The 72,089-nt window shown below is 44.2% G+C and overlaps 2 protein-coding genes across 4 annotated transcripts in view; both read right to left on the bottom strand.

The window, feature by feature from the left end:
- Positions 1 to 9,004, bottom strand: part of SLC19A2 (solute carrier family 19 member 2) — a 20,724-nt gene extending 11,720 nt beyond the window's left edge. Inside the window, exons 1-2 of one of the 3 annotated variants that reach the window (XM_048495317.1) lie at positions 8,644 to 9,004; positions 3,455 to 4,063 (exon numbers count right to left, since the gene is read on the bottom strand). In XM_048495317.1, coding sequence (XP_048351274.1) covers positions 3,455 to 4,063; positions 8,644 to 8,844 — 810 coding nt within the window. In that variant the 5' untranslated portion in view covers positions 8,845 to 9,004. The remainder of the gene's footprint in view (positions 1 to 3,454; positions 4,064 to 8,643) is intronic. The other 2 variants (XM_048495319.1, XM_048495320.1) reach the window with 2 other exon arrangements.
- A 10,981-nt stretch (positions 9,005 to 19,985) lies between these two features.
- Positions 19,986 to 71,799, bottom strand: F5 (coagulation factor V). Its single transcript, XM_048495515.1, has 25 exons — positions 71,575 to 71,799; positions 69,475 to 69,566; positions 67,993 to 68,115; positions 64,422 to 64,634; positions 62,541 to 62,684; positions 60,460 to 60,681; positions 58,760 to 58,925; positions 53,461 to 53,638; positions 52,503 to 52,605; positions 50,920 to 51,131; positions 49,992 to 50,142; positions 49,325 to 49,537; positions 44,707 to 46,489; positions 42,475 to 42,634; positions 41,350 to 41,586; positions 40,552 to 40,759; positions 38,028 to 38,207; positions 36,654 to 36,770; positions 33,933 to 34,004; positions 33,221 to 33,312; positions 29,391 to 29,546; positions 28,790 to 28,934; positions 26,290 to 26,438; positions 25,168 to 25,350; positions 19,986 to 23,565 (listed from the first exon to the last, which is right to left on the bottom strand). The coding sequence occupies exons 1-25, from the start codon at positions 71,748 to 71,750 to the stop codon at positions 23,419 to 23,421; spliced, it is 5,622 nt and encodes a 1,873-aa protein (XP_048351472.1). The 5' UTR covers positions 71,751 to 71,799; the 3' UTR covers positions 19,986 to 23,418.
- Positions 71,800 to 72,089: the final 290 nt, after the last annotated feature.

Here is a 72,089-nt window from a genome sequence, read left to right as displayed (position 1 = left end):
TCATAATATTGAGTGTTTTCTTGGATTAAAAAGCAAGGGGAAAAACACCTCCCAGAATAATTGAACTCAGGATAGATAACCCATTTGGAAGACATCTTAGTTGAACAAATAGTCACTTCCTTACAAAAGTATCCGTTCCAAATAAAGTGGAACTTTTAAAACAGTCTTCTCATGGAGAAGATGCGACCACAACTTCCCTGACTGCAAAACATACTGGCAACTCTGAGGAAGTCTTTTCTATTAAGAGGAAGTTTAGTATCACCCCACTCCTAAAGCCATCTCCAGTACTTTGACTGAGGCCCTTTCCACACAGGCCTCCGGGCGCCCTCACACTGGCAAGAATTCTGCCGGCGTGGGGGTGGAGGCCGTTCGCACGCAAGCGTGCGAGCGGCCCCAGCAGAGGCTGGCGCAGGAGAGGCGGCTCCGCATGGAGCCGCCTCTTCCCTGTCCCTCTCTTACTTACCTTGTCGCCGTCGTCGCCCTGCTGTCCTCCTAAGCCCCGCCCGCAGCTGCCCTCCGACCTCCAGGGGTTGGGAGGACAGAAGGGCTTAGGAAGATGGCGGGGCGACGATGGCGACGAGGTAAGTAAGAGAGGGACTGGGGAAACAGCGTGTTCTAGGTGCCGTTGGGACTGCGCCGCAGAGAACACGCTGTTTTCTCAAAAACAACCCTTTAAACGGGTGTTTTTGAGGACGGCCTGACGCCGCCCTGAGGGAGGGGAAGGGGAGCCAGGTTGGCGATGCTGCGTTTCTGCAGCGCCGCCTGTGCGAACAGCGGCATGGGGGCGGCGTTTTTGCCGTCCCCAGGCCGCCGGGCCCACCTTGGCCCGTCGCGGAAAAGGGCCGCAGGTACCATTAAAATAAAACGCTGGCACAACCTTTGGAAAGTAAACTCAGATTGGAGACTCATTTTTTATTCTTTAGTCAAGAATCACATGAAAACAAGACAATTCTACATATCATGCAGACACCAGAATCAAAATGAGGAACAACTCCTATATGCTCCTGTGAAGGACCTAAGGAACAGGCAAAGCCAGAAAAGCCTGAATCTAAAGTCTGAATCCCTCACAGAGCCTGAACATATGAATGATGGAATGGGAGTGGCTGGAGTTTCAGAAAGAGTCAAAGTTTCAGTCAGCATCAGAAGAGGTTCAACTCTGAGATCCAGACAGAACAGATGTATTGAGTGTCTGTGGAATTGATGGGAAGATAGTACTGGGGAAAGAAGGGACTCTACTCTAGCCAAGAAGGGGAATTATCTTCTAGGGAGAGAAGAATTCCTAGCCCAGGGTCTAAGAGCAGGACTAGTTCATCATCTGGACATAGGGAGAAGAACTGAGGGAACTGACAGTGAAAGAGGAACCATTCACTAGTCAGAAGGGGAACTTACACTACATGTAGGAGAAGAATTCCCACCCTCGTTCTTTAAAGGGATCTTTACTTTTACTTCACTTTTAAAAATGATCTTTATCTTTACTCGTTCTTTACTTCAAATGCTTTGAAGTAATGCTGAGGTTTAGGAAGTATGAAGGGAAAGTGAGGGGGGAGAATACTCCTTTTGTATAATTTACAGGCACCAGAGTTAACACCTGAATCCCTGAGTGTTTGCTTGTATTAAATCTGTGAAACATCTTGAAAGTCTATCGCATATTAAAACATTAAGAACTCTGACCTACTAAAATGTTAACAATTAGCCAACCCCATTTATGCTGAGCTTTGAAATCAACTTCATACTTGTATAAAAATACTCCTTTCTTTATCATATTTTTCCTATCCTATTCCCCTGAAGTGTTTAATAAAATTCTACTATTTATTTGTTAAACTCTGAAAAAGCTTATTGTGTGATTGAGGTAAACCAGAAATAAAGGTGGGATCATCCCAGTTCCCTAAGCTGGTTCAGATATACATTTATTTTAAAGACATACAGTGTCGGACAATTGAAGAGTAGTCATACCTCCTCTGTCTCTCTCCAGTATCTCTACTTCCATTAGCTAACTAGACATAATCATACCCTCATCACTTACAGAAAATAAAAAGAACAGCAGAGCTCTCACAAGTGGGATAATTTCGAATACCACAACAAATTAGAAATCTATATGCACAATTCCTTCTTTGGCCCCAGACACCCCCATCTAGTAGTATCAACAGTGTGGATCCTTGGCAGATGCTTGGCTAAGCAGCATTTAGGGGATACACACTTGATGGCACAGTTGCACTTTCAGTGTAGTTGAATTCTGGAATACAGCCTGCAAAAAAGGGGATACTTTCCCCAGTAGGTACAGCAACCTTTTTTTTTTCCAGAAACAGAAATTAAATCCCTCAGTCCCGTCAGCAACTGAGTAAACTGACACATGCAGCATTGACAGAACAGCCAACGTGGAAGAACCTACTCCCACAGATCGGGTGTTGCAAATTTCAGTAAAAGCACTAGGGGGCAAATGGAGAAACAAGATGAAATTAAAAAGCAGACAGACAAGTAGAAGAAGAAAAGCAACATTTGCTAACGAAAGACAAGCTTAAGCAGCTGTAATGCAATTCAGATTCCCACTGAAGGTCTGAAGAACAAGATCCTACACTCAATGGCTCACTAGAAAAGGACTCTTGTGCAATGGTGTTTGATGCAGAAACATTAATTCTTTGGAATGTTAAACAGCTTTCAGCTGCAGCCCAGCCAAAAAAAACCCCCTTAAAACAAAAGAGAACCTTTTTAGTCAAAGAGCAGACTTCCAAGTAATTGTTGGTTCTGCTTACCCCAAAAAGTTCCCTCTGTGCTGACATATTTGTTGCAGGGTTCTCTACATCTTGCAAACTCCTCCTGCAATATCCACAAGCAACAGGATCTGCCTTTGGGGGAGAGGGTGACCCACTCTCTCTCTGCTTAGAAGTACATCATTTCTAGCCCCATCATCAACTGCAGAGGATGCCCATCATTTTCCATTCTAGGATGACTAATGTTGTCAAGAAAGCAACCTGCGGCTCTCCAGATGTCCATGGACTACAATTCCCAACAGCCCGTGCCAGCAGGGGCTGATGGGATTTGTAGTCCATGAACATCTGGAGAGCCACAGGTTGCAGACCCCTGCACTATATTGTAAAGTTCCTTGTTCTTTCAAGATGCCCTTGGATTAGGATGTCGTTACAAGTATTATTTACAACAGCCCTCATATTCCCGATAACAATTACTTTTCTTAATGAGTTAGAGGCTTGTAATGATAATCATTATAATTCGTTTGCTTGTTTCTTAAAAGGTCCTTGCTCCAGCTGGCAACAGGGTCACCAACACAAGGATACCACTGAAGCAATCAGATACCCAAGAAGTTAAAAATCAACCACCTGCCATGGGGCATAAGCAGAAAACACAACAACCTGCTAATAACAATTAAGAAGACTGAAAATTCTCTGTAGATGACAAGAGTTGTAACTCCCATTTCCCCCAAAACAGCAGCGCACCTTACCTGCTGTTCTGGAGGATGCTCTTCTCCATTTAGGGGAACCTTCGATTCAAGTTCTTCCCACCCAGAAACCCTCTTTAAGGCAGGATCATCCTGGACAACTGCTCCATTTTTACAATCTACAGTCTTTGTTTCCTTACTGACCTGGGGGCTTGAGCGATGGTGAAAAAAGAGACTTTTCTGCGGCATGGGCAAAAACCAAGCCATGGCAAAGGCAACAGAAACAGAGGTGAGAGAGACCACATTCAAACTGAACAGAGACCAGCCAGCGACAGACACTAAGACTTGTCCCGAGACTGAGCCCACTGTATAACCTACAAGGGCAGCGCTTCGACAGTAGCTGGTGACCTTCTGGTACAAGGCTATGTCTACAATGCTATAGATGTAGGAATAATAGGCAATCTCTGTTGCAGTCACCACTCCATAGAAGAATTCCAAGAATTGAATAGCCAGCAGTCCTTTGGCATAGAGCAGCATAAACCATGTCACTATGAGGCTGAGTCCTTGCAGGAGGATTATAGGCTTGTATCTGAGATAGTCGGTTGCCAGGAAGACAGGGAATAGCAGCACCAGATAAGAGTAGGTCCATACTGGATAAATCTCATTGAAGACCTGAAAGAGAAAAAGAAATCATGATTGCTCTCCATCCAAAAATAATCTTTTAAAATTGAAAATTCGATCTCGCGCACATACAAACACACATCCTTTGTTTTAAACAAATATTTGGCTAACACCATTTGTATAGGTTGCACTGTCAGAATTAAGGAAGGTCCTTTATAAAGGCCAAACTAGCAGCCACGGGGCCAACTTTTGACCTCCAGCACCAGTTTAGAGGAGAACTTGCTCATTTAAAAAATGCCACAAGGGCTCAATCCTGATCATATTCATAGCACAGGGACAATAGGTTCCCCCACACTCACCTTTTAAAGTGCTCAAACAGCTGTTGTGGCTATTTCAGCAATTTAAAATGAGTAGAGAGGAAAACTAAGATTGCCTCACTGCAGTTCCTAAATGGCTAAATTATCCTCTAAAAAGGTTGCCAGGTTGACCCTGTCTATCTTGGCCCAAAGAATCATTTCATGTACAAGGAGAGATTTCAGCTATCGCCTCTAGTTTTCATGGTACAAGACATCAGGATAGAGTGGATGAAAAGGGTGGTAAAGTTCGGGTGTGGGGCAAGTATCATTCACTTTACATTGGGATGCTTTTTTAAAATTGAGACTAGAAAACAAGCTCACAGGTCTCAAAACAGTAAGATTTAAAACTACGGAATCACTCACAGGTGATCAGAACAAAGCATTCACTACAGAAGAGTGTTTTAATTTTTATTTTAACCAGACCTTGGTATAACTGGATGATCAAGAAAGAATGCAAAGAGAAGCAATTAACAACAGGGAGAATAACTGGTAGAACTGGATTGTCAAAGCCTGATCACATAATCTTGCTGCTATCTGTAGTAGCCAATGCAGCGAACTATTTAATATTAGAACAGAATGTCTATTTCATTATCAATATCTATAAATAGCAATAACTATCCATTTTAAAAATTTCCAGAGCCAGGATTAACATGATAATTATTTTCAACTTCTACTTTATAATCTCTAGGTAAGTTTCTCTGAGATACATCTATTTCACCATGCGTATTTCTCCCCATATTATTCTTTGATTCTTGCCAGTACCACACAGAACTTCTTCAATCCAGCTAAAAATATTTGGAATAAAAAACATGCAGAATGTTGTACCAGAATTACCCTGAAAGTTTCCTGAACAGACTCCCAAACCAATCTCCAAATTTTCTAAAAATATTTAAAGCAACCACGAACGTTTTCAGCCAGTGACTTAGTTTTCTCACTAACCCCAACCCCTCATGTACAAAAAAACCCCGCTCATTTACCTACATTATGCGAACTCAAACATAAAAATATGTGGCAACCATGTAAATTGTCCAGTTTCATAATCTGATATATTTATTCACACAGCAGTCAGATCTGATCCTAAAGTATTGGGTCTTTAGAAGATCTGAAAGGTACATGATGGCTGTTTCAAACCTTATGTCATTGGGTTATATTGCAGAAGGGAGGAACATATTGTCCAGGACCGTTAAACACAACTATACCCTTTCCCACCAAAAGATCTAAGTGGAATTGTGAATTCATCCACCACCACTTCCTCCATTCCTCCCCTCCACCCCAAACCAGACTCAGCACCAGACCTCCCAATCCCCCTCCAACCCTCCCCACACCCAAAACACCAAGGGACTATTTTTAACAGCAGAAGCACACTACCCTCTCTCTTCCGCAAAAGCACTACTGACCACACTTAGATCTTTTGGTAGGAAAGAGTATAGCAGGAAGGCCCAACTTCCCAGTCAACAGATAAGAAGGGACAACCCCCTTTTCTCACTCCCCAAAAGATCAGTTACATTTGAATTCACCACCATAACTACTTCAACATAGTGTGCAGCACCCCCCATACTTGTACACACGCCTTCAAATGTGTAGCCTGATCTTATTTTTGTTTACATGGAAGAAAATCCCATGTATTTCAGTGCAACTTACTCTAAAGCAACTTTCCCAATGTGAATACCATGGTGCCCATGAACTGCTTTTAAATGGGTTGGGCCAAATGAGGCTCCTGCCCCTTAGCCACTGGAGATCTGATTGGCTGGACAAAATGAAGTAACCACAATGTTGCCGTTATTCTCTCATTCTTTCCCAGGTATAGTATTTATTTCTAAATTAGTCCTCTTATTGCCTACATTTGAGCTTTCTGTGTGTGTGGCTGGTTTCACCTTCCATTGCAGTCATTTAGTGGCTGTACCAACCACCCTGCATCAGAATTTCAAAGGCACCTACAGGCAGAAAAATATTGGGGACCCTTGCTCTAAAGTACGTATACACTGGTCAACAAACATACTAGTAATGAAAGGAAGGGGAACAGATAACCTGGTACAAAAATCATGTGTTTCCTTACTCTCAAAATGGTTATCAATTAGTGTCCTAAGATTCCACAGGGTACATACAAGAAAGGGCCTAATAATGCCCCAGAGCCTTATTCTGACACCACAGATTACTTTAAACTACCCACAAAGGCCCTCACCACTGACCCCCAAACTTTCCCATGATACACATACATGCCCCAGAAAATGTAGTTCCTTAAATCAGTAGTACCTATTGCAAAATGCTGACATTTATACTGAGAATTTTTTTAAAAACCTCTGGAACAGAGAAACTAAATAAATGTTTCCAAGCTATTTTGAAACATCATTGAACTGCTGTAGTGTGTTTGAACTATTAACAGTCCCAGGCTCAAATCCCTACATGTCACTGCCTCACAAAGAGATAAATTAGACTGGCCAATGCTGTTGTAAAGAAAGTTAATAACCGTCACTATAAAGTATATCATGTTTATGAAAATAAGATTAATTTATTCCATAAATTAAAAATCACCTCACTTTTCTTGCAAGGAAATAAATACACAGGTCCTCTCTCTCTTATAGGGACCCAAAGTTACTTAGAACATTGTTTTTCCCTCCTCCATTTTACCCTCACAACAATCCTATGAGATAGGTTAGGCCAAGGGAGAGGTGGACTGGCCTAAGGTCACTCCGAAGGCTATTTGGGTATTTGAATAACTAATTCCCAGATCGTAGCCCAACAGTCTGAGTAGTACTCCACGCTGGAGCCCAGAGCAACATACCTGCCTTTGTATTGTCACAGGCTTTTACGGTCGGACTCAACTGGTTGTTTTGGGCTTTTCGGGATCTACCAGACTACCAGTGTGTACTTCTTTCTGTGCTGCACCTCTGAAGATGCCAGCCACAGATGTAGGCGAAATTAGGAATGAGACCACGGCCAAACAGCCCGGAAAGCCCACAACAACCATACCTGCCTTTGTTTCTCCAAACCAGATAGCTTAGCTCAACAGTTCACAGCCATGAAGGAGTTTGCATCCAGATTTCTCTATCTAAGAGTCTATTGTTTAACACTATATTCACTATAATTACAATCACAGTAATACTCTGATTCTCTAACAGTGATTCTCTAAAAGGATAAAATAGAATTTTTTACAAATTCCAATTCAGGGAACTTTATCAATCAAAATGTCTCCTCAATGGATGTCTGCCAATTTTCTTCTGGAAGCCTCCTAAGCAACAGATATTTCCAAGGCAGCTCAAATCCTCACTCTATCACTAACACAGAAATAACTTGCTAATATTTAGATCAGACTGTACCTATCCCAAAGTACAAAACAACAGCACCCTTCTGATCAAGCCGTCAACTTAAAAAAAGAGGGCTCATGTGCCTTTCAGTAGTTTTTTTGTGGCAATTCACAGAGCCATGATAAAGCTAAAACAAGATTGGTTGGGACTCAAGCCTTCTCTGAAGCTATTCCCTTAAATCTGGATGACTGCATTCTCTCAATGTACAAGTACAGTTCACAAAGTAGCCATGTGGGAAAGGCACAGAAACCAATCTCAATCTAAGTCAAAGGGCTTACCGACAACAATTTATCCCCATACACTATTGAAAATGACTTCTCCCAAGCTACCATTAGAGCCGTGCAGTAAAGAAACACAAGCACTCATAACCTACCCATTTTTTCTCCAGCCTGGTTTAACCAGCAGTAGGAAGGTGGGACAGCAAAAAGAAAAAAAAGCATGGTTTCTCTCTGAAAAATGGTAGGGATGGCGGGAAACTACCACTGCTCCGGCACGGAAGCCCATCCATAGGTGCTTACTGACATTACATGTTGCTCGGCCCTTCAAGGACATCTGTTATGCTACATTCTACGAGAGGTGTAAACTGCAGGCTCAGGATTGAAACATCTTTTGCTCATTCCCCGACCCTTAATCAAACAACCCGATGACGTTTTCCCGGGAATTCCCGAGTTTGGTGATACTTTCGTGGGTGATACTTTCGTGGATCCTACAAGGATGACTCTTCCATCCCCTCCTCCCCCAGTAGTAAAGTAGCTTTCTCTACCCTACTTGACAAGCTTTTGTCAAAAGCTTGACAAAAGGCGAGGTCCTTTCAAATGATTTAGGGGGAAACACTTAACAGACGCTCGAAGTTATTGCTGCTTCCCACATTCAAGACGGGAGTTCTTCCACTGAGCACCTGAGCCAGGCGTTTCAAGGCAAGCCTAACGAAGCGAGGTCAGAAAGCGGGGGGCGGGGAAGCCAGCCCTACCTGAGTCTCAGTGAGGTTCTTGTCCGGGCCCAACAGGTAAGGGGTCAGAAAGGGCTCCGAAGGACGCAAGTTGGCGAAGAAGCCGTAGGCGCAAAGCACAACCGTCGGCAGCACCCAGCAGCGCCCGCGGGGTGTCAGCTTTAGGCAACGAGGCAGCAACGCCCGGGACCGGAGCCCGCCCGAACCGTCCTGCACTTCCATCCGACAAGCCCCGCGCTGGGGCGTCCCTCCGCCTCGGCTGCTCTCCGCGGAGCTCACCCCCGGGACGCTCCTCGGGACTGCAGAAGCCACCCCACGCGGCTGCCCACGCGCCCAAGGGCACCTCCGTGCTCCTCTATTCCGTAGCGCGAGCCAGCCTGAATCCTCGCCTCCCATTGGCTGGCCGAAGGGCACACCCACACCAACCAGCGTCGCTCCTTTCCGGTCTGTGGAGTGAGAGAGTCCAAACGCTTTCGGGCGCCCCCTGGCGGACGGGACGGTTTGTCAAATAGGTGACGCCAGAAGGAGAATAGCTCAGTTTGCTTGGACTCCCCTCTCATGCTCCCATTGGGGGGCAGACCGTCTCGAAAGAGGAGTTGTCCCAACTTGTCCCTCTTGCTTTTTGCAGTGCTTTTTGGGTCCCGTATTTATTATTTCAGATATAGATGTGAGAGGATTTCAAATGTAGATGTGAGAGGATTCGTGTAGCTGAGTGAGTGCCAGAGCATCTGCTTCTGGTAAAAGGTCTGAAATCCATGCCCTGGCCTACGAGGAGAGGGAGCTGCGTACAGAGGCATATCTAGGAAAAATGGAATCCGGGGCAAAACCTGAGTTTCCCCCCACCACCCACCCAGGGCCAGCGGCGGCTCTGGAGCTGCCCTCTTGGCTTCCTCGGGCAGGGGTGGGGGCTCAGGAGGGCTGCTCCCCCCCTTGCATGCACCCCCCTTCCCCAGGCCTGCTTGCTTGGCTGCCTCCCTCCCCCCCCACACACACACACCATTTGCCTCTCCTCTTTCCTCCCCTTGGACCTTCCTCCACACTTCTCTGTTTATTGGATGTCCCATCCAATTGAGTGTGTTGACTTATGCAGTGTAATCTACTCTGAGACTCTATGAAAAAAGTGGACTATAAATTATGTATATTAATAAATACATACATTCTGTTCAAACAGGAACAAACATGACAAATTGGCTAGTGGAAAACATCAGGCGTATAACAGAGAAAAAAGAGGAAAATATCAGATCGTTATTGACAGAGGTTGCTTCCACATGGGGGTGATTCTTGGTTTTGCTTTTATTACCACTGAATGCAAAAGCATTTGCAGCAGCAATGGAATAAGCTACTGATTTTTTTAACTGGCAGAAAGCCAGAAACAGGTATGTCCATGTCTGTGTGTCCGTGTGGGTCTGTGTGTGGCAGGCACAAAGGCAAATGGGGAGGAACTGGCACTGGATGTGGGTTTGGAAATACAAGAATCTGCACCTTCTTGTCTCCACTTTTGAGTATGACCTTTTAGGACAAAAAAGATTTACGGAAATCTGCAGCACAAGCAGGGAAAACCCAAAAGGTTGCAGGATGACATTCTGCAGAAGCTGAAATAAACCACTGCGGGTTTGTGAGCCAGGTGTATATGATGTAAAACCAGAGCTCCAAGTGGAAGTAATTATTGTCTGAACCTCCCCCTCCCCTTATCTGTATGACTGATGCCAATGGCTGATTTGTGTGAGACATCTCCTTTTTTTCGTTTAACTGTACAAATGAACTGTAAACAATTATTTATTTATTTATTTATTTATTTATTTATTTATTTATTTATTTATTTATTTATTTATTTATTTATTCTTTCGTTTATATACCGCCCTATCCCCAGGGGGCTCTGGTGACTTTTAAGTTGCCACATCTGGTGACTTTTAAGTTGCCACAAGATGTTTTTTGTCTCATCCGAAGTAGTGGTTGTAAACCAGAATTAAAGCTGGCAGGAATCTCACCCTGCAGCCATTGATATATTTCCTGTACCTGTTGTAAAATGAGACTGTTATCATTCCTATCAGATAACGTACATTTAACCCCAGTTTGTGGAGAAATATTCTAGGTTGCCGAGGCCTCTGTGGCAGACCTTCCTTCCTTCCTTGATTGATTCAATATGCTTGTTTTTCACTAGGATGTTTTCAACATCTCAAGTTTCCTCACTATGCAAAATTCGAAACTCCTCTCTCACTCCCTCCTCTGACTGTAGCCAGCTGCACTAGATGCAGAGTGTTTTTTTCCTTTGTGTCACAATTAGGTAATACCAAGGGAGTATACAGGGGTTTACATTCTCAACTCAAATCTCTTAGGGGTTCTACCTTCAAGGAAACAGGTATAGCTAAGGCAGGAAAGCAAAGGTCAACATAGGTGCATATTTTAGAAGTGCCAGAGAGGTTATGAGCAAGAACATAAGAAGAGCCTTGCTGGATTGACCAGTGGTCCATCTAGTCCAGCATCCTGTCCAACACATTGGCCAACCAGTCTCTTAGGAGGGCTTATGCCTTTTGGAACTGCTGTTCACCTATTGCCTCAAAATGTAGATGTTCCCTTCAGTCACTATGGCTAGTAGCCTGTGATAGATCAGTCCTCCAAGCTGAGACCCTCAGGGGAAAGTGCTGAGGGTCATAGAGCATAATGGCATGCATGCCTTCCCCCACCTGTCTTCCTGGGCCTCTTATCCACCTTGTTGTTGTACATGAGGGCAACCACTCAGCCCTGCTGCTACATCTCTGTCCTTGCGGCAAAGTACCAAGCAGCCCTGGGTTGCACCAGACAAGAGTTGGAAAGGAGCTTGCCTGGAGGGGAGGTATCTCACCTCCCTGCTAGCTTTCTGGCCACTGTTTCCTGGCTTAGCCATACAGTCTACAAATTAAATTCAGAGGGAGGGCTCAGCAACACAGATGGTATGGACTTTACTCTCCCAGGAGAGTTGTGCGCTTGGTCAGCCTCACAGTGCAAAATACCAGCGCATTGCGCTAGAAGCAAGCCCAATATGCAAGGACTGTCAGACTGACAGAGCAAAGAGCTGGCTTCAAATGCTTTTGCTTCCACCAAAGGCCCTGTGTTCATGCTAAATCCACATGGCTGGTAGCTATCGGACATTATCTAGCCCATGAGCCTTATCTGCAGGGAAGCACGTATGCCCAGAAAACATTTATGAAGGGGGAGGGCTCAGGGAGCCAACCATTCTAAGCCCCTCCCCTAGGAACATCCCCTTCAGTACCGGCACAAAATCCTTCACCACAACAGTTGCGACTGCACCGTTGTGTCACACTCCCATGCTGCTCCCCAGCACTAGCGTATGTGCCCAGTGGTGGGATTCAATTAATTTAACAACCGGTTCTGGTGGTGGGATTCCAATAATTTACTGGTTGTTTACAAGCACCATTTTATCAACTGGTTCTGCCGAAGTGGTTCGAACCTGCTGAATCCCACCACTGTATGTGCTCCTGTGGCATCATAAATGCCCCTTATGCCAGGACAAGGGGCAATTTTGCCAGCAACTGGCATCATGCCACCTTCACGTCATCCCCCCCCCCCCCCGCTTGGGTTGCGCTCCAAGTTTGGAAATCAGTTAAGTCCATGAGTTCTGCACTTTGTCTAAAAAGATTCTATGAAAGTAGAATATTTGCTATATGGGGACCGGCTTATGTGGTTTCTCTGTTTTTGCAGCTGCCAATATAGTGCAGCAGCAGTCAGGCTCACCCATGCCAGGTTTCCTCGTATTTTCCTGTTTTAATCATCTGCCAACAACTATTACATTGTCTAGGACTGTGCTGGAAGCAGGGCCAGAGCAAAGGGGAACAATGCCAGGGGCATGTGTGTGCTCTGCCCCCCCCCCCATCCCCTTGGTGCTACGCCACTGGCTGGAAGTGTGCTTTCTCGGGAGGACAATCTAAATGTTCTCAGGATGCCCTGAGTGGTTGTGATGGCTTACCAGGGTACTTCCCAGGCACCCCTTGGTCTAAGGTTGCTTCTCAGCAAGGAAAGACGCCATTTTCCTCCTCCTACCGTAACATATTCTTTCCTCTCAGTTTCGTGGAAGGTTTCTTCCCAAGGTTCTTCTTGGCCCCCAACCCAGTTGGCAGCCCGGTTAGACAAGCCCTATGTACAGATCTGAGATCAGTCTTGAATGATTTAGAAGATGATACTATGACAAGGAAAAATAGGTCACCATTTTGAGATGGGTACTGGACACTATTTTCACAAGGCATGGACTCTAAAGTCCTGCTGTAATCACGAATATGTGGACCAACTGTGGGAAGATTGAGTCTTCCCTCCTTAGACTGACCCCACACTCATGTTCTGTTTGCTTACAGCCCATGAAATTGTTGTCCTTTGTGTAGTAGTGCACTGCCGACCCAGCAGCGCCGTAGTAGAACGTTGGGACGCCAACGGACCTGCGGCCTTGCCGGTCGCATCGCACCCCCACTCCTCATCCCCCCATGAGTCACGGGTCATGAACTGTCTGGCTCAGTCACCGGGCGCAGGGACAATGGTCTTGCCCCCAGGTGAGGATTAGGCTCAGACGCGTATGCTCCTCTCCGCACGTAGCCAGATGAGATCATACATCACATGATGATCTCCCGACCTCCCGCGTTCTCCCGGAACTCCCCAGTCCTCCCTTCTACGCCCGATAGAGTAACAATAAAAGGTGCCAGGAACCGGCAGACGGGAGACTCGCTAGGAACACGGACCTCCGGTCTCCCGCTGCTGGCGATCTCCACCAGATGTTACCTCCGCGTCTCGTCTCGTTCTTACGCTGACCACGTGGGTCGACTACAAGCTGGTGCCGAAACCCGGGAATCCTCGAACCTCCACCCTGCTCACCGTCGCCTGGGGAAGGGCCGCGATACCTAAGTCCGCTGGATCGGCGCATCCAGGGACCACCGTTTCGGTATCGCCTGTCCTCTGGATCGGCGCATCCAGAGACACGCGTCCTAGGACACTCTCTCGTCCGACGGAACACCGGTGAGTACGGGAGCTTGCAAAAGCAGGGCTTATGACAAGCACGTTGACGAACTGGAAGCGTTAACGAAATGCGGCAGGGTCCCCGTAAAGAGAAGGGAGCTGCGCAAATTGGTTGAGGAGATTGAAGCTCAGTGTCCATGGTACCCAGAGGGGGGGACATTGAATCTTAAGGACTGGGAAAACATCGGCGACTCTTCGCACAGAGCCTCGCGCGCAGCGATGTCGCTGCTACTGACGTGGAGACAATGTTTTGTCGCCATCAGCCTGCAGACCTACGGCTCTCTTGCTGTAGGCCGCCCTCCTTCGATCTTTCACCTTCAATTTTCGGCGGGGCATTTTCTCTATCCACTAAATTGACGCCTGTCCTCCTTCTGCCCTCGCTCCTTCACCCAATTCAAACTCTCCCGCGGCTCAGCCGCCTCCCCTTGCTCCGCCTTCATTTTCCAAAAGCCACTGCACCTCCGTCAGCGCCATCGTAATGGCGCTGGTTTCACAGACTCTCGCAGAACGTATTAGCCACGATCTGCAGAAGAAAGAAACCCTGACGGAAGACGATGCTGAGATTCTTGCATTGTGCCCCATCCACTTCACAGATACTGAGGGGAGGGGGGCGGCATCCGGCGGGTTGTCGAGTACCGCCCTAAACTATAACATCCTTACCGAGCTCCGCAAAGCAAGGCGGGATGTAGGAGTCACTAGCCACATGGTGAGAGGCATGCTGGAGGCCATCGCAAGGAACCACCTAATGGTTCCAGATGACTGGAAGACCACCTTTCGCATGCTCCTAAGCCCTGCACAATTTGTGGTCTGGGAAAGTGAGTCCCGCCAGCAGTGCTTCAACAGAGCACCCACCTCTGGCGGCGCCTACACCGCCACACAGCTTTATGGCTTCGATGCTGCGCCAACCCTAACGATCAGATTGTCCTGCCTGAGGCCACCCTACGGTCGCCTCTGAGTGCGCCTATAAGGCATTTGTTAAGGTCCCCAACGCCGGCCAGCCAACCCAGAAGTTTCTCCTCCATCCGGCAAAAGCCCCAAGAGCCCTATGCCGATTTTGTGAACAGGCTCCAGGAAGCGCTCAAGAGGCAGGTAGATAGCGAGGAAGCCCAAAACGAGCTCCTCGTAAGCCTCGCCAAAGGAGAACAGCCTCCACGGAGTGCCGCAGGGCAATCACGGGCCTGGGCAAAAATCCTGAACTGGCCGACATGCTTAAGGCTTGCCAGGACATCGGATCCTCCGCCCACCAAGCTGGCCTCCTCGCCGCAGCACTCTCCTCCGGCGGGAGGCAGCCCCAGGATGACTGCTTTAACTGCGGCAGACCCGGACACTCCGAAGGGAGTGTAGGCAGCCCGGCGGGGGGGGCCTACAACCCCGATGGAGGGGGGCCCTCCCCCAGGAAGAGAAGGCCACCAAAAACCCGGTGCCCACGTTGCCAGAAAGGCTTCCACTGGAGAAACGACTGCCCGTCGGGAAACTCCCGCCCGGGCGCCTCCCCAGCCCAGGACCAAGGAGGAGAGTACTAGAGCAGACTCACACGCCTAGGCCCCTGGCCGAAACCACCCCTCGTGGCATCTCGCCGCATGCACCCAGCCCATCTCCTTTAAGTTCCCCCACGAGGTTCTTGTCGCCCCAACCCAGTATGGCGAGCCCATCCCTACCGGGACAATTGGGCTAGTGCTGCCAAAGGCCTCTGCCGCTGAACAGGGACTGTTCATCGTCCCCGGAGTGGTCGGCTCCACGCACCAAGGACCCATCCACCTCCAGGTCTGGACAAACATCCCACAGGAGCTGCCCGCCGGAGCCAGCTGCGCTCAGCTGATTCTCTTGCCCCATGCGCTGCCCGCTACCGACCCAATAAAGACTACGAGCCCCAGCAGCCAACATGGCGCAGCCTACACCACCGTCGCAGCCCGGTGGAGACGCATATCGGGAGCTCCGTCCATATCTGGGCCTTCGCCATAGAAGGATGTAAGTTCAAGGGCCTGGTGGACACCGGCGCTGATGTTACCGTCATCAAAGCAGCCGAGTGGCCAGAACAGTCGCCGACAGCGGCTTGCACGCACATATGGGACAAACCGCGAGACGGAGCATCCGCCCGCGCACGGTCAACAGCCCAGGACTTCGAGCGGCAGCTCACAGTCCGCCCCATCATTTTGGACATCCATGTCAATCTCTGGGGAAGGGACCTCCTGAGTCAGGTCAAAACGACTCTGGTCTGGGGCGGGTAAAACCGTCCCCGATCGTCGATCCCAATCTTGCACTCTTAAATTATTTTCTGATTTCCGTGAGGAAAACTGTTTCCCTCTCCCCTCCTCTTTTCCTTCTGTTTTTTTCGACCAGTAAAAGGCGGAGGGCCAATTGGCTGACTGGCCCTCCCTGGATTAAAATCTGGGCCGATCCTGATACCGTAGCACTGTCAGGACAGGCCTCATTTTAAAAAAGGGGCTGTTGCCATGATGCCCCTAATACCCACTAGGTGGTGCTGCAAACACAGATACTCTCATGATTTGGGTGGGTGGTGTTTGCCACGCTCGGCCGCTCACAAGCCGCCCCTTAAGGAGCGGTCTCGGCGGTATGCAACTCCCAGGATAATTCGATCACAAAATTTAGCATCATCCCGCTTCCTGCATTAGCCACCAAGGTCACGGTAAGTGCAACTCCTACAAAGAAACCCCCCCCCTTCCCTTTTCCTTGTGTGTGCGAGGAATTTTCCTCTAATTGCCGGATTGCTTCGTTCCCCGGAGGCACCCATCCCCAAAAGGTGCTTCCAAAGCCCTTTGCGTAGCTGATTAAGCATGCATACCCACAATCCCCCCAGGACCCGCCTGTTCCCTCCCCCCTCGAGGCTCGGACCTCGCCTTGGCGCGCGATGGCGGCTCTGAAGCCAATTCCCACCAGGGTCGCCACCTCCTGCCCTCCCTTTCAAACAACTAAAGAAAGAGGAGTAGGCGGCCCCCAGGAGGATTGCATCAAAAGCAACCTTCACAGGCTGCAAAACAAGCCTTCTTCCTTCTTATATTAAAATTCCAAACACTAAACTCGATCCCGATCTCCCGCCATCCGCTTTGAGCCTGGCGGGACCCGGCCCCCGCCCCGTAACCTGGGAAAAGGGGGGTATGTTTCAGTCCCTCTTCCTACAGGTCCCTGCGGACTCCGACTCGCCATGACAGGCCAACCCATGGAATGGCGCCAGGAGGAAACCAACCCCATCCCGGAGATGGAACACATCTCTCTAGAGGATCCGCCCAGCGATCTCAACGAGGAACGCCGTCGCCAACGCCCAAAGACCCGAATGACCTGGGGAGACGACAAGGCGACCACCAGCCACGCCCTAGCGCTGCTCGCCAGCAGGACCACCCGAGACACCCGGAGAACCTCTGTGCCGCTCTCTTTGCGATCATCACCACCAACTCAGCGACCACCATCCTTTGCCTGCTCTGCTGCCTCCTGCCGATGTCGGTCGGCCACCCTGACGAAGCTTTCACCAGACCAACATCTGGGAGCAGTTTGCTGCCGCTGCCAACGCCTTCATCTTTCTGCCTGGGCCAGTACCTAGGAGTCGGGAGCCTGCTAAGCTCCTGCCTGCTCCCGTCTGCAAAGCACCTGAGACTTCCTGGCGGAGTCTGGGCTGAGCCCCTTCATGAATGCCTCATCCATCAGATACTCTATGATGGCGCCCGACTGGGGACCCGTCGTCCAAACCCTCCGGCTGGCGCTCTCTCCCTTGTCACCAAGACTGTCGCTAACCACGAATCTAACACCTGCGCCCGCATCACCGGCGCAGCCAAGCGGGGAACCGACCCGGGCCCATTCGTCGGCTCGGCCAGTTGGAACTGCACACACATGGAGGACATTCCCCCCGTGTTCGGAAACATCCTGCTCCCCAGGGGCTGGTTCTGGACCTGCGGGGAGAGGACGTTTAACTACATTCCCGCCCGACTCTCTGCCGGAACTCTTTGCTGCCTCAGTCGCCTCACCATCGTCCTGCCCCAGGCTCCACCGGGAGCCCGGACGCCCGCCGCCGCCGCTTCCGCTCTGCCTTTCGACCCCTCCTGTCGGAGCGACGTGGTCGCCCTCTCCGAAGCGGAGTTCGTCTCCCTCGCAACTTCCCTGGTGGGAGTCCCGGACTCGCTTCCTACAATGCTAAGACTATTGGCCGGCTGGCCTGTGCCTCTAAGTCCATCAACTCCACCTCCACCGCTCTGGATGCCCTGGCCTCCGAGCAGCAGGAACTTCGTCAAGCGACCCTAGACAATCGTGCTGCTATTGATTACTTGTTGTTGCTGCATCACCAAGGTTGTGAGAATGTACATAATATGTGTTGTTTTAATCTTTCTGATAATTCCCAGTTGATTCACATGAAAGTAAGTGAGCTGCAAAGAAGTTGTATCTAATCTGAAAGGTATGATGTTTTACCCCATTGGTGGTCAGCCCTCTGGAGCTGGCTGCCGGGGAAATGGTTGAGTGCTATTGTACAGCTCTGCATCGGTCTAATTGTGTGCCTTGTTATCGGGTCTTGCTTCGTTCAATGCGTGTCTAATATTGCCTGTAACATGTGTAAGAAACCCCTCGAATTTCCCTTACCCCGCAACCAAGTTCTAACGTTACACAAGCAGCTTGGCTTGCTTGACTTCAAGCCGCATTGGAGGAGACAAGCGTCCATCTAAATGCGCCCCTTAGCATTTCGGCCCTCCCTTCTCTAAAATGTAAAAAAAAAGGAGGAGATGTAGTAGTGCACTGCGACAATCTAGTGAAGCGCCCGTAGGTAGAACGTTGGGACATGTGCCAACGGACCTCGCAAGTGCCTTTGCCGGTCGCCGCAATTCCCCACTTCTCATCCCCATGAGTCACGGGTCATGAACTGTCTGGCTCAGTCACTGGCTTAGGAACAATGGCTCTTTGCCCCCAGGTGAGGATTAGGCTCAGACAGCATTATGCTCCTCTCGCGCTAGATTGAGGATCATACATCACATGATGATCTCCCGACCTCCCGCCTCCCGTTCTCCCGGAACTCCCCCCAGTCCTCCCTTCTACACGCCCCCGATAGAGTAACAATAAAAGGTGCCAGGAACCGGCAGACGGGAGACTCGCTAGGAACACGGACCTCCGGTCTCCCGCTGCTGGCGATCTCCACCAGATGTTACCTCCGCGTCTCGTCTCATTCTTACGCTGACCACGTGGGTCGACTACACTTTGTTTCACTTAAAGCATCAGCTGTGAGTCCTATGATCAGAGACCTGCCATTTAGGCCTTGTGACTGCAAAATATGCCTTAAACCATCTCTCATGCAACTGTTACTTGAATGTTCAGAAACAGAATTGTAACAAAGAGGATTTTAAGATGCTGCATCAGCTCTTCCCTCCCCCTCTCCCTTCAATTCTCATGACTGTTTTGTCTGTCATGTGGTGGCTGTTGGTGGCCTTCCTAACATATTGTAGGTTTAAATCTGTATTGTCACTGTGGAGATTCATCCTAAAAACATTAGAGTCATCTTTTAAAATTAGCCTTTCCCAAAGGGTAGTATTTTCCAGATCTTCCTTAAAGAAACCTAGCAAGGATACCTTTTTTCATCTCTGCTAGGCTCTACCTGAGCTTCCATCAGTGAATTTCAAGACTTTTATTCTGTACCCAAATCTTATACTGTTCTATTGATTAGGGCAGGTAGGAACCATGTTAGCTGATTACAGAAATACATGATGGCTATTTGGAGCACATCCCACATGATCTTTCCCTCTGTTGCACAATTTCTTGCACACCACACTGCACCAGGGCTCCCAGCATGAAATATAAAATGGTTTGAGAGTCTGAAATTGGCCTAGGTATAAACCCACCCAAGTGTGAGCAGAAAACTGAAGGATAATCACAGGCACAAGGTGGCTTGCTCGTTAGAAGTCAACAAGAATGAAGTTTATTCAGAAAAATAGACACAATGAGATGAATATTAACAATCAACCAGGAGTTGTGTGTTGTTAGCCTTCAAACGGAATCTTTCTGAGGAAAACCTTCTCTCAGGCAGGGCTGATGTATATAAGCACAGCACCTTGCTGCTGCAACTAAGTTACACACCGGATCCAGCAAACCTGGCTAGCACATTGCTTTGTTCACTCAGTTCCCCAGGCAGAGAAGTTTAGCAAGATCTGATGCCTGCTCAGATCTTCAATTTGCACTCATGTTAAACTCCTCAAAACGTAACTTTCAACTCACTTAACTTCCATAGATCGTAACCTATCCCAGTACTCAGCAAATTGCTCTGATTGGCTCCTGTGTTGCTAAAGTACTATCACAAGATCAGGACTTGGGGGGGGAGGGGGGGTTGAATCCTGCTCTCAAATCCGGTTTTTTTCCAATCCAGACACTCCAAATTGCTGAGTTCTCAAAGACTTTATTGTGAATAGAAAATAACAAAAAGTTTCTTTTACATTGATTTCTCAGCAGTGCACTGTTCCAGCCCGGTTTAGTTGTTCAAACTGAGGACCTATGGGCAAGAGATGCTCTCTCTTGCCTAGCCCATAGCAGAATCTCCTTCTTTGTTTCCCTTTGCCCCTTAGGTAACTTCCGTTTCTTGACATATGCTTCGAAACAATCCTTTGATCTCACCCATTTGGCTTTTCAGTTTGGTTGCTCTGATGATCAAAGGTTTTAACAGGCTTGTGTGACTTCCTATATTCCTATAACCTGAACCATTTCATCACACGCCCCCTTTCAAGATGAAATTTTAGGCCCACGTTTACACATTTTAGCTAACAAACATAGAAAGATAAGGCATGTTGAACAATATCAAATGTTTCTTTCTAATACATAGTCCAGCTAACTACAATTCATTACATGCATAACACAGCAATACAGAATAAAGAAAATTGGTTAACACAGAATACACTCTACAACTAATAAGCAATGTAATACCCTTGAGCATTTAGCAAAGGCACTCAATCACTCTTCATTGATTGCACCAGCTGAGAGCTTTCAACCACTACATTCTCAGAACCTTTGATATGAGAAATTTAAAACTGAAAATCTTGTAGGCCTAAAGCCCACCACAAGATTCTTGCATTGTTACCTTTCATCCTGTCTAGGAACACCAGTGGATTGTGATCAGACTGGATGAAAAACTTGGTGTCCATCAGATAAGGCTTGAGTTTGTTTAAACACCAGACCAGTGCTAAACATTCCTTCTCTACTGTCGAATAGCTACATTCACGAGGCAACAATTTTCTACTCAAATACACAACAGGGTGTAACTCCTGGTCATCAGACCTTTGTATCAGAACTCCAGCAGTTCCTCTTTCTGAGGCATCTGTCTGGACTATGAAAGGTTTACTAAAATCAGGTGCTGTTAATATTGGCAAGTCAATCAGACACCTCTTCAACTAATTATTATTATTATTATTATTATTTATTTAATTTGTATACCGCCCGATCCCCGAAGGGCAAATGCATTCTGACATTGCGAGGTCCACAGTACAGTTACAGAAGCATTCTTTTTGCATGTCAGACAATCGGGCTGCTGTTTGACTGAAATGCGGTATAAAGTGTCGATAATACCCAACCAATCCTAAGAAACTCATAACACCTTTTTTGGTTGTAGGTAGAGGCCATTCCTTTATGCTGGCAACCTTGGCTCTACCTAATACAGGGACAATATCTGGAAGTGGAGGGAGCCCTGTTAGTCTGTAGCCTCAAAACAGATGTAGTTCAGATTAAGGATTTATGCTATGTGTATGGGAACAGATTGCATTTGTTTATTCAGTCTTATTCAGTATTCAATACATTTTGGGACAGCTCCATATGTATTCTCAAGTGAAACAAAAATAAGGCTGTGAAAAGCTCCAAATTAGAATGTAAACCTAAATAAATATTGCATAAAAGAAATTCCAGCAACTAAGCCTCCATCCTTTTTTCATCTATGAGACTATTTCTAACAAAAACATCTTGTTACAGAAGGAATGATGTAATGTTTACATTCATACTACATTAACAATGCCCTCCTAAGCAGAGTTATTTCCTTCTAAAACTACTTAAGTCAATGGGTTTACAAGGCTGTAACTATTCTCAGGATTATACTGTAAGTCTTTTTTACATTGGGTACACTGTACATTGAACAAGGCACAGCAAAGAGCTCTGTTGGTGCTGGTATAGCTTACAGCTTTAGAAGGGAAAGAGAGATGTCTGTATATAACAGAACTGTAGTAGGCTACTGTATTAGCCCCTTCATATGAACAATTTGAGATATATTGATCATCCTACATTATCAGAAAACAGAGCAGCTTTGAAACGACTACTGCTGAAAGTTAAAGGATTTGAAAGTGCCAAAGCAGGACTACAGCTGACCATCAAATAGGCAAAGGTAATGACTACTGGAGAATTACTCAACTATAAGAAAAACAACCAGGAAATTGAAATTGTTCAAGATTTTAGCTTTCAAAAACAACCTTTACCAAATCTAGCAAAGGTGCATATGCCATTTCTCCAGAGAACCTATGCAAGGCTGTTTGCAAAGTGACAAAGAATAAAATTACAAAAACAGCATAAAATTCTAACCATTAAAAACAACACAAAATAAACTGGTTTTCATACAACAACCATCTGGTTAGAAGCATTTATAAACAAATTTGCAAGATCAACCCCTTAATTAAAAGTCTGGGTTAAAAGAAATGTTTTGGCCTGGCATCTAAAACCAGATGAACCTCATAAAGAACAGCATGCCATAGACAAGGTGTATTACTAAAAAAATAACAACTAATCTCTGGTCACCACATGCTTCATCTTTACAAGTGGAGGCACAAAAAGCAGGGCTTTTTGATTGACATGGATTTGGGGAAATAAACCTTACAAAACTGTCTGCGTTAGCCAGAAGGACCATTTCTGCAAAGTATAATATACATTTCCAGCCCATATGTATTGAAGCAGGCAATAACTACTGGAAGCACTAAACAATGGAATGTTGATTTTCTCACATAGAAAGTTCCTTTCTTAGCATGCCTTAGCAATGTTATAACCTTATATGCAATACTGAGAGCTTATACTAGACAATAGCACCAGTGATTTGATGTGGCCTATAAAAGTGTAATTTCCCGTTTGTTGAAGATTGCAGAAGACAGTGCAGCCCCAAATTCCATCTAACAAAAGCTAGGTGGGGTACTTTAAGAAAAAAAGGTGCAAAGAATCATGTAATAAGAGTGCCACATTAACAGTAATTAACTGAAAAATAGAAGGCAAAATATCTCAAAAATATAAAGTATTTTTGGCTTTCATCAGCATCATTTAATAGCTATTTAAATTCTTTGGTGTCATTAAATAATACAATCTTTGCTAAACTTCATAAGCAAACTAGCTGCTGTAAAAATAAAAAAGACAGCCAGCAATTTGCATTGAGAATGGGAAGGAAGAAACCCAGATATAGATCAAAGCAGTGGTGTTTAACATACAAACAATGCTATTCTGAGCATAGTTACACCTTTCTAAATTCACTGATTTCAGTGGATGCATACAGCTACATAGGACTGGATTTTAAGGAACACATTTTAAATGTAAATGACAAATGCACATTACAATCCTAAGAAAAAGTCCCTTTGAATGGATCTGAGCAGACCTGCTTAGGATTCATCGGATAATTTCTCACATGTTTCGTATGTTATATAATGGCTTTAGTGTAATACCTACAAAATCCACAGCTGAAAGTACTTTGGTTATACACCAGAGAATCATGAGAAAAGTGTTGTTTTGGCCTTTTTTACACTACTGGCAACCGTAGAGTTAAAGCTCTGGATCTTCTTAATCTGGCAGTTACCTGCTCAACTTCTATAAAATATTGCAGCCAAATAGTTCCACGCGAAGAGCAATACTCTGATTCCACATTTTGGGAACAATGCGAATAAACCTAGAAAATATAGGTGGGCTGAAAAAGTGCTTGATATGTCCGTTACTATTAATATTACCCATGAACACCTGAAAATAAACAAAAGAGAGAGAAATGCAATTTGTGGGATGATAAAAAGAATGCATGCCATCTGACCATATCGCTAGGAATTCCTGCAACAGGACACTTGAAGGAGTGTACATTTCAGAGTTACACAAATAGGTTGGCCAACTGGAGGATTGGGGGTGGAGCCTGGGGTGGGCAGAGTTTGAGAAGGGGATGGACATTAGTGGGGTAAAATGTCATATTGTCTACCTCTCCAGAGGTGTAGCTCCAAGGGGACGGGGGAGGGGCGACTCATCAGGTGCCGCCCCTGCAGGGACAGGGTGGGGGCATTCTGAGGTGGTGTAGGAGCATGGCCGGGGCGGAGGACACACCAGTGCACTGGGCGCTTTCCCCCCTCGCTCCGTCCCTGTACCTCTCAAAGCAGTCATTTTCTCCAGAAGATCTGATAGCTGCAGTCTGAAGATCAGCTGTAATTCTGAGAGATCTCTAGATCCCACAGGAAGCTGGCAACCCTAAGATCTGCCTTCTTACTGCAGATCCATAGGGAGTTTGCTACCTATAGGATGTCATTTCCAAGTCCACACACAACAGCATGGTTTAGAGGTTAAGAGCTGTGGACTCTAATGAACCAGGTTTGATTCCCCACTCCTCCACATGAGCGGCAGACTCTAACCTGGAGATCCAGGTTTGAATCAGCACTCCTTCACAGGAAGCCTGCTGAGTGATCTGAGCTAGTCATCGTTCTTTCAGAATTCTCTCAGCCCCACCTACCTCACAGGGACCTATTGTGTGTTTGTGTGTGAGGCTGATTGTAAACCACATTGAGAGTCCTTATGGTAGAGAAAAAACAGGGTATAATAACTAACTCTTCTTCTGTCACCACCCTGGTTCTACTGCTTAACTGGAGAGGTTTTACCATAATGCTTCTAGTGAGTCTGTCACTTTCAGATTTTCCCCAGAAGTGATGTCCTGACATCCCAAATTTAACCTCCCCATCCCTGCTCCCAGTTCTCCTCCCAGTTGCTCAGCCTGGAAACCATATGCATGCAGCTCCACTCCCCAGCCTCAGGCCTAGGATCATGACATTTCTCTAAATTAATATGAACCTACAAAGCTGTCCAACACAGAGTAAGATTTTTTTGGACTGTTTTGTGAGCTCAACAGAAGCTACTGCAAAAGAGTCCCCAACCTTGTTTAGCCTTCAGGCATTTTTGGAATTTTGAAAACAAGGAGCAAGTGCTGCTTCAAAATGGCTACTAAGGAGAAGCAAAGCCAACCACAAAATAGTTGCATGTTGCAAGTTTCCAAGCTAAACAACATCTTATAGGATATGTTATACATTAAAAGAACTTTAATTACTGGACCCTGGAGAGCACAGAGTTTGGAGGGGGGAGTTTAGCATGGATGTGATTTTATAGAGTCAACCCTCCAAAGCTGCCATTTTCTCCAGGGGAGGTGATTTATATAATCTGGAGATCAGCTGTAATTCCAGGAGAATTCCAACATGGAGGTTGGCAACTATAGAACCAAAGGGACAACTATTTGTAGATGGTGGGGGCAGCATATACCAACATTTTTGAAGCCTGACATACTCCTGAGTTTAAATTAAAAGAAAAAAATGGCACCTTTTCTATGGAAGATGAGCTATCCAAATAAGGCTTCCATGCTGAGTCATTATCACTGTAAAGGATGGAGAATGTTTTCACATACATTTCACTAGTCAACGATTTGGCACCTTGGATTATGATAGCTGTTATCTTCTTAGGTTGAAGTAGATCAATCTGCAGCCACTGATTATTGTTTTTTGACTGCAAAATTAATGAGCATACTAATCATATTATGCAATTTAACAACAGAGCTGGTAAATATCCAAGATAGGCAAATGATCCAGTGAATTCTATAGAAATGTCCAGTACAAAAGAATTATAATGAAAGGATGAAAAAATGTTGCCCATGGATGGATACTGCTATTATGGGTTGAAAAAACATGGAGACTGAACGTTGGACAGAGAGTTCAAATGGCCAAGGCTTGGATCTAGACCAGGGGTCTGCAACCTGCGGCTCTCCAGATGTTCATGGACTACAATTCCCATCAGCCCCTGCCACCATGAACATCTGGAGAGCTGCAGGTTGCAGACCCCTGATCTAGACTGCTCTTTCCACGGGCAAGGATGTCCATCCAACAAGTGTGATATTTACATCTCCTGCTCTAGTGGCAGCCCAAAATGCTCCACGAAATCCTATAAACAAGAAAATCATGCTCTGTGGACGGGAATCCTAGTACCCATGAAAATGGATTCAACCCTAGGTTTTTAGTAGAAAGGTCATATGCTGAAGAATTAAGCCTTGGGAAGGGACTGTGGTTAAGTGACCATGCAGAATCTCCCACATTCTATCTCTGGTATCTCCAGCTGAAAGGTGTCAAACAGCAAGCATAGTGACAGAGAAGTAAATACATGGTTGAAAGTCTTTTAATTGCTGACTGCCATTTTGACTTTAATAAATTCCTTTTGGCACTGATCAGTTAGTATCTATCACTTAAAATAAGGGTGGGCTGAAAGTAAATTGTACTCAAGTGGCCAGTTAAATTTAATCCAATGGACTACCTAACACTTGGTCAAGGATTAGACCTGGTTTCAATTGCATCCATAAAGACATTTTAAAATATATATATATGTCTATTACTTGTTCTATAATATGTCTATATATATATATGTCTATTACTTGTTCACAGTTTTTATCTTTACCTTTGCTTGCCAGGCATTCACTCTGCCTTGTCTATTGAGGCGGGCAAGGGATGGCTTCCATGAACTCACAAAATTCTTCTTATAGCTGGAGGCTGTGATCTGTGCATCCTTAATGGCCCCATTTTCTAAACCCAATGGTGTAGAGCAGCCTGTTATCAAAACAGCAACACATTCTTGTTAAATCTCCTAATCATCAGAATGGTCTCAAAGCACATGTATTAACCAGTCTGGGAACCACATTCTGTTGCTGATTTCTTCAAACAATTTTGCCACTTTAAACATACCTTTTCAAGGGCTATTTTAAACTTTCCTATTCCTCCTACTTAACGTTTCTGCCACAAGAAAAATAAAGTGACAATGGTATATCCATAGCATTATCTAGTAAGAGCACCTTAACCTTTTCCACTGCATGTGGATCACCCGGGTCTTTTGTATTTACACCGCAAGCATATCTTCTCATGCGCAAACATCCCCAGTGCCCCGCATTCTGATTTGCTGTTTTTTTGGCCAGCAGCAGGAAAAAATGAAGCCCCCCCCCCCTTCCAGTTTTAGATAGGGCTCGGCATGGCAAGCGGCAGTAAAAAACAATGGGGCATAGCATCACATCACATTCCCACTCACGTTCTCATATTTTTGTGGAAAACAAGAGATTTCCCCTCCCCTGTGATGTGCCCACTAACATTTGGCCCAAAGTGCACATCTCCACAGCTATGTGCTCCGAGCAACTAGTTCATGTACAGAAAAGAATACAGGGTCATTTTGGGACTCCACTCCTGATTAACCCAGGCGGAACCCAGTCGACACCATGAGCAGAAAACATGCTTGGGGGAAAGTTTTGCAGGCTGAAACGGTCAACAGCTCAGCAGAGTTGAAAACTGACATAGTGTCAGGTGGGGGGATCAGGGAGGCGGGCAGTGGGGTGGGAAGAGCAGGCAGCTAGGTGGAAAAAATAAACTGTTTCTGCTCCCGTGGTGTTTGCGTGGTAGTGGGATTTTTGAAAATCCCAGGATAAAGGAAATATCGCAGGACAAACCTGCCTTAGGACCGGGAACCATGCTAACTTCTTGGCCAAACCAGGATATTTCCCTTGCTCAACCTGGGATATTTGGACCATGCAGAAATGACCATAGTTGGGGATTAAAATGCTGATTTGGACTGCGAATTTTCAATGTTCAATATGATTTTTTTTTTAAGTTGAAAATTAGGTTGTGGCATTTAAGAGAGACCTTTTCTGTTATTTGTCTCCTTGAACTTGGGGAGAACCTCCTTGGATTCCAAGGAGTCAGTGCAGGGTGACTGCAGGTGGAACATCCATGGGAATGTTCCACCTGCAGTCCATCCAGTGAGAGAGTAGAACTAATCTCCACATTTCTCCTTCAGCCCTTCAACAGACTTTTTTTTGGTCTCCTCGTGGATGAGTGGTGGTGCCCCTTTAACTGTAGCTCAGCTGTGAAAGGGAAAGGGGATAGGGTCAATAGCGAGCTGATTGGGAATGGGGCATAGGGACACCAACCCCAGCCATCTCCATCCCATTCACTGCTGGCTCCACAGCAGGATGCCGATTCTTGCCCGTTCTCCCTTCATAAGATTGCAATATGATCAGTGAGAATTCAGTGTTCCCGGTTTGAATCCAAAGGTGTTCCCCAGCACTGACATCTTTGACCATGGTCAAAGGCAGAAAGTCTGACAGAATTGAGACTGGAACTTGCAAGATATGCTGCTGCCAGTGACTAGAGGCTAATAGTAGACTCAGCTGGCAAAGAGGAAGGTCAGGCTCCTTTGGGTCCCTGAAAAGGCCATACAGGACAGGGCTACAGTGAGGAGAGGAACTGGGAAAGATTACCTCCCTCCCTCATGTGCCCATGGAAAATCTCATGGAATCCAAATCATGATTCTTAAATGCCCTCCATCACCACACCAGGACATGCAGGCTTGCTTATCTCACCCTCACTCCAGGGAGCTCTTGAGTAGTATACATAGTTTTCTCTTCCTCCATTTTTTCCTCAGAACAATTCTGGTAGGTGAGACTGAGAGAAAGTGACTGTCTGAGCAGGGAACTTGAATCTTGGTCTCTTCAGACCTAGTCTAACTCTAATCTGCTTTAAAATTTAGCGTACACAAAGAACATCATGATGCAGTTGAAGAAATAAAAAGCAATGCATAATTCATAACTGAAGGTATCTGCCCTAAATAACACAGACAAGATCTATAGCCTGAAGAACCGCAATTCTCACTCTGCCTTGTTGGCAAAAGGTGTAGTAAGAAAAGCAGAATATCTACCAACAACACCCTTGACTATATTCTTATAGGTAAACTGGGCTGTAAACTTACCTGAAGGTACAATATGATTGGGGAAACAAGAATAATGTTTCAGGGCAAATCCAGGCATTTCCTGGCCGGACAATACACATCTGAGATGATTTGCTGGAGTCTAGAAACAGCAGCCTGGACACGCAATGGCTATGGAACAGTAAATAAGCAAAATGAATTCATGCTTTACCTTCTATTTCACAACCCAGCAATTCCATGCGAAGGGCTGGTCTATGATAGCACGCAGTTGGATACACCCTAATATATCTAGCAATTATAGGAGGATCAATGTGGTTTTCTTTTCTTCCAGATCCATCGGAGTTACCTTCAAAAAACTGAAGAAAAGAATCTGTAAATAATTATACAATATTTGTTTATTTTACTGTAAGTATGCAAATCATGGATTGCAAAAAGTTGCCTTTAGGAAAACCTATCCCTGCAGATTCCACGATTCATGAGATGGTGGCAATTTAAATGCACACGCAAGATGAACATCTGTATCTACAACTGGATAGATATCATTCTAGCAGAATCAGGACAACTATTTTAGCATTATATTTATATTACATGGCCAGCTGTACACAGTGCTGCTTTATAGTGAATAAATCCATTGGCAGCAGTGGTGGCAAGTGGACATTGGAAAAAGTAGAGTGAAAGATGGCGGAAGGGGAGGGAATAAAGCAGAGTTGATTGGGGTAGCAGGGGAGGAGGGGAAGGCAAATAGGGAAAGCTGAAGTGATGGTGAGGGAAGTAGGATGAATATGAGTTTCAAATCCAGTGAGCATACAGACCTTTTGTGCCTCTGTGCTGTTTCCTCTAAAGGCAATCCACCTTCTCCCATTTTTGCTGTATGCAATTAAATATTCTTTTGTATAGAAGTGCTTTGTTAACTGCTTGGCTCCCTGGGTCTGAATCCCTGTAATTAGAACTTCCCTTTGTAGGTCCACCTGTAGAGCAACAAAATAATGGATCCAATATTATCCTCTGAAGCCCAGATATCCTTGAGAAACTGCTATCAGTATTGCTCCATATCTAATTATGCACAAATCCTGTCATTCACATGTAGACTTGAAATTTTGTTGGGTACCGAAAATGGAATGGACCGATGGGGAGAGCTAAGCCTCATCCTTGCCTTGTTGCACTTGTTTGGAGCAATTTTCTGACAACCCGTCTCCCTTCTGGTATTGGAGCCAGAGTGGGGTGGCGGGGGTGGGCATTCAACAATTGAAGCATAGGTGGGCATTCAACAATTGAAGGACAGGACAGAGCTCTTTTCACTCCTACCCTGTCCTGTTAAAAATAGGTGTTTCCCATTTAACATGTCATATGAATGAGCAGAGATGTGAATAAATACATGTTGATTCCACCTCATCAATTGGCCCTAAGAGGTGACTACCACGGTAGACAATTTCTTGGTTAAAATTATCCATGATTATAGTAATTGAACCATTTATTAAGAATAGCACACCATTTATACCAGTGGTGGCGAACCTATGGCACGGGTGCCGGAGGTGGCACTCAGAGCCCTCTCTGTGGGCACGCGCAAACAGAGTCCCCCCCCCGCCCCCACATCTAGGCTGGCCTGGATGGCTGGGCTCAATTATTAGCATTAAACCGAAGACCTAGTTTTGGGGAAGCAGTGTAGGTAACCCTGTTAAGCACTGTTAAACCCCACTGATTTTCATGCGAAGAACTAAAGCATGATCCTTTACCTGGGAGTAAGCTCGGTTGCTGGCAATGTGGCTTGCTTCTGAGTAAACCCTCCTAGCGTTGTGATTCACCTGTTCGAAGAGTTGCACGGTTGCTTCAAAGCAAAGCCACCTTCAACCACCAAGCTTACTCCCGAGCAGGGGCGTAACGAGGCAGCCCTGGGCAAACTGTAGCCCTGGGCAAAACCTGAGTTGGATGCCCCCCCCCCATGGGCAGCCACTCCACCACGGCCAAAATCTTTTTGCACCAGGACATTGGTGCCTGCAGGGGGTGCATTTTTAGACATATCAGCACCAATATTTCAGCATATCATCAGGAGACTGTCCTTATGCTTCTCCCCTGTTTCAGGAGGTTTTGAGCTCATGGAGTCTGAAAGTTATGGACTCTCAAAGGCGGTGTTTCATCCCCCATTAGTCAATGGGAGCTAATAGGAGATGGGGGCTACAGTTTTGAGGGTCCATAACTTTGGCCCCCCCTGAACCAAACTGCACCAAACCTGGGGGGTGTCATTAGGGAAGTCTCCTGATGATACCCTGAAAGTTTTGAGACTGTGCCTTCAGAAATGTGTTTCCCCTGTTTCCAACTCCTTCATTGACAGTAATATAGAAAACTCATCGTAGAACAAAGATTCAGCAAAATTTCTAGGATGTTTCTGAAGGGGGCGCATTTTTGGATGTATCAGCACCATAATTTCAGGATATCATCTGGAAACTATCCTAATGGGACCCCCAAGGTTTGGTGCAGTTTGGTTTAGCGGGTCCAAAGTTATGGACCCTCAAATGGGGTACCCCATCCCACATTCTTTGCTAAGGAGATGGGGGCTACCCTTTTGAGGGTCCATAACTTTGGACCCCTAAACCAAACTGCGACTCCAAACCCTTGGGGGGGTGCCATCATGACAGTTTCCAGATGATACCCTGAAATTTTGGTGCTGATACATCCAAGAATGCCCTCCCTGCAAGAACAACATCCTCGAAATTTGCCCAAGAATCTTTGTTCTGCATTGAGTTTTCTGCATTGCTGTCAATGGGGGTTGCAGGCTGGGGGGCACATTTCTGAAGGCACAGTCTCAAAACTTTCAGGGTCCCATCAGGAGACTGCCCTAATGATACCCCCCAGGTTTGGTGCAGTTTGGTTCAGGGGGGCCAAAGTTATGGACCCTGAAAACTGTAGCCCCCATCTCCTATTAGCTCCCATTGGAAACAATGGGGGATAGGGGCACTTCCTTTGGGAGTCCATAACTTTGGACTCCCTGAACCAAACCTCACCAGACTTGGGGGGTATCATAAGGACAGTCTCCTGATGATACGCTGAAATTTTGGTGCTGCTAACCTAAAAACTGCACCCCCTGCAGGCAAAAAATGGAAAACCACTAAAATACCCAAAAATGAACCCGGCATTTTGATGCCCCCCACAAGGTGATGCCCTGGGCAGCTGCCCACCTTGCCCAATGGTCATTACGCCAGTGCTCCCGAGTAACACACGCCTCTGAGCCAACCGTTTTTTTCTAAATGGAAACCTCAGTATTCAGGTTAAATTGCCGGGTTGGCACTTTGCGATAAAAAAGTGGGTTTTGGGTTGCAGTTTGGGCACTCGGTCTTGAAAAGGTTTGCCATCACTGATTTATACAAAGAAAAGCCTCTGTTATGTTTCAAAACATTCCTGATTCCTCATTAATTCTTGTTCAAAGGCGCAAAAGTCAGTGCATACACAGGCTGCTACCTTTTAGCTATACCTAAAAGACGATTCTTTGGATCATAGTCACACAGTATGAAAAGACGGGAAAAGCCTCCCTAATCACTATGCAGAGTTAATCTCTTATGTAACATAGTGCAAAATCTTAGAGCAGGAATAGATCATAGGACATGTCTCAGTCAGTGCTTTGCCTCATGCCCACATTCCACACAGCTTGTGACATCCCACACCAAACACCACAGTCTTCTACTGTGGTCAGCCAGTTCCTTTACAGCCCCTCTACCCTGTTTTCCAGTCATAAGCAGGCAGCAAACACAGAAATGCATTGAGGAGCTGGTGGTAGTGAAGCATCAGATGTGGCTAATGGGATCTGTACAGTTTGATTTGTCAGATCTTGTACAGACCTTACGCTTCTCATACATCCACTGCCTCTGCCATTCTTCAACATTACAAACCACCATCACAGATCCAGTTCATGGAGTTTACACAGTCCCATGGGCTGTAAACTGCAACAGCTCTGGAGGATCAGAAGAGGTAATGCTCACTTGGCCCATGCTAATATAAACACTGAATAGTCCAACTGATTCTGTCCTTCAGACATTACTGGAGAAGTGTACCAATCCAGTCATGTAAAACTTATGCAGCCTAAAAATGTATTAACAAGTGAATCGTTTCTCTACTGCAACTGTTACAGTTGGAATCAACATGTCATGAGCGTGGATAACCATCTTGATGAAGGGAGCTTTGACTCTCAAAAGTTTATTCCCCCAAATCTCTAAGGTGCTACCAGACTCAAATCTAGCTGTTACACTGCAGACCAACATGGATACCCTATGGAACTTTTTTGTTGATACCTGGGAGACCCAGGTCCAAACTTCCACTCTGCTATGGAAGATCATTAGGTGACCTTGAGGCCAGTCACTTTTGCTCAGCCTACCCTACCTCACAGGGTTGAGGATAAACTGGAGGGAGAATTATGTGTGTCGCCCTAACCTCCTTGAGGGAAGGTGGTGGTGTAAAATTCACAAAATAAATAAATACTCTATCCCTACTAAAAATACTTCAGCGTACCCAACAAGTGTATTCGTTCCTTTTGCTTCAACCCAGCTATGACATCTTATAAAAATGATCACAGGTGAATACAAGGTAAATTTCTCAAATCAGTGTGGCAGAAAATCTAGAATATCCTGCAATGCAAAGACAGCCCAAATCATACCTGGATCCAGGAACCATTTTCCTTCTTCTCAGTGCTCCAAGCGTTGTATTTCCCTGTATTGTCCAATCTTGCCAGCTTTGGTTCCCAGTAACCTAGGTAGGGGCAAAAAGAAAGGAGGGCACTTGTAAGAATAAACAAGAGAGATCTTTTCACATGCCTACCTTCTGTTTTAAAGGAAATCGAGGACTTGAAATTGACTGATTGCTTTTTTCATGAGAAAATAATAGACATTCTAAGGGACAGTAACTTTTAATCCAATAGAAAGAATTGGCAGGCACTATATACCTACTAATTAATGTATTCTTGTTGTTTTTGCTTTGTTGGTTCTGGAATTATGGAAGACAACTTGTGCCAACCACAGTGAAAACCTGGAAGTGAAAATGTTAAGCAATGCTGAATAAACTCTGCAGAGGTGTTCATTAAGTACTGTCCTGTGGTGTCATGGACATTGATTTATTTAAATTATTTATTTCCTACTCTCTATTAAGAACATTTGAGGTGGCTTGCACCATCAAAATCAAAAGCTAAAGCAATGCTATAAATAACAAGCAGCCGATTAAATTGGAATTCAGAACAGTTTCACAACAGTAGCCATTTCTGTGACAGCAATAACAATCAGATGAGTGATAAAAAAACCAGATGAAAATAAAAAACATATATGGGCATATTCAGCATCCTATCTGAAGTTCTGCAATTATGACATTCAACTTACTTTTGTGATCAGAAGCACTTATTTGTGAATCTCGTATAATGCCACTTGCCAGACCCAAGGGTAATTTGCATTCTGTAGAGAAAGATCGCAGACATTTTGCTAGCCATATCTCTAGGAACCTTGCTCCTAATTTTATGAAATAAAGGAGGGGTATCTCAAATAACCTTTTGAATGCAAAACTCCACTGGGAACCTTACCTGTGCAGTTCCTACGGGAAGACATGTACACAAAACACATTTAGAACATAAATTGAACCTATTTTATTCTGTTTCATTTACATCCTGCTTTTTTCCCCCGTGAGGACCCAAAATAGCTTCCATTGTTCTTGTCTCCTCCTTTTTATCTTCACAACAACATTATGTGGCACATTAGCCTGAGATTGTGCAACTGGTCACTCAGCAAACCTCCATGCCAGAGTAGGGATTCAAACCAGGAACTCCCAGATCCTAGTCTAACACAGTAACCATGACCTATGCTGGCGATCAGGCACAGTGCACTGGGGAGCCTCTTGGAAATGGTGGGGAAACAGCATATGAGGCTATAGTGGGAGCAGAGAACCAGTCTCTCCCCCCCCCCCCCATGCCCATGAGATCTGGCTCCATTCATACAAGGGTTTGTGCAAATATGCAGTGACTGATATACTCTTTAGCTACAGCCTCAGTCAATTCCGCTCTCTCTGAAGCGTCCTCCAGCTTTCAAGAGTGGCTTTTAGGCGGCACAGGGGAGGTCCAAAGAGAAGGGGGTATGATAAATAAACCTCTCCATAAACACTTCTCAGTTCATCTCATGGCATCATTTTTGCAATACTTCATGCTCATAGAAATATTCTGAGAGTATCAATTTGTTTCCTAACATTGTTGCTTTGACAATCTGGCAGTTGATATTTGCTCAGACGGGTTAAATATTTGAACAAGCTTCCTAGATGTTTTATTTAATGAATGGTTTATGTATAGTCAGTCCTTTTTTATAGTGAGTTGGGATTTCTTTTTGCTTGTTTCTGTTGACATTTGTAACATATAATTTTTGGGTCAAAGCAGGATTTCTTCTATGGTAGTTCTCACTAGTACTGAATTTCAGCACCTTTGCAGGGGGCAGTCCCAAGCAATGGGGTGGGGGAGGGGGTAATTGGCATAAAGCAGTGCAACTTTGTATATAAGTAATGGGACTCTGCCCCTCCTAAAAAGTGCTGGGTCATAGTTTACTAGGGCAGCACTACAGGTTTTTGTTCCCTTGGGATGAACGAGTATTGAAGAGCTATGCGGTTGGATCCAGCACAAAATTCTACTTGCACTAGTACTGTTGTACTAAGTCAGACTAATGTATCCACACTTACACTTACGCTTGTGCAAGATGCTATGCAAACAATTCCCAAGCACAATAATATTTGGGATGAATGTGCTAGGCGTTTGCACAAGTCTTGCACAAGTGGAACAGTACTGCTTATGTTTCTGCTTGCACATTGCTGGGTCCAAGACACAATGTTTTTGCAGCATTTAATTATTTTACATATGTGGGGTTCATTAGAAGAAGCATATGCCCAAAACCAGGCAGCTGCTACTGCTCCCCAAAGACGGCAATTGCAACCCAAGGCATTTCATTTTCAGCTAGTTCACAGCCCTCTCTCATTCTCTATGCTTCTGCCCAAATATATATATCAAGAATTCCCTCTAGTTATCTGCCTTTCTTCTTCTTTCAACTATGCTGAGAACCTCCATGTTCAGATGCACTCAACCTCTGCATCCCAGTGGCAGGAGACAACATCTGCGGAAAGTCAAGGTCTCTATTATTGGCCCTCCAGAGGAACTGTTTGCCCACTCTTTGAGACAGGATGCTGGACTAGATGGGCCACATTGGTCTGATCTAGCAGGACTCTTCTTATGGGTATTGTATGCCCACGTTTGGCACCATCCATATAGATTCATCCCTCTGCTGTCCTAGATCAGCCATCAAGTTTGTCAGGCCAAGCCACAGGCCTGTTCATATAGAGACCAAGGAGCCAAATTTGTAATACTGGTCTATGTGAGTTCTAACAGAAATCTTATATAAGTGTTTTAGTTTCAAGGACAAATTATGGTTTTGATGCTGCCTAGAATTTCCACAAGTTAAAAGGAGGCAATTTCCCCTCTCCTGCAGCAGCTCCCAGGGAACAGGGATACCTTTGGAGTATTCAGAGGTTTTCCACATGAGGAAAGAAAGAACCTCCCTTGAATCCATGGAAATTCTGAGTAGAATCCAAGCCAATGTGTTCCTCTATATCGGCTGCCACTGTTTTCTGATAACATGTGTCATTGTATCATTGTGATTTCACTGTACTCAGCGTTATTTATTTATTGGCTGGCACGTGCACAACATGTAGGACACTAAGAACAGCAACATCATGTCTTGTTGACAAGAGAAATAGGAAGGAAGCCTATGTCAGAGGCTGCCATATATTTAAAGCAATTAGTAGGTTGACCCTGCAATTGTGGCTTCCTTATATTCTGCTGTATGCAAATAGAGTCTTAGTTTCTTTCAAGCACTCCCCTTCACCATTCTTAATTTCCATCACTGAATCTCTGATCTAAAAGCTACCAGCCAAAACATACTAGCTCCCTCTTTGCCCTCTGCTGCCTCATTTATACAGGGATGCATAATTTGGGAGTTTGGGGAAGTGGGGAGAATAGAAATACACATAGCCTTGAGATAGCTGTGCAATGAAATTAATGGATTACAATCTGTTACCTTTATCAATGACAAGAAAAGCAGTCTGCATTCCAGCTTGCTGATATTCACCAACCTCTGTGTCCAAAAGCCACACACCGGCTTTTGGCGGCTTCATTTCAATAGTGCGGAATGAACCTGGAAATGAGAAAGAAAGTATTTGTTTATACGGTTGGACTGCTCATGATGTGGCCACCTTGAAGAAGCCTAGCAGACAAGGGTCAAGTCAGTGTTTACAAAAGAAACACACACCCATATACAAGGCAGGAGAATGCTGCTGTTGTCGTCTTGCTTGTTGACTTCCTGAAAGTACCTGGTTGGCTACTATGTGAATGGACTGCTGGACTTGATGGGCCGTGGTCTGATTCAGCATGGCTTTTCTTATATTCTTACAGAGCTTGAAGAGTTTCATAAGCAAAAAGGCATATAGGTTGTCTTGCAAGAGTTTACAATTTAAAACAGGAAATGTTGAAGATAACTTTGAGGATGTGAAAGGGGAAAGGAGAGAGACAGAAGTAGAGCATTTCACTCTTTTGATATTCTCTAGCGCAGTGATGGCTAACCCCAAACCCACTTATTTATTGCAAAGTGCCAACATGGCAATTTAACCTGAATACTGAGGTTTTAGAAAAATACTGAGGTTTAGAAAAAACGGCTGGCTCCGAGGCATGCGTTACTCAGGAGTAAGCTTGGTGGCAGTCGGTGGCTTTGCTTTGAAGCAACCGTGCAGCTCTTCCAACAGGTGAATCATGCCCCTAGGAGGGTTTACTCAGAAGGAATCCCCATTACCAGCAACTGAGCTTACTCCCAGATAAAGGATTGTGCTTTAGTTCTTCTCATGAAAATCAGTGGGGTTTAACAGCGCTTAACAGGGTTACCTACACTGCCTCCCCAAAACTAGGTCTTAGGTTCCATGCTAATAATCGAGCCCAGTGGCCCAGAACAGCCTAGATGTGTGTGTGGGGGGGGGACTCTGTTTGTGCATGCCCACTGATAGGGCTCTGAGTGCCACCTCTGGCACCCGTGCCATAGGTTTGCCACCACTGCTCTAGCGTGTGTAAGCTTTTGTACATGTGACTATTACAGAAACAAGAACTTTATCTCTGATCAATAAAATGACATAATGCTGGTTATGTTGTCTCAGATAAACACAGCCTTTCAACAGATGGATAATGGCATTCCCAAAGTGCACAGATTTAAAAAATTGATAACAAGAGAAGATGTGTTGCCAATGCAACAGAGAGGGCTAGTGAATGAGTTGGAAGCAAAATCCACTCTGGTTGCAATAAGATGACAGACAGCTCACAGTGATTCATGTTGTTGGAATTGACTGGATTTATTCTAGCACTACACAGAACAGCATTTACTTTGATACGCTGATTGGATGATATTTACCAGGAAGAAGTGTGTAGATGCCAAGCTGATGATTTTCCATTCCCTGTTCTGTGAATGTCTGACCGTGAAAATGAATAACGTGAATGTCTTTTGGCCCGCCCAAGTTCAGCAGATGCCAGTGAACCATCTCATCCTCATACATTCGCAACCCCGGCAGTTGGTACTGGAACCCATTAATAGCTGAAAGAAAACATTTCAGAAAAGACAAAAGAAATTGCAAGCAAATTCAGTACATCTTCTGATCATCACACATCTTGACACACAAGTATCACTGCAATTGTCTGTAACCACTGAAAACTTCAAGGCATTGATCTTGCAATATTTTTGCAACTTAGTGCCTTAATTAAAATATTATCTTCATAGCAGAAACCAGCTAAATAGAAATACTGTAAACATAAACTGAAGATCCAACAGCCTTATGTATGTTGAGGGAAAGCTATTTCCACCTCATCATTGCAGCCTCCCATGTCATATGGCTTTTGGTCCATGTACGCCCCCCAACTTTCAGCATCAGCTTTTTAACACATGCAGGAAGCTGCTGAGAAAAGGGGAAGCAGACCTGCCAGAACTTCCTGCTGGCAATAGGCTGCTGCCCTACTCTTCACACCCTGCTTTACTGGAATATGGATTTCACATGATTTTCATGCAGTATGTACTGGCAAATGCCAACAGACATATATTTGTGTGTGTGTGGCAGAATGTCCAGATATTAATACAGGCCAAAATGTGCAAAAAGGTCTGTTAGCAAAATGAGAACATTAAAAAGGGTTAATGCAGTCAGCTGAGACTGGAAGTCCCATGGACATGCATCTTGATTACCACACCCCGCCAAGGAAGTTCGCTAACACAAAGAACCTAGAGAATTCCCTGATACCAGATTATGCATTTCCTCTGCCTTTCAGAACCATTTCCTTAACAATCGTTCCCTCCCTGATCCACTCAAAGTCTCAGCCAAATTTGAATACCTGGGCAGAGACTCCAAGAAGTAACTCTGACAAGTCATTCAAGACTAACACTGATACAATAAAGAAACAATTGGCTCTACTGACCCAATATTTAGAGGACAGTAGATGAGCTATTAATTAGCTCAGCCAAGCGATCCCAGCATGGGAAACCAAAAAGATCCAGGAAACGAAACTTACTTTCTCCCGCCCAAACTGCGCAATGGGGTATAAAAGTACCATTTGCCCCACATTCAGTGCTCTTTACTCGCTTGAACCTCTCTTGGTCAAGTTGGTTTGAGACACGATATCGTCCTTCACTTGGATTCACATGTTGGCCATCTGAATCCTTGCCTTCTCCAAGAACTTCTCTGCAGAACTTAGGTAACGTATAAGTCCCTTGCTTCCCTTCCCAATCTATCATCCACACCTACTTTCCACCCTTTTTATATCTCTTAGAAACTATGTGTATGCTTCTTCATGCCTCACTGTATGAATGCTTACAACCAAAACTTATAAATATATTTAAACTACAATTTGGTCTCCTTTGTATTCTCTGTAGAATGTTTCAAAAGCCGTTTCTGGTATAGTTGTTACAAAGATCCCACCACTAGCCTACCTCTTGCTGCCAAGCCAAGTTATTTCCCCCAGTGCTAAATGTTAAAAAGTTCTCATACTGTTAAGCTAGTGTAACAACATACATAGGATTCAAGCATGATGTTCTGAACCAAATCCCAAAACAGTAACGTCCAATGTCATGGGAGGAGTTCCATACAGTAGTACTTATTCACATGAAAAACAGTATTAACAGTGAAAATTCTAGTGGGAGCACAAACTTCAAAGAAACCGATCAATCATAATTTTTATTCTTTATGTATTTACTTCTCCTATCCTTCTGCCCAAAGGAGACCCAAAGTATCTCACATTGTTCCCTTGTCCTCCATTTTATTCTCACAACAACCCTGTGAGATAGATTAGGCTGAAAATATGTGACTGGCCCAAGGTCACTGAGCACATTTCTATGGTAGAGTATGGATTCAAGCCTAGGTCTTACTGATCCTAGTATAACGCTCTAACCACTATAACACACTGGCTCTCACAGAATAGAATACCATTTCCTCAGCGTAGTCATCATTCTCAAAAGTGGCCAACATCAACGCTTCTTGCCAACTGTGATATTCAAGTGTTTCCAAACATATCATCCTTAGCTTTATACATCTCAGATTGCACATGTGGATGTGGAACATCAAAGTGAATACAATCCAGGCAGCATTAAATGCTTCAGGTCCTTCCTTTTCCAATGTGAGCTAAAGAAATGATTGCTGGTTCTACTGAAATAAGTGCTGGAGCAAGATAGGAGTTAGCAATGGGACTGGTTGTGATGACAAAAGAGAGAAAACAGGGATCTCTGTAAAATTACTATTATTTGGGGCACAAGTGATGTCACACACATACAAAAATCACATGCAAGTGATTTGCGTGCACAAAGTATTAACATGTAACAATACCCCTGTCATTTTTCTGGTGTTAAAGCCTGAGTTATTTTTACCACCATGATAGAAGACAAAGGTGTGCATTTGTACCAGGATATGTGTGGCATCTTTCAGCATCGGCAGTTCTGTCTTCACATGCCTTCCTGGCTTGTTTATTGAAATACCAGCTCTTCTTTTCATCAAAGACCATAAACAGCAACACAAATTCCCGCATATCTGTCGGCTTGTTGTACTTGTCAAGCATTCCTTTTTTACAGACCAAAATTGGCCCAACCAAGCCAGAGTGTATATCTTTCCCCTGCAAAAACAAAACACAATGTGACTGATTAGAAAGCAGTTGTGCAAATTAGTTTCTAATGGAGAAAAATTTCAAATCTCTAAAGTGATTAATGCATTGTTGAAGGCTTTCACGGCCAGATTCAACTGGTTCTGGTGGTTTTTCAGGCTGTGTGGTCGTGGTCTGGTGGATCTTGTTCCTAACGTTTCACCTGCCTCTGTGGCTAGCATGTTCAGAGGTGTATCACAGAGGGAAGTGTATAACAGACTTCCCTCTGTGATACACCTCTGAAGATGCCAGCCACAGATGCAGGTGAAATGTTAGGAACAAAATCCACCATACCATGGATACACAGCCCGAAAAACCCACCAGAACCAATCTAAAATGATTTATTTTAAAAGCACAATTTTGATTCATTAACAAAGTTAATGAAAGTTATAACCACTTTGATTCTCTCCTGTTTCACACACAGGAGAATCTCAAATGCAAGTCATATTGGCAAAGCAAACTATGTATGAAATAGGAAAAGGAAATACTTGGTCAAGGTGGAACAAAGCATCTTGTCTTAGAGCAAACTTTATAATTGTTATTTTTTAAATAGATTGTCTTACTGGGTTTACAGCAGAGTAATAGGCCCAGGACCTACACATTTCCCCATCTTGTGTAGGACCTGATTGTTTTGTTACATGCCAGACATAGGTATAGGTGCCATTTGGCTGGATTGCATCATCTTTCTTGAACCATTCTGGAGACTGATCATCATAGCTTCTGCCTTCAGAAGATTTCTCATAAGAAAGTCCATGGGCATGAAGAGAATATGGTCTGGAGGCCAGATTTTTAAAATGTACCTAGAGAGATAAAGAGACAGCAATTATCAGCCATAGAGAGGCATCCCTCCCAAAATAGCTTTTTAAAATTGCAATGTTGCCCTAGGTTCAGATTTTAAGGCCTGAGCCAACAACAGTTTAGATGGGAGTTTTAGCAGGAATGTTAGAATCATAGAATCGAAGAGTTGGAAGAGACCACTAGGGCCATCAAATCCAACCCCCTTGGCCCAGGATGGCCCAGGAACACACAATCAAAGCACTCCTGACATATGTTTATCCAGCCTCTATTTAAAACCTCCAAAGAAGGAGACTTTGTTCTCACTCTGCTTTGCAGAAACTGAAGGAGAAGAATTTATTTGGTTGTAAAGTTTATACCCTGCCTTTGTTTCCAAAACAGGGCCACCATGGTAGAGAACAGATGAAAAACATACACAATATAATAACATATTAAAAACCACTAAACTCAACAAAAACACACATATAATTAAAAACAATTAAAGCCAAAGCTAAAATACACATGCAAAGACATAGAATGTAATGCTTGAAATCCTGTATGAGGGGGGTGGGGCTGGGGGTGGGAGATGTACAGCTGGTTGAACAGAACGACTTGAGCACCTTTCAGATGGTTGCTGCTCTGAAGAAAATAATAAAAGGTAGTTCCCACCTGTTTTCAGACAGTACCCAAAGTAATTCAGGTTTCTGATAAAATTCTGTTATTGTACCATATATATAATTTCCATTCTATAATTTAACTGCAAGATACAAACATGTTTTGGTAATGCTTCATGCACAAGCTACAAGGTATAGGTGCTACAAGGTATAAGTGCTACAAGGAGATCTATTCTTCCGAGATGACATAATTCACCCTTTATTAATCTCCCCACTTCTTCAAAAATGAAATAGACTTACCAGGATGACATCATCTACTTCGGCTCTGATTATGGGACCAAGGATGCCAAGGTGATCTTCACATTCCCTTTTAACCATGGGTGTCTTGAAAGTGCTATCTTGATAACCTCGGAAAACCACCTTTTTGTACACTGTGCTGGCTGAACCACTTTTCACTGTACTGAGGACATGAAGCATTAATAAACAACTGAACAATTATTTTCTTATGGTGAAAGCCTATTGCAAACAATTCCATGGAGATTGCTTACAATACGATTCAATGCTTTGTTACCTCCTGATACAAAGTCAGGCATCAAAGCTGTTGAGCTTAAGGGGGGAGGATGTCACCTGAGGAGGCAATCATACAAAAGGTGGTCTGTGGATCAGAAGATCAAGTCCTTGATGAATGTGTATGAAGCAGCCTTATCCTGAGTTATACCACTGGTTCATTTAATTCAGGACTATGTACTACTCTAAGGTGACCAGATTTTCACCTTTTTAAAGCGGGATGCGCGTTCACCCGCAGGAGCGCACTGCCTTTTGGGGCGCTCCCCGGTTTCCTGCCTGGTCACAGGGCGGGAAACAGGGGGTGCCCCAGAAGGCAGTGAGGCAGCACGGGAGGCTGCCACACTGCCTTCTGGGGCGCCCCCTGTTTCCCACCCTGTGACCAGGCGGGAAACCGGGGAGCGCCCCAAAAGGCAGTGCGCTCCTGCGGCCGCGTGTGCGGGAGGCTGCAGAACTGCCTTCTGGGGCGCTCCCGTTTCCTGCCCTGTGACAGGGTGGGAAAAGGGGAGCACCCCAGAAGGCAGTGCGGCAGCCTTCCAAAAATGGGGAGATTTTAAAAACCCCACGGGACGTGGGACAAATTGCTTAAAAGCGGGACTGTATCGCCAAAAGCAGGACGTCTGGTCACACTATACTACTCTGACTAGTAGCAGCTATCTGGGGTGTCAGCAAGTCTTTCCCAGCACCTGTCTTTCCCAGCACCTGCTGCTAGAGACCCTTCCTGTGTAAATGCTGGGGACTGAACCTGGGTTCTGCTGCATGCACTGAATCATACACTGAGCCATGGACCTTCCCCAGTTATATTGTTTGGTGATCATGGGGTACCAAAAATTGATTAGCACTGATTCTGCCTGGCTAACAACCATGAATCAACATGTGCACGCTCCTGCTCTTGCTCTGTCTTCACAGATGTTGCTAATTACTACTGGGCACTGGAGTCAGTCAGGGCATTATATTCACTGATACCTGATACAGATATGTGCATGGATTTTTAAATTCAGTTCATTTTATCAATCATTATAGTCATTTATTATAGTTCAAATTCTTTATTTTGATCTTCATTGATTTCAGAGGCTTTATTGTAAACCCAACCCTCCCAAATGTGCAAACCTGCCTGCCTGCCAGTGTACACAAGAAAGTTTTTGCCCTGCCTAGCAGCTGCAGCTCCAACCAATGAAATAACTCAAGACAAACAGAATCCATGATTAGACTGAATCACAAGCTTTCCCCAAAGCCAGTGCAATGATTCTATTTTCAGCCTAACGCTATGCCCCAAAATGCCAGCTGGTAGACATCTATTAGGTGGGAATTCCAGCAAATAGTTCTGGTTGCTCAGCATCACTGCCAATCCACCCACCTCACTTACCCTCATGATGTCCAGACAGCAAGGCCCAACAGTAAACATCGGCAATTGTTTTACACTGACAAAAGTTATTGGTCAGATTCAGTGGTGGGATCCAAAAATTTTAATAACAGGTTCCGATGGTGGTGGGATTCAAACAGTGGCGCCGCCACACACATGCACCTCCAGTCCCTATTGGGCAGGGAGGTTGCTTTAGTAACCCCTTCTCTGCACTCAGAAAAAAATAGTAACCACTTCTAGAAAAGTGGTGAGAACTGGTTGGATCCCGCCTCTGGTCAGATTAATTATATTAACTATAATAAAGAATTGACATGATGTGATTCAACTCTTGATTCATCATTGTCTGAATACATATTCTCAGTCTGAACGAGACTTGCTTACCTTGTTTCCAAACTGCCCTAAAGTCCCAGACCAAATGCAATTTATCCAAGATGGCTTGAATGTTCTCTATCAACTGATTTAATCTGACCTATTCCTATATGGCTCAAAACTTCATAGGATTGAATGTTAATTCATATCAAATAAATGAAAATTATCAGATTACAGTAGTTAAGACAGTGACATGGAATCAGGCTGTGATAAGAGAGAGAAAAAACAAATCAAACCTTTTTCTAAATGCTGAATAGTCCCACACATCTTCTACAGCAGCAATGTAGTATGTCCGCTTGTACCCATCACCAAAAGCACGTAAATAGTGCACAGCTATGTCCTCAGGGTTACGCACTGAGCTAAAGTTAAGTCGAGAATCTGTTGTATACGGGTCATCATAGCGTACAGTCTCATATTCCAATGAACCACTGGAACTCTCATCACCCTCTGAGTATATTGGGTCAAACTCATCGTACTCCCCATTTTCCTTTGGAAGGCCTATCTTGACAAAAGGTTTAGACTGTATTGGTGTCAGAGTGTAATTGTCCTCATTCAGTTGCATATCCTGGTTGGCTTTATGGAAAGCTTGGGTATTGTTGAGTATTTTAGATGATACTGGAGGCTTGAAACCTCTTGGAGTCATTGAGGCACGTAGATGTTGCTTTTTCTTTTTTTGCCGAGATTTCAGGAAAGTTGTAGATGTCATCACAGTACAGGTTTCATTTTCCTTTTCAATCAGGGTTCCATGCTTGCTGCTCACTTCCTGTTGGCCAAGTTCAGGTTGGGAATCTCCTTTATGCATCTCCTGCTTTTTTATACTAGGGGATATGGTATTTTCTGCATCAATTGTGGCATTCCTGGAGCTGTTCTGAAGTTTGTCATCAACAATCTTACTCAGGCCTGTTCCTGGGTCATAATTCTTCTCAGAGACAAAATTCCATTCATAATCTGTAGGGACACTTTTAGAGGGACACTTCTGTCCTTTGAGAGGTGAAACTTTTGGTCTTTCTTTTACTGTCTTTGGAATGAGAGTAGGATCTAAGCTGCCTAAAACTTCACTCAAAGTTGAACTGCTATTTTGCTGAACTTTTGACAACTCTAATGCAGAAACATTATGTGGTTCAAAATCATTTTCGACTGCCTCTCCCACAGCCAAAGTTAAATTAGTTGAAAGAATGGAAAACTCATCCTCTTCATACTCATCTGAGATGTAATCAGTTTTTAAATCAAATGTTGAATTATCTAAGGTGGAGGTGTTTTCTGATCTAGGTATGGCAAGAAAGGTCATACTTGAAGTGTTGCCTAAAGCAGAGGCATTTCTCTTTTGTTGTACATAAAAGAGCAGAGCACGCATCTGTTTAACAGCAAAAAATGTTGCCTCTGACAAACCTCCTTCTCCTTTCTCTCCATCCAAAGTATCCTTTCCGTCTGCACTGTCTTTTTCTTCCTTTTCTGAAAAAGATTGTGGAAAAATGGCCATGGTGCTAGTTTCTGAGTTGGCTAATAACTCCACTGGATCTTCGTTTTGTACTTCCTGATCAGTTTCTAGGGGTGCCACCCCATGCAAAGTATCACTATCATTGGCAAACCCCAGATCCACAGGTATGTCATAGTCCCCCACAGTAGTGGTACCATAAGTGTCTTGCATAGCGAGAGCAGTAAGATTATACTCTTCCTCAGTAGCTGAACCATTAAACGTTCGAAGTCCCAGCAATGAAGCTAATTCTTCTTGGTAATCCTTTTCCTTCCCTTCCTCTCTCTTTTCTTCATACTCATCATCTTGGAATCCATAAAGTGTGGCTAAGTTTTCCTGATAATCATCTGTATCTGCTACTGCGCCTCTTTCTTCTTTTACTCTTGTTGCTACAGTAGGTGTGGGAAGCATCTCAGGGGGCACAAAGACATCATAAAATGCGTCATAATCTTCTGAGTAATCATGTTCACATTTGACATCCCTAAACCTCATTCTCATGCCATTGCTCATTTCACGGGAACCCCAGGAGGACAGAAGCCAGGTCCCTGAAAAAGCAAAAGAACACAGATTATGTGTTTCTTATACGGAAATCGTTTGACTTTGGCATCAAAAATATGAATTTTGTGGCTCACAGTAGTGGTAGGAATGATAAAAATTATACCTCATTATATTATAGCAGAGTCAAACCTAGCAGAGCTTATCAACAGGTGTAGCTATAGGAAAAGCAGAAGCTCTGCCATTAGCATAGGGAGATAATAGTTCACATTACCTCAGTGCCTTTACCATTCATCACCAGGGCTGGTTCCAAAATTAGGGGCCTACCTGTCAGCCCGCAACACCAAGATAACTATGTGCCATCCACCTGCCTCTATGTCTGCTTATAAGCTCTCCCATAATCTGTGGTCACAGTCACCTGGACATCCTTTCTTTGATAGTGCTGAATGGTGTTTGCACCTGAGAATGCTACCACCATGGCTACCAGCTGTGACCATCTACATGCATTTCCCTGGCAGTACAGACCAACACATGGAGCAGGGTGTGTGGGTGACAGAGCACTGGTAAGCAGGCAGGGGAAGGACATGTGTTTAAGCAGCAGGAGAGGAGTGTAGGCTGAGGGAGTTGGTGGCTGTGGGCCCTGCCAGAAGTCCCCAGCAGCTCTCCAAATTCAGAATATGCTGACACAGGCCCTGTTCACCATTGCTGTCTGGAAAAACCAGAAACCACACACTCTTCATCTACTTGGGAGAAGAAAAGGTCTCTCTCTCTCTAAGGACAAAAACATATGTTACTACTTGGTCCTGGCTGCTAGAAAGTGCATATCTGGATTGGGGTCTATTTCCCATGCAACCAATGTAGAACTTTTAAAAATTAGCCTTTAGAAGAAGATGACAGGGAAGAGCATGGTTCATAACATCATCATTCCCTGTGCCTCTGCCTAGCACCTTTACCTATCACCAATGCCTTTAAAAACCTTATTACAGTTAATGAGTCTCAGTTTTGTTTACTGTGTAGAGGTCTGCCATCCGTGAAAAGGCAGTGTACAAACAATTAAGAAACAAATCATGGTACAGCCTAATAGCAAGGAAACCTGCACTGCAGGGTAGGTATCCTGATGAAGTGTGGGGTTATAGCAGTCATGATTTTTTAATCTCTTAGCAGGCGTTCAGTTATACAGAGAATAGCCTACAGGGAATACCCTCTGAAAAGAAACCTTCAAAGGTTGCTCACATGAGAAGTTATGTACACTCTCTTGCTGCGTACCTTCCTTCCATGTACCAGGGCCTGTAGTGTGTTCTCTGATGCCTTTAACATATATTTTATTTCAGCTGGCTCCCAAGGGACCCGGGAAAAGAGCCATAATTCAGTGGTAGAGCATGTGCAGAAGCTCCCAGCTCAGTCTATGACTTGTCCAAAGAAGACAAGTTACCTTGCGACCTGAAGATCTCTGCTTGAGGCTTTCATGAGCTGATGCCAGTTAGGCTAGACAATACTGAACCAGTTGTGCTGAAATAGTGGTTTGGCGCCTGTCCTGCTTGCCAGTTACAAGCAGAGAGTCGATCAATTCAGCAAGCTGTTTGAGTATGTTTGAATGAATAAAGTAGTACCCATTTGCATGATTACACTGTTTTGTCATATGATAACTTTCATCTGCCTTCACTGCCTCCAGTTTTGAAAGGCACATAGTAAAATGGGGAAGCGGACAAGTGCAATTTTTGAGACGAATGCAATCCTATGTAAAGTTACACTCTTGCAAGACTGCTGAAGTCAGTAGGCTTAGAAGGGTACACCTCTCATTAGAACTACACTTAGTGGGTCTGAACCCAGCTAATCATGCTGTCCATTCTTGGCAATCTTTTCTTGAATAGATGCTGCTGATTGCAAAAAGCAGGGAATGCACTCTAACTGATGTTGGTCATTAAAAGGATGCATCTGTGCAAAGAGGAGCCCAACAGCAAACAAGTCTGTGCTGCATACAGGTCAGGTCAAGGATCTAAATAACCATGATCTCAGGAGATACTGTGGTTTCTCTAGTAAATGAGATCTTTTCAAGCAGCCACAAGCTGCAATGGCCATGGGGTTATTGTGTAAGCTTTTTGGCGTGGTGCTGTGCTTGACAGAAATTTCACCAAAGGATATTGAGGCAATCTAATCAAGAGCTTGCCTCATGAGCAACTGAATGGGTCTGAACAAGGTAGGTTCACCTGGGAAGCCTGTTTGCAGCAAAGTTCTCTGCATGTCGATGCTGGACTAGATAGCCTGACTCAACAAAAGGCAGCTTTGTACATTTATAACCTTTCAGCTAGAAGTTACCAACAGCTGGAGAGATGGACGGGATATACAGGTAGAGAAGTCAGCCTGCCCAGGCTCATATCACATTTCAGTGGAGACTGGCTGCTGGTACTTGCTTTAGCCATAATGTCTAGAGTCATCATGTATAAAGAGCCTCTTTTTGGTGATGGTTAGAGCTAGCATGAAAATGTTCCATGTGATTTGGAGAATTCACATCGTAAACAAATGTTATAGATGCCATAAAGACCAGGCAAATGTTTCATCTGGGCGAAATCATGATCCTTAATGTGGTTAATTAAAATTGGTTTTCAAAGGAGCAAAGGTGGAGCTGCCCAACAAGATCTGACACACACAGTATAAGACTGTGACAGGTATTTTCAAAATACTAAAGAGAATTGAACACGCTCATTTGTAGTTCAAACTCACTGTAGCTGTATAAAAGATTGTATTTCTGCAGAGAAGAAAACTTCTTGGCCAACCTACTACTCCTTTCTGTTCTAGTAACAGGGAAATACTAGTCATCAAAACCCATTCTGAAGGCTGATTCAAGACATACTGGGGATAGTGAACTACATTGTCCTGTCACTTACCAACATTGTTCATAGTAACAGTTGCAGATTCACCACTCATGGGAAAAAGGTTTAATATATCTTGATCTTTTCCTTTGTTCAGAAAAGTATGACCTGAAAGATGTACAGGCACTATCTGATCCTGGGCGCCCACACTGGAGAGATGCCACTCAACAATGTAATCCTGGCAAAATCCCAAGATATTTGTTCTATCAGATGCATAGCCATTGAGAGCTGAAAGGAGGGAAAAGAAGTTGTTAAAAGTACCTTTAATAGGATTTATAATACAAAAAGAATGAAACTGGCTCAAATTCACACAGACATGAAAATCTATTCTATTTGTTATGCAAGATCTTGCCCTGTGTATAAAGCATCCTGCATGTAATATACCAGTGCACGAAGGAAAGAGTTATATTAAACCATTCTCACTGAAGGATTTGAGAGATTTTTCTCACAGGCACACTGAAGCAGCCTTGAAAATCACCCCTTCACTCTACCTACCCAATTCTTCTCAATTTATATGGTGGTTTTGAAGCTGGTCAAAAGGGTTGACATAAAGCTTACCAACAGGAAAACAATATACTATTTGGTGGACTTTTCAAAAGTACACCCTGTAATGATTTCCATAGTACTAACAATGTCGGGTTCTCACAAGCTTAGCAAAATATTGGCTCAGGTATCCACTCACTGTGCATAACATTAGACTTGTAGAATTTGGGATCATCTCTTTTCACAGTGGAAGGGTCACTGCAGTATTGCTTGATGTTGTCCTCCAAATACCAGCTTTTGTTTTCATCAAACACTGCAACGACGGCATGCTGCTCCACATCAGCCTTATTCTGAAAAACACCAAGACAAGCCCTAGCTGCTGATAGCATGAAGAACTCTTCATTTCATCTTCACTGATGGTTTAAGAATCCCAAAGATGGGCAGTAGGTATTAAAGGACACCCCCTGGAGGAGGGAAGATTTTAAACCAGTTGCAAGGAGTAGCATTAGGGTCATTGTTCTTACCTTGCTCCTCACTGTATGGCCATAAAGAAGCTGAAAGTTTGTCAGCCACAGAGCTGGGCTGTCTAGAAAGCCACTTACTCATGATCAGAGTCTGTGGGCCACTGTTCACTCTTGTAAGGGCTGAATCATTGCTAAACTAGAACCCCCACCCCCACCCCGTTCAAAAGTCCTAACATTGCTATTCATCCTTGATTTCACTGACATTGATCAAGCAGAAAACAATGCTAATAAATCTGTGATTTTGGCTCGGTTCTTGTGTTTAGGGTGATGAGTTTAAAGTGATCAAATCCAGTTTCTAATTCCAGCTGGAAAACTATATTGATCTGTTACAGCAAAAACCCAAAAGGTTTGTGGTACCTAAAGGCTAACTGGTTTATGGTAGCATAAACTCTTAAGGGGGATAGAGACTAGTTGTACTTCAAAAACCTGCAGAACTGCTTTGACTAGAAAGAGTTATTGAACCAAATAAATTAGGGTGGTCTCCATGGGCAGTATGATTTTTCTGTCTTACCATCTGTAGCTTTGCTGTCACCAGTCAGAGAAGGAACAGATGAAGACTGCTCTCTGTCTCACTGTTTCAGACCCTGCAATACTTTACCATACCTGTATTCCCTTCTGGTTAAGTGCTCGGCCTTTACAGATCAATAAGGGTCCAATCAATCCGGAGGCTATATCCCTTGTCACATCCACAGCACTATGATATAATCTGGTGACACACTGAGCATCTTCTTCTGTAGGTCCATCAGTGTCAAGAACAGTCCACTTATACGTATACGTTTCTCCTGGTTGGACAATTTTACCCTGTGTGTTGTTCTCTGACATACACATAGAGAAAACAAGAACATAAGCAAATGAAAGCAGTCTGTGGAGTGAAATCACTACCCATAATGTTTGTTCTACTCCAGATTTTTCTACTCTTTTGTGCTGCACAGTTTTAATGCATCTTCAAGTCACAGAATACTTCATGACAAGTGATACTACAAGTGAGTAGCAGAGTCAAAACTATCTCTCCTTGTGCTGCATCACTTCCTTAACTGCTGCCTCCTGCTTTGCTGCCCATTAACTAAGGCTGTTTCCGCACGGGCGGAATACAGCATCCCAGGGATGCTAAAAACAGTGTCCCTGGGGAGGGGTTCAACCCCCGAGCGGCACGAAGCCGCTGTTTCCAAACCTTGCTCCCTGAGTGAGATTTTTGGAAACAGCGGCTTCCAAACGCTGCTGTGCGAACGGCAGCGGCTGGAAGGCGCCATTTCCCCCCCTTTCCCGAATGCCTTACCATCCCTCCGACCTTCCAGCACATCGTCCAGGCCAGGGGACACGCCCCCCTGCCCTGCAACTCCAGAGCTGTCGTGCAGGGCAGGGGGGCATGTCCCCTGGCCTGGGCGACACGCCGGAAGGTCGGAGGGACGGTAAGGCATTCGGGGGACGCCGCAGGTTGCGCCGTCTTCCCTGCCCCTACCAGGACTGTCTGTGCGAACAGTCCCAGGGGGGTGCTTCGGCGTCATTTACGCCAATGCACCCCCGCAGCGTGGCCGTGCGGAAACAGCCTCAGTTAAGTTAAGGCAAGGCAGTCCCTAAGTGGTACTGCCTCTGAAGATAATTACTAAACTGGTACAAAAAGCAGAAAAATAGCATGTCATAAGGTGATTAACAAGACTGGGGAAGGTATAGTATAAATCCCACAATAAAAACTGACAATCACCTTTTCTAAGGAGCTGAGAAAGACAGAGTTGCTGTAAATGTCTGAATATATTTACACTGTTAACCCTATTGACTCTATCAAAATTTCTTAGAGGACCAGATGCTATAACTTTGCATTAGACAAAATGAACTCTATGATGGATACAGTTGCCCGTCAAAACTAGGTTGTGCTTATACTGATTTTTTTTTTAAAAAAACCCAACTTGAATGATTTCCCTGTTTTATAAAGATAAAACCAGCTTTTCTTCCCCAAAGATGCATGCTACCCCTACCGACCCTTAAAACATTTACATATGGGAGCTAACTTAACTTACCTTACCTTAGTTAACTTACCTTACCTTAACTTACCTTACAGTTATTTTATACACCCCTTGAAAGAATGAGACTTGTGGGACCTCTGGGTGAAACTTCCACAGCAATACATACAAACATTCTATGGTGAAAAAGCAGGAAAGAAATCTAAGCCAAATAATAAGATTGCTCACCTTTGGAGTCTGAAGGGTACACAGCCCCTTCTGCCTCTTTGGAAAGTGTTACTCCATGCACATAAATGCTGTACGGTCGACTGGCCATATTTTTGAATACAATCTGTTTCAAAATGCAGGTGGGAAAAAAATATGAGTTCAGTATGGCAACAATGCTATTTCTTGACATCAGCTATTAGAGCTGGTTGTGCTACAGTACTGTTTAACACCCTGCAGACAAATGCTCAAGTAAACGAAAAGCGCAACATGTGTCCTTGTATCTGAAAGAAGGTATCATTGCTCTTGCATGTCATTCACAATAGATTCCAGTGGGTGGAGTTCTTGTTATTTAAGAACAAAAAGGTGACTGTGACACCTTTCATAAGATGACTGTGGTTTGAGCTTTTTTGGTCCAGAGCCCATCAGATGTATAACGTCTGTCCTCAATTGGCAAATAAATGTCGGCAGAAGAAAAAGGAGCACTAGGGTCATAAGGCCGTGAAATGCAATAGATACAGTCTGTGATATTTCTAAGCAAGGCTCAAATGTATACAAGATAAGCACAGTGACTATTCCCAAAAGTAGCACAGGATGGCTATTACTTCAGCTCTTGGTATTTATTACTAGTATCAAATTAACAAAAAAGGGAGGCCACTGAGTGCTCATTTATGATCACACAAAGTCCCCTGTTTACCCAATTCAAATCTGCTTGCTAATTAAACACAACCTCAGCCTTGAACACTCATCAGTTCTGTCCTATCTTTACATAAAGACCAGAGCCTGTAGAATGGCTAACTATTTGGCAATGGAAATTGCTCAGACGAACATGAAAGTTACATTCACAGGGCTACCTAGATACGAAGTTGAATAGCAAAGTTAGGGATAATTACCAATTCTGAGTAACTAGGTCAACAAACTCAGTGAATTAATGCATTCAATAAAATGGGATGTCAAAGTTTATATAATGCTCAGTACTTACACTGATGGTATCTCTAACCTCTGCTCTGACAACAGGGCCCAAAATTCCACGGTCTTTTGGCCAGGTACTTTCTGTATGTTTGCTGAAATTGGCATCTTTATACTGTCTGAAAACTGCCTTTTTGTACGTTTTGCCGATGAGATTTGAAAAATTGTCCAGATACAGAGCTCTATATTGTCTTGAAAGGGGGGAAAGGGGAGGGGAAGCACATCAGTAAAATCTCTTCAGTGGAGATATAAGTTTATATATAAGAAGTCTATTTTAACAAATCTACATAACACATATCATTATGTCTATTATAGTAACTCAGCAAAGGGATGTGCATGAACCTCCATGGGGATATAACTGGAGTATTATATCAAGTTCTTCTGCATGTATTATCAAGATGCATGACATAGTCTCTGCCTGTCCCAACAGACGGTATCAGGATTTTGAGCATTCTACACAAATGAAGACATCCATTTCTACAGATGGATGACATCTTCCGCATTAGACAATAGTAGTATAATGCTACAAAAGTAATCCTGCATGTGGTTCTTCCCATCAGCAGTCTCATCCTAAGCTGAGTTATAAAGCCTGTTAGAGTAAGCAATGCCTGCTGTACAAAAAAGAAAAGAAGAACTAGGCAAGGGGCAGCTAGAGGAAAGACCAGTTAGATAGGATTGCGGTATCAGCACCTTCTTTCCTGGTAACTGTCATTCCTTCTCTGTCTCTAGATTGCTATTCTTACAGCAATATCCTTAATAAACTTATTTCTGCTCTTCATTATCAGTTCCTGAAAAAAGTTTTCTCCACACTTTAATCAGTCTGTGCAGCTCTGTTGCATAATCATTCACTCAATACCCTTCTAACTCAATTGAAGTCAATGAGCTTAGAAGGGCGTAACTCTACTTAGGATGGCACTACAAATGACTCTTGCTGTTGGGTGGACAAACAAAACACTGCACATAAACATATTTTAAAAGCTGAATTTTTTAAAATGAAAAGCCATATTTGGAAGTTGAAATGTTGAATGGTAGGAGGAATGGTCTTTTTTTTTTTTACTACAACAAACCTCCACTACGGCTCTCCCTGCTCCTCACTGGGTTCCAGGAGCATTAAAACACTGCAGCAAAAAGCTGGGAAATACATAGCTGGGGGATACACAGATGCTGTTCAGGGATGCATGCGAACAAAAAGTGAATCAGATGTGCAAAGATATGAGAAAGAGGTGATGGAGAGTTTCTAGGAAAAGAAATCTACCACTTTGGTGCTTGGGACAAGTGTTACTCCAGAGTTTTAAAATGTAGTTCCTATCATTTATTTTATTTTATTTATTTATTTTTCAGTTTTCTATACCGCCCTATCCCCTAAGGGCTCTGGGCGGTGTACAACACAGTAATCATCATGTACAAGTAAAACAGCTAAAACCTTTAAAAGCAGTGATAAAATGAGAAAATAAGTATAATGACTAAAATTTAATTTGCAAAATGGCGTCCGACAATTTCGTTTTCAAACCCTCTTTCAGGGAGGGAAGGACAGCAGATCCCAAGATAACAAAAGGCACAGATGTAAAGGCCATGGGGGGGGGGGCACCATCAATGGCTGGTATCTCCAAAGGCCTGGCGGAACAACTCCGTCTTACAGGTCCTGCGGAATTCCGTAAGGTCCCACAGGGCCCGGACAGCTGGTGGGAGAGCGTTCCACCAGGCTGGGGCCAGGGCTGTAAAGGCCCGTGGAGGCCAGCCGTATCATCGAGGGGCCAGGGACCACCAGTAAATTGGCCTCCGCTGAACGAAGAGGCTGTATAGGGACATGTGGGGTGATGCAGTCCCGAAGATACGAAGGTCCCAGGCTGTGTAAGGCCTTAAAGGTCAGCACCAACACCTTGAAGATGATTTGGAACTCTACTGGGAGCCAGTGCAGCTGGCGCAGCACAGGCTGGATATGATCCCAGGTGGCACTGCCTGTAAGCAGGCGCGCAGCTGCATTTTGGACCAGTTTTAGCTTCCGAATCAAGCGCAAGGGAAGGCCCGCGTAGAGCGAGTTACAATAGTCTAATCTGGAGATGACTGTTGCATGGATCACTGTGGCCAGGTCAGTCTGGGAGAGGAAGGGGGCCAGCCGCCGGCCTGACGAAGGTGGAAAAAAGCAACCCGGGTTATATGGGCCACCTGGGTCTCCATTGATAGAGACGAATCCAGGTGGACCCCCAGGTTGCGTACAGAGGGGGTCAGTGCCAATGTGACCCCCTCCCACACCAGCGGCTGAAACATCCCCCTCTCCCCCTCGCGGCCCAGCCAGAGGATCTCCGTCTTCGATGGATTCAGTTTTAACCTGCTCTGTCGCAACCAACCAGCGACCGCCTCCAAACAATGCTGTAGAGCTGCAGGGGCGGTGGCTGTTCCCCACTCCATCAATAGAATGAGCTGAGTGTCATCCGCATACTGATGACAGGACAGCCCAAAACTCCGTACCAGCTGAGCAAGGGGTTGCATGTAGATATTAAATAACAGCAGGGATAATAGTGCCCCCTGGGGTACACCGCAATGAAGCGGGCACTTCCGGGAGGCCTCATCCCCGCACCTCACTTGCTGATTCCGACCCCGGAGAAACGAGGAAATCCATTGGAGGACAGTGCCCCGTATACCGGAAACGGCCAGGCGGTGGGTCAAAAGGTCGTGATCGACCACATCAAACGCTGCGGTAAGATCTAACAATACCAGCAGCGCCGATCTGCCCTGGTCAAGCTGCATACGGAGCGTATCTGTGACGGCGACGAGAACAGTCTCCGTCCCGTGCCCAGCACGGAAGCCGGACTGGAAGGGGTCAAAAGCCGATGCGTCATCCAGGAAACCTTGAAGCTGCTCCAACACCACTCTCTCAATTACCTTCCCCAGAAACGAAAGATTCGAGACAGGGCGGTAATTGGCCAGATCCCCAGGATCTAATCATGGTCTTTTTAAGAGTGGGTGGACCACTGCCTCCTTCAGCCCATCTGGGAAAACTCCTTGCTCAAGGGAGTTATTGATGATACTCAACAGATGGGGCCGCAGCTCCGCTCGGCAGGCTTTCACAAGCCAAGACGGGCACGGATCCAGAGGACAGGTAGTAGGTCTAACAGCAACTAAGGTCCTGTCGACAGCAGCTTCGCAGAGCAGGGAAAACTGGGCCAAACAAGGGCCTGAAGACGGCAAGGGAGTCTCCAGTTCACTAATTGTAGCCAACGTAGGTGGAAGGTCATGGCGGAGCGACGCGACCTTATCCGCAAAAAAGCTCATAAAGGCCTCACAGCTTATATCCAATTGAGAATTTGATGACCTCTCTGACAGGGAGGTCAGTGACCGAATTATACGGAACAGTTGAGCCAGGCGGGAGCTAGCGGACGCGAGGGAGGAAGAGAAGAAAACCCTCTTCGCTTCCTTAGAACATAAGAACATAAGAACAAGTCAGATGGATCAGACCAAAGTCCATCTAGTCCAGCTCTCTGCTACTCGCAGTGGCCCACCAGGTGCCTTTGGGAGCTCACATGTAGGATGTGAACGCAATGGCCTTCTGCGGCTGTTGCTCCCGATCACCTGGTCTGTTAAGGCATCTGCAATCTCAGATCAAAGAGGATCAAGATTGGTAGCCATAAATCGACTTCTCCTCCATAAATCTGTCCAAGCCCCTTTTAAAGCTATCCAGGTTAGTGGCCATCACCACCTCCTGTGGCAGCATATTCCAAACACCAATCACACGTTGCGTGAAGAAGTGTTTCCTTTTATTAGTCCTAATTCTTCCCCCCAGCATTTTCAATGTATGCCCCCTGGTTCTAGTATTGTATTCCTTTGTCGCCATCTCATAGGCTTTCATAAACATCCTATAAGATGTTCGCGCAGCTTCGTCGTGAGATTTCCTCCATGCTCGCTCTAGTCGTCTAAGACCCCGTTTCATCTGACGCAACTCCTCCGTATACCATGGAGCGCGTCGAGAGCGGGGGCGTAGAGGACGCCGGGGGGCAACAACATCGATGGCATCGGAGAGCCGGGCATTCCAGTCCTCCACCTGCTCATCGAGTGTGCCGGAGGGTTCAGGGTCCCAAAGAGCATTCAGGAAACCAAGTGGATCCATAAGTCTCCGCGGGCGAGCATAAACCAGCCTGTCGCCTAGACGGGGGTGTTGTGGCGGGTCCACCCGGACCTTCGAGGCATAATGGTCGGACCATGGCACTCTGTCAGTAGAGGATACGACCAAGTTTATCCCCGACCCGAAGACCAAATCCAGCATGTGCCCGGCTTCATGGCTGGGGCCAGAGTTTATTAAGGAGAGGCCTAGCGTCGCCATGGATGACACTAGGTCCACGGCCATCATACATGAGGCGGCGTCGACATGGACGTTGAAGTCACCCAAGACAATAAGTCTGTGGAACCACAACGCCCAGTCTGACACCACCTCTAACAGCCACGACAGGCTGTCTCTCGGTGCGCTAGGCGACCGGTACACCAGGAGAACAGCCACCCTCTCCAAGGCCAACCACTCCAGGCCTACACACTCCATGCCAGTGACCTCCGGGACGGGGACTGCCCTAAAGGGAATAGACTCACGGATGAACAGTGCCACCTCACCCCCCCGGCCCTGTGTTCGCGATCGGTGGAGGCACGCGAAACCCGGGGGCATGACTTCGCCCAAGGCGACGGTCTTACCTTCGCGCACCCAGGTTTTGGTGACACCTGCCAGGTCCACCTGCTGGGCAGCGAGAAAATCTCGGAGTACCGTGGTCTTATTGTTGATGGACCTGGCATTAATTAACACCAAAGACGAAGCAGAGTGTCCCTGATCCCCATCGTTTCTTGGGATAGGTCGGAGGTCAGAAGGCGGACGAGCATAACTATATCTCGTACGTCTTCTATCATGAAGAGAATACTCATATCAGTTTGTTTACAGGAATGACTCTTTAAAATCCTCAGGCTCAAGAACTGCCTTCTCCCTAACTTTGCTTCCTTCATCCCCTTCCATGTTCACACAGCTTGGAAAGCAGTCATTTCTAACACAAATCATAGGCTGCTTCCGCACGGGACAAAAAAGCTGGTAAAAGGACGGTAAAAACAGCATTATAGGTGGGGAGTTTGCACGGCCATTGCTGCAGCAATGCGGCAACCCTCCAGCAGGCCCACAACGGTTTATTAGAAAGTCGCTCACTGAGCGTGTCTTTTAAACAAAGCCTTTTCAATTCACTTCACCAGCCTCTGGGCATTTTGGTCACAATATTCTAATCCATGGGCACCAGTCTAACTAAAGCCCTCAACTTGCAAAATACTTCACATTTGCACCAAATTACCTATCAACGCTCTCAGGAATTTGTGGAGCATAATCCCAGAGGACTTCTTCTGCAGCAATGAAATATTTCCACTCTTTAATCATTCGCAGTTCTTTAAATGATAATTTCTTTGTCGATATAGCTGGATTGCCACATTCTTGTATCTCCAGGTAACCATGCATTCCAGCTAATTTGACAGACAGATAGAACGAGGACAATTATGACTATTAGTCCTTTTTTTTAAAAAAAAAAGTTGTAACAAGATGTATTGGCCCATGCAAAATTTCCTTCTCCCCAAAATAAAATCCATGCAATACCCTCTTATCAGAGTCAACCAAAGCAACACAAAACATTGTGCAATGTAACATAGTATTAGATCACAAGAAATTCTGTACATCAAGTGGCCTTTCACATTGTTTTTTGGTTTTGTTAGATTAAAATACCGTATATACTCGTGTATAAGTCGACCCGCATATAAGTCGAGGCATCTAATTTTACCACAAAAAACTGGGAAAACTTATTGACTCGCATATAAGTCGAGGGTGGGAAATAGAGCAGCTACTGGTAAATTTCAAAAATAAAAATAGATACCAATAAAATCATATGTATTTTTGTCTCATTCATATTACAGTTTCACACCAGAACCAATGTAGCCACAACAAATAAACGAATGTTCTCCTAAACCTCATGCTCAACAACCTAAATTCCTCCTCACCAGCCAAAACTGACCAAAGTTTCATTTAATTAATCCATCTATAGTTTAAACTATCTAAAGACTGCAGTTCTAATAATTATATTTGTAATTATACTTGTAACTAACCCATGAGATGGAAGATCTTTCTGACCTTCCTTTTTTTCTGGAAGGACCAGTACCAATAAATGCAAGAGTTTAAAAGAGAGTTAGGTCACGTGACTGACTGGCGACATGGGAACCACACGAAATCATGGCACAGCATTTCTTTGCTCATGATACATGTTACATGCAAGTACCACGTCACACCGTGTCATGCTTTGTGCACAGATGTAGTATCAATAATGTATGGCAGTGCCCTTGTATTGCCCAGCTTACAACAAGCACTTGCATTCATGGGGGGGTCCCAACCACTACAGCAATGTATCCTTTCACCTGATGGAAGCAAGACTGAACCTGCCCAGCAGGGTCATCCATGGATCTCCCAGATCAAATTGGAAACCAATATGCATGTGTTACTTTAGCAGTATTTTACCTCTATTTTCATTCCCATGCTTTACATTCAAATTCTGTCCTGAATCTCAAAACTATTTCTCTTTTGTGCTAGCCAAGTCATCAGATGAGGACACCAATACTTTCTCTTATATACTCTCTTGTTTGCTAGCAGAGCAATCACTTCCAGAGCAAAAGCAAATTTATATGTTCAGTTCCCTTTGCATACGTGCTGCATCTGCAGTACTCAGGGTTGGTTTGGACTACCCACCCACCCCCACCCCCCCGCGCCACTGCTATTCTTTGGATGGACAGAGATCACAATGCTATGGGAAGTTTTCTGGTGCAAAACTAAACCACTCATCAGCCTTTCTTTATGGCTTTGAATATGTTTTTTGCAGACAAACTGCAGTTCTCCATAGTAGCTTTCACAATCTACATGAAACTAAAAGTTATGTGTGCCTTCCATTTAAGAAAAAAACAAACCCCAAGCCTACAGTCAATTGCACAACTGTCTGCTTAGTAAAGATCTCCTTGCCTTGCAGATGTTTTTGGACAACAGAAGAAATTAGCCACCTTCCTGTGTGGCTTACGGACATGTTTGCCGTTGATGATGCCCCTCCAACAAGGTTGACAGTTGACACTTTGTAGCGGTTTTGCTCCAGGGTTTGACCATTGAAATGGATGGAGAAGATCTCTGGTGAAGAACTCATCCCTATCAAATGCCAGCTAATGCGATCATAAGCACACACTTCAATGTCTGAAATAAAAAGAGGACAGAGAAAAGAAGCTGAATCTTAAAACTCATTCAATGCCAGTCACAATCTGATTCCCTTCTACCATTTGCAGTGGAAGACATTTAATGAGTGATGAGAGAAGGAAAGTCTCCTTTTATTTGTCTTCTGCTCAACAGGTGACCTACAATGCAGACACTGTACTTGCCAAGGAGACAAAGAACAGTAACAAGCAAACATGGTTTACAATTCTATATAGGACCAATTCACTTAACCAAAGTGGCATGCAGAGATTACAGGGTAAAGAGATCAGTGCAGAGTATTGCAAGGTTTCACTTCATCATCATGTAGCAAGCTCTATTGATATTTAGAGTAGTACTTCTTTAACCTCCCAAATATAGTAATTACAGTTAAATGAAGCATGGAAAATAAGTCTGTTTCACTGATAAGCAGTCTATTAGCAATGACAGCTAAATGAAACCTTTGCATTTAAAAAAGAATGTTTTAAAGAAAGAATGTTCTAGTAATATTTTGATTACTAAATGATACAGACATTAACACCAAATTGCTGTTTCCTTCATGCTTTGCTTTATCTGCTTCCAGAGGATGGCATCTGTGGAAAAAGAATGGTGGTTGGTTCCTGCCTGATAATTCTTATGCCCTGAGGTCTTATAATCAGAAGCTTTGCATTAACATTGTTAATACAAGCTAAGTTGCAAGCTGAATTCATGGGAAAACTTCCATGGCTATCTCAACACATTATTGATTCTGTGAATTGGCTCTAGTTGTCTAGAACACTGATGAATCCAAACCATATGTCATATATACCAAGCTATGTGAACTGTTCATCACTGCGAAATGGATGAGCAAAATGTGTTATAAAGGGAAGGAAGAAAGACAGGAAGATCTGGGTCTCCTATAGTGCAATCTTCTGTATGTTTACACAGAAAGAAGTCCAGCCTTGCTTTGTTTTGTTGAAGGCTTTCATTGCTGCAATCAACTGGCTCTCATGAGTTTTCCAATTGTGTGGCTATGGTCTACATTTAGACCCTGGCCACACGGCCTGGAAAACGCACAACAACCATTTGTTCTGTTTGGATACTCCCCCGTAATGCTGCATAGGGCTGTAGCCTTAATGGAGTTTTCCAAACACCTTATGGAAGGGTACACATTAAAAGCATTCTGTGAACAGGGTTGCATTTGAACTAAATGTTCCGCAGACACAAGGTACTTTCTGCTTGTCTGCCTCCTCCCTTCCTCTGCAGTCTATGGACTTCCTGGACATGCTGGTCCTGGGGAGAAAAAGAGACCCTCCAGAATAGCCTGAAAGGCAAATTGAAAGGCAAGAAAGCAGAATTGGCAAAAATTATGCTTCATCTTCAGTTAGGTGAAAATTTGGACTGGATCTAAACCATAGAGTGTTCTGGAGTAATATCTGGCATCTAGCTCTACTATATTAAGGTCTGCCCTATTTACATGATTATCATAGCATACCATTTCAAATTGCTATGTACATTGACTTTCTGCCCATGAACCACCATGCATAGTATCATATTTTAAATGCATCACAGTGTGGCTTGTAGTGGAGAGTGTAAATCCCAATTCAATATATGGCAGTACTGTTACAGTCTAAACATTATAGAAAAGCTACCAAAGAAGTGCAGTTTCTGCATTCTCTAGTTCAGTTCCAACGTGCAGTGAACGTATTTGTATTTCATCCCTACAGAGAGCTTCATGAGCCTCACGAAACCCCTGGGAGTTACGGAAATATTCAAATCCCTCTTTTTCCCCAGACAGTAGCAGAAACAGGAAAGTAAAGATACAAATCAATCCTACCAACTGTGCCTAAGCTTTCCCTATTCTGTCAGTCAAGTTCATGCAGTACCTGGCAGAGTTCCATTAGCATAACCATTAATTGTGTACAGGAGGGAAGTAACTTTTTGCCAGCTTTTGCTTTCATCAAACACAGCAAACATCAATACATACTCCCGATCAAACAGTTTCTGTGTTCCATTTTCATGCAGACTTCCTAGAAGAAAAGGGAGGAAAGGGTATCTCAGATCAAAAAGAAACTTAAAAAAAATCAAAATACATACAAATAATGAAGACTCTAGTATGGGTCTGACACAGGGTAACACAATTCAGGTCTTCACAGCCCAGCCTTTTCCTCATAAGCAAGATACTGGTGTTTAGGAAGTGTTTGTTTTTAATTTGCTTCTTTATTACAGTTTCTTTCCTGCATTCCTGCAAGGAGCTCAGAATTGCATATGTGGTATTCTCATTAAATTCCCAGAAATATCCAGACATGTTTATTTGCACCAATGATGCTAAATTGGACTGTTTCAGAAGATTCCCTGGTTCCAGCACTAAACTTACATTGAACTGACATGGTTAAATAGAATCCTTTAAAAAAAGAGAGAGTTGTACACCATTGCCCTTAATAGTGAAAATACAGCCTAGTCTGATTATAGTTTTTGAAAACCCAGTGACTCCATTTATTGTATTTATTGCATTTATTATAAGTGCTTCAGTTTGGTCATTAAAAAAAAGTCAAAACATTAATTTATTTTATTAGATTTTTATGTTGCTCTTCCCTACCAAGGTAAGCTCAAAGCAGCTTACAACAAATGAAAAGAAAAGGGTATGGGAAGGAGATCTGCTAAGATTAAGGTGACCAGGCGTCCCGCTTTTGGTGGGACAGTCCCGCCTTAAACCAATCTGTCCTGCATCCCGCGGGGTTTTTTAACTGTCCCGATTTTGCCTTCTGGGGCGCTCTTTTTTTCCCGCCCTGTCACAGGGCGGGAAACAGGGAAGCGCCCCAAAAGGCAGTGCGCTCCTGTGGCCGCGCGCGCGCCCCCCCGTCCCGGTTTTAAAAGGTGACAATCTGGTCACCTTAGCTAAGATGGACCCTGCTGCTGTGCTCAGCCATAGGCAAGGCAGAACATTTCTGCCTTTCAGGCCCCATGGAATTGAAGTAAACCCTTCAGTGACCAGGTCTCATTTGACAGAGCATTTCACCAGGCTGGGGCCAGAGTTGAGAAAGCTCTGTCTCTGGTTAAGGACAGCCAGACATTTTTCAGGCCACAGACCACCAGCAGGTTGCTATTCGCTGAGCAAAACGCTCTTTGAGGGGTGTATTGCGAGAGGCAGTCCCGCAGAGACAAAGGTCCCAGACTTTTTAGGGCTTTAAAGGTTAATACCCAAACCTTAAACCTGATTCGACATTCCGTCTGGTGCCAGTGCAGCTGATGGAGCACCAACTGGATATGTGCTCAAGGGTATCCAATTTATCCTTATTTGCAGAAATTAAACTCACCCAGAGGGGGTGACAGGGCAGTCCCGCCTTAAAACAATTTGTCCTGCGTCCTGCAGTTTTTTTGAACTGTCCTGGTTTTTGGGAGGCTGCCGCACTGCCTTCTGGGGTGCGCCCGCCCGGGTCCCGGCTTACAAAGGTGACAATCTGGTCACCTTAGTTTAAGACACACTTCTCAGTGTAGAAACCATAGCTCCAAAACTCAAATTTTCTTATTGTAAAGTTTATTTTTGTTATGACAGTTTATTTTACTGTGATTATTTTCAATGATCCTATTGTATGTACGAGTCATCATGAATTGGGGGGGGGGGCATTCAGAAGAAAGGTGGACCAAACATTTAAATATCAACATCATTTAGATATGGGCAGAAAACATAAATGCAGGAAATAGATACAGATATACCCCAATTACTAACACCTTATGATTTCATCAACTTAAAAGTATGTGAATACCTTCTTTACATATCAGCAAGGCACCAATAAGGCCAGAATTGAAGTCCTGTACCATGTTTTCATGGGAGTAGTAGGTATAGGTGAGACAGGGGGGGTCAGCCTTTTTAGGCCCGATTTCTGCAGTGACTACCCACACATACTTATATGTGTGACCTGAAGGTACAGCATCATCCAGCGTCTCTACAGCTGATGTTTTGTCAGCATATGAGGCACCTTAAGGCAGAGAAAACAGAGAACAGTAAATATCTTCTGTACTAACGAACAGAAACCATATACTAATGAGCCCTTTACAAAATATTTGTAAGAATGAGGATATCCTTTACCATATATAATAAATGATGTACATGCATACTCTTTACACACACACACAGGCTAATCCTAGAACTATTCACACAGACAGCACAGTCTGCAGGCTTGAATTTGCATTCCCTGTTTCTCTTCAAATAAAAAAGTAAAAAGAGAAGAAACTGATTTATTCAGCTCTCACACAGTTACAGTCTTCTTGTTCTTGTTGCTGTTGTTGAGAGGTGTATGTCCATACTGTACAAGTGTATTTATTCCAAAACAAGCCTGCTAACGTATTTCCTATTGCTGTGCAAACAAAGAAAAGCTGTGAACCTTTTCAGATTGCTTTTCTTCTCTACTGCCATACTGACAAGATTCCTGATGCAGTTCCTTTGCTGAACACTATATGGAAGAGCATCTAGGCACTTGAAAGGCATACAAGCTTTAACTGAAGCAGAACTGATCTAGTTGGGTGCTGTGTGGTTTCCGGGCTGTATGGCCGTGTTCTAGCAGCAAAGCCTTCGACAATACATAGAACTGATCTAATTTCAAATGTGAATGGTAAAATCAAACAGCATGACAAAAGTGTTTGGGAGGAAGCTCAGATATTCTGAAGCAGGAGACTTGACACAGTAATTTGGATCAATTCCTGTTCTGATATATGGTTTTCTGTGCAGGTAGAATATGCTCATGAAGGAAGGAAACATGATGCCCAGCAATAAACAAACAAACAAATCTGGGGTAGGAAGGAAATATACTTCTTGCATTTCTACTTTATAGTGAAAGCACCTTAAGTTTATCCACTTTTATTTTCCAGATAATCTGAGGTTGTGCAAGAGCCCAAGAGAGATGTCAGGTTGGCATGTCTTCTGGGAAAGACAGGAATGAATCTATCTTTTCAGTAGATTTCTTTCTCTAGCTGTCCTATACTACCTGAGGAGGTCCCCTAAGCCCTCAACAGCAGCTTTGGAGGATGGTACGAGTTCATAGTGGGAGACAGAAAAACCCTATTCCATAAACATAATTTTCTCAATCACACTTATTACCTCAACTATGGGTGTTCAAGCTAATCTAACTTGTCTAACCCAGGCAGCTGATGAGACTGGGTGTATGGAATATCCAGCTGTTTCCAAACAGCCTTGAGAGATGCAGCTGTTCATTCCCATGCTTCCAACATCCTCCAGAAGAAAACAGAATGCTTTTGAATGCAGTGGATGAATAATCCTTTAGGTAGTTCACTGAAGTGCCTGTGAACACATACTGACACATTTAAAACCCTCCCTAAGGGGAAGGGAGGGGGCATACCTCAGTGGTGGAGAATCTGCTTGGCACATTGAAGATTCCTAGTTCAATCCCCTGCATCTCCAGTTTTAAAAGGCTGAGGTATATGCATCTACCGACTGGTGATGTGAAAGACCTCTACCAGAGACCTTGGAGAGCTGCTGCCAGTCTGAGTAGACAATACTGATTTTGATGAGCCAATGTCTTGGTTCAGTATAAGGCAGCTTCATGTATTCATAACTAGGGACTAAATGAGGATAGAGGCTTGTCAGGGACAGCTGACTGAAAATAGGGACCGTCCATGGAAAATCAAAATAACTGAATCCAGTTTCTGTTCTTCATTCCCCTTTCTGGTCAGTTCCATAGGAAGGTTTATATGTTATTCATAGATCTTCTTTGCATTACCAGCACTGGGTACTCAACAAAGGAAATGTTTTTTTTTCAAGCATAATTCCAGTCAAACACTAAGTAAACAGCACATGAGCACAGCAAGCAAACTGACAAGATGTTCACTGGGTACATAAACAATCCCAGATCAGATCCAAAGTTCAGTGGCATCAGAAAGCCACTGTGATTTTCCTGATGATTTTCTCACTGCCTTTTTTGTTGACCATTATACTTGGAGTATTAATCTTGCTGTAGGGTTGTCATTGGAGGAGGATAAAACCCCACTGGCCAAACTTTTTTTCCAGTTGCCACAATATTTCTGCTAATGCCAGGATTATTTTGTCAAAATTAATTGACCGAAAGTTGGCAGCACTGGTTTTTAAAGGCTTGCACTACATATACCACACTAAAGAGAGTGCAGTGGTTGGATTCTTTTCCCCATGCATGGTTTCATATATGGCAATATGAGAAGCTGAAGGATGCATGAATGTACTTTCTCCTAGGCCAGGGGTAGGGAACCTGCGGCTCTCCAGATGTTCAGGAACTACAATTCCCATCAGCCTCTGTCAGCATGGCCAATTGGCCATGCTGGTAGGGGCTGATGGGAATTGTAGTTCCTGAACATCTGGAGAGCCGCAGGTTCCCTATCCCTGTCCTAGGCCATTGTGCAAAAGCTTTGTTGGGTCAAGATAGACAGAGCTGGTGGTGGCAAAACAGTGCAGCAATTTGGCAGTGCCAATCAATGCTCCATTGCTTCTGAAAATTGATCACTGGGGCACTGTTATATGCACATGTGTGCAACATGTGGTTGATCCCTAATCAGGCTAAGAAACGATGGGAGAGGAAGGGTGTTTTTTGAATGTTTTTTTTAAAGGAGCCTGTTTTTTCCTGCTGATTTGCTGCTGCTGATTGCAGATAGCTGCGTGGAAGGGTGGAGGCCAGGGTTATGACTGAAAGCATTTTTCCTCCCAAGGTATGAATTTGGTTGATTCACAAGCTTGTCAGGATGTGGAATTCTTACGAGGCTTGTGATGAGTTCTGAGACCATGCAGACAGTTATCTGAGTGCTAGCCTGGTGTAAGTACAGGTCATGTCATCGCCACCTCTCAAGTTATGGAATGCAGTTGAATACTGTGGTGATCTTTGAGCTGTGCTTGAGTGGGTCCAATTCAAGTTTCGCCTAAAATACGAACCCATACCATACCAAAAGAATGATATGACACACTTCAGTCTCAAGGCCCATACTTTGGAAGGAACCAAGCACTTCTTGAAGTGTGTAGCCCTTAAAATGCCTCAGTACCTTGAAAGACTAGACTCTTTATGAGAAGTCTGTCAGGACTTCACAAGTGGTGCCATAATATGTCTCATAAGTTATTCCAGAATTTGTTTGGGAAGACTTGAGGTCCCTATGAATATCTTTAAAAGGCAGCACTATTTACTTCTTTGGCAAAGGTTCCTTCTTAATTTCTCACATGACATTCATAGGCTCTCTCCTATCATCTGAGCATTTTTTGCCAACATGAGATCAATAGGTGTTACACTGGAATTACAGAGGCAGAGAAAAACTTCGTTCCAATCTACAACACAGAAAGCGATGAGAACATCTCACAGCACTTACCCTCTGATTGTTTGCTGTATGACATGCCTTGTGGATGAATGCTCAGTGGTTTGTTTGCCATGTTCTTAAAATGAATTATGAGTGTATCTCCGACTTCAGCACGCAGTGTCGGCCCCAAAAGTCCTACAAATATGCAATGTTTTTTTTAAAAACAAGGGAAAGTTTGAATAACAAAATGGTACTTCTTGATTGGAGATAAGATTATAATACAGGAGACGAGGGTCAGATTTCTGGATATGTTCTGTGGTTATCAGGATATACTACCATTCTACCATAGTAACTTAAAAGCAAAAAGAGTTAACATGGCTTATACTGTTACATATATTGAGTCATCTATCTGCTCAGCATGACAGGAATCTTTACAACTTTTTATGCCTTGTTAGAAGTGACCATTAAAAGAAGTCATTTTGCTGATTTGGTCATGAAACATGTAGAGACCCTGAAGATGGAAAACCAGGTAGAGTGGACATATGATTAGAAACCATTTTGACAATGCCAGACCAAAGGAGTAAATATTATGTATTTGTTGTCTGTTAGGATTTGACTGATCTTCTCTTGCTGGGATGAAGAAGGGTTAAATTATGCATAGACCCTTAGCCCTCTGGACAATATAGTCGTCATTGCTTCAGACACAAGATATTTCTTTTTGAAGGGGACTGGTTTTGTTGTCCTGGTCATGGCTGAGGCCATGTAGATTGCTGTCTTGCCATGATGTTCTTCTAGGGAGAGAGTAGGTGCAATCTCCCAATGGTCCTCTAGTGAAGGGCATATATAATATAAAATGAAAGTGGTTATTGTATAGCATATAGGGCAGTATTTTATGAAAGAACGTAGGACAACACTGATAGTGGTTCAGCTGCAGTTGTCAAACTGAAGGGATAGCAATATTGTATGGAAGATGAACTGTCATTTTCTCACTATAAGTTCCATGGTGATCAACCACAGGATGTGATGGGAAATGGCTTTTTACCATTAAAGTTGTTATTGTGAGGTACCATTTCCTGATTTTTAGAGACCAGATGACAAGACCCTGTGAAAACCAGCCACCTGTAAGCAATCTCACTCAGTAAACAGTCCCTTCAGAAAACTACTCTCTTCTTTTTCATAGCAATGTTTTCATTGGCCCTTCCTAGTCAATGTGACTTTGTCCGCCAAAATGCATTACTACAAAATGCAGAATAATTTTTTAGAAGCAATCCGTTTAGAAAAATGTGTACCAATAGAATGTGGGTAGAAACACAACTGACCAAATGTCTTAAGGATGAGTTCCTTTTCTCAGGAAGTGTGTCTCAGCTTACTTGCATGTTGCCAAAGTGACAGAGATGGAGTTTCCTCTTTTTGTGTATTAAACTACAATTTCTGTGCAATGCTTTGAGGGAGTATTTTTGTCTGAAAAGCAGGCTGAACATATAATAAACAAACAGCTTTAAAACAGGTTATATTGATTTTAAAAACGGCTTCTGAAAATAATGTTATCTTCACCTGACAGAGCATCTGTTGGTTTTTCTTTTTTGAAACCTGCTTCATACTGTCTGTAGACAATTTTGTTGAACGGAGGACTTGAATTTAGTAATCTGAAACAGAAAGGATGGGAGAAAAAAGGATGTAAAAATTCTAAGGCATGACATGCTATGACACTGTTCAAATTAGGCATAGTTAGATAAATTAATTTGTATATTTTATTCCAGCTGCACATTTTGTAGCAATTTTCAGACTATATTTCAGAATTTATCATTTTACATTCTAACTTTAACTCTTGGCTGAATTCAGCCACTGATGGAAGCAAAATCAAGGAGCGCAGGAAGTCGGTACGGCACTACCAGGTTTTACTCTGAAATCACATGGGCTAGCAACTTGCTGTGTTTTATTATGAAAGCTGACATTCTCAAGATCTGGGATGACGAACCCTAAAGAATAAATTCTGAAGATTTCTTACAATCCACCTCATCAGACCATTTCAATATTAAACATGATGATGTGTAGAGGAGCTTTGAAATTTCTATCAGTTGGAGGCACTACTGCATGTCAACTAGGAGCTTCTCATTGCTTCTTGCTCTTAAGACATTCACTGTATAGGCTACTCTCAAGAAAATCACATTGCAATGAATTACTTAGGTACAGTGACTGTGTGCCCAGTGGCTTCATAGAGGAGAGAGTTACACTTTTGTGGCTGATGCTCTACATCATATGCAATCTACAAAGCGGTGCACAATTGCACCCTTTATTCTGTTGTCCAAAACATTCAACATGCAAGATTTCATCTTCCCCTTCATAAATATATTAATTTCGTACTGTTATAGATATTCACAGGGCAGGATAGAAGATCATTCTCCGTGACACGTGGGAGAACCCTTTCTAGTGCATCCACAAAACTATTTTCCAAATTACATGCAACATTTGATATGGTCACAATGGGGACTTGCAGACATATGGCAGCTGTGAAATCACCATGGGAACCCAGCTCTAAAACACTGTAGAGGCCCAATTTGGACTGGGACCACAGCATGGGGGGATGAGGGGATCCGGCCTTCCCATGCCATTTTCCTGACCCCAAATTATTCTGGGGATATTATTTGCCTCATTGGGAGGCAGGGTTCACATGAGGTGAATGCTTGCATGTGCAGCCCCTCCCCTGAGGTATTTCAGGTCTGGAAAATAGTGCTAAGAAGATAGTCAGAGACCCCCTTCCTGTGTCCATGGTAGCAGTCCAAACCTAGTCACTGTGGTGCTTGGAATTGAACTCCCGCAGGGAACATGTAGTTGGCAACTTGCTGCCACTCCTCATGTTAAATGTAACTCCAATACCAACATGCAATTGTATAGTTTCTTCCAACTGAATACGAAAAGCACTCTGTACACCATCTTATCTGATTTAAACGATCTTGTGAGTAATGAAATAAACATTTCCATTGTTTTTTCTGAAATGCCATAAATAGATTATATCAAGTAATGAGATTACAACCTGGGATGCCCCTCCCCAATGAAGTACACACATTTCCCCCTGCATGGGGGTCTGCATGGAAGTTGGTGGGCTACATGCTGAAATGTTTAATTAATTTAACTTCATTTATACCCTGCCTTTCTCCTCGCTGAAAATGCCTAACATCCTTCTCCTCTCTTCCCCTTTATCTTCAAAACAACCTTGTGAGGTAGGTTAGGCTGAGCGTGTGTGACTGGCCTCAAGGTTGCCAAGCTTCCATGGCAGAGCAACGATTTGAATCTTTCAAATCCTAGTCTGACACTCTAACCACTACGCCAGACTGGCAAGCTCTACAGGTCTCATTAATGTCATTCATCCTCAAAAAATGCTCTTTGTGTATATAAAATACAGAATTCCTTCTTCCTAGCTCAGTGTACGTTACTTCAACAATACTAAAAGAAGAAAAAAGAATCGACAGTGAAAGGGAATAAAATAACATAGAAGAAAATCCCTAGAAAATGGCCAAAATTCTTACGATTTAAAGACACAGTTCATTTTTCCTATTGAAATTAATGCTAAACTCCCGTCATCCTTGGTCATCCTACCAGCCTGCACCACTCCTTCTTACATCCAGATAGTACATAAGCCCCAAGTTTTGTTACCTGGATTGTTCCATGGGTGGGAATCCATAGTTCCAGCTGGTGACTTGCGCAGCTATGTAATACTCCCTGAGCTGAGCTGCTTCCACAGTGAGAGTCCCCAAACCTAGCCAGCTCACGGCCAGGAACATCAAGAGGTGATGCCCACAGGAGCCAAGGAATGTGGTATAAGCTCCCATAGATGTTGTTCTGCTGGGAGACAGATGAGGCACATACAGTTCTGCAGCTTATCACTTCCCCAGGAAAAATATATCCTCTGTGGCTGGTGTTGCAAGGGACAGTGGTGCTGGCAATGCTTAGGTCATTGCTCTTTTCCTCTTCCCCTCCCTCTGTTGAGAGGGTCACAGAAGAGTCAGCTGCTGAAATCTGCCGTACTGTGCTCCTCTTTCATACATTTTCTCTGCTGAGGGGCAAATGGTGCAAAGCAGGTTCCCCCCTACAAGGCATTTCAAAATCCATTGAACCTCTGTATAAGATTGCATCTTCGATTTTTAAAACACAATTCATAATTCCCCCCC

Source organism: Sphaerodactylus townsendi, linkage group LG04 (assembly GCF_021028975.2).
Source record: "Sphaerodactylus townsendi isolate TG3544 linkage group LG04, MPM_Stown_v2.3, whole genome shotgun sequence".
NCBI lineage: Eukaryota > Metazoa > Chordata > Lepidosauria > Squamata > Sphaerodactylidae > Sphaerodactylus > Sphaerodactylus townsendi.
This window is presented reverse-complemented; position numbering and strand designations above follow the sequence as displayed.

Coding starts and splice junctions, on each gene's coding strand:
- F5 (XM_048495515.1), bottom strand. CDS start 71,750: ATGGGAGCTTATACCACATTCCTTGGCTCCTGTGGGCATCACCTCTTG. Junction 64,635..67,992: donor ATACAGCAAACAATCAGAGG/GTAAGTGCTGTG, acceptor CTCTGCCTTAAG/GTGCCTCATATGCTGACAAA. Junction 53,639..58,759: donor ATTCCTGAGAGCGTTGATAG/GTAATTTGGTGC, acceptor CCCCCTTTCAAG/ACAATATAGAGCTCTGTATC.